This window comes from Ictalurus punctatus, chromosome 14, assembly GCF_001660625.3.
Source record: "Ictalurus punctatus breed USDA103 chromosome 14, Coco_2.0, whole genome shotgun sequence".
NCBI lineage: Eukaryota > Metazoa > Chordata > Actinopteri > Siluriformes > Ictaluridae > Ictalurus > Ictalurus punctatus.
In genome coordinates, this window is record NC_030429.2 from 3,119,580 (window position 1) to 3,191,668 (window position 72,089).

General features: G+C 40.0%; 1 protein-coding gene across 1 annotated transcript; it reads right to left on the minus strand.

The window, feature by feature from the left end:
* Nucleotides 1-514: 514 nt before the first annotated feature.
* Nucleotides 515-49,370, minus strand: cspg4 (chondroitin sulfate proteoglycan 4). Its single transcript, XM_017486149.3, has 10 exons — nt 49,058-49,370; nt 22,745-22,908; nt 18,663-22,202; nt 17,286-17,756; nt 14,707-14,883; nt 11,588-11,786; nt 8,264-8,395; nt 6,196-6,356; nt 4,897-5,080; nt 515-4,803 (listed from the first exon to the last, which is right to left on the minus strand). The coding sequence occupies exons 1-10, from the start codon at nt 49,125-49,127 to the stop codon at nt 2,966-2,968; spliced, it is 6,936 nt and encodes a 2,311-aa protein (XP_017341638.1). The 5' UTR covers nt 49,128-49,370; the 3' UTR covers nt 515-2,965.
* Between the last annotated feature and the right edge of the window lie 22,719 nt (nt 49,371-72,089).

Sequence of the window (72,089 nt, forward strand, 5' to 3'; positions counted from 1 at the left end):
CAAGCTGCCACTGCTGGGCCCTTGAGCAAGGCCCTTAACTGTCAACTGCTCAGGTGTATAAAGATGAGATAAATGTAAGTCGCTCTTTGTAATAGTATCTGCCAAGTGCCATAAATGTAATGTAATGTAAGTGTTTAAAATTGTTCAACATTAATATATGCAGGGAGAAAGTAAGTTGGATGTAGGCTTTAGTCTCTGCTAGAAAGTACATTTTTTGGTCTAAGTGTGATTTTTTTTTTTTTTTTTTTTTAAATGGAGACTAGACTGTGGCACTTTGAGTTGCCAGTTGGCTTATATGGTTTCGCTTCAGCAGAAAAACTTGTCAAAATGCTGAAATGTGCAGCAAGAGAAAATGCCGTCTGTAGGAAAGAATGACTGCAGCTCAGAGGCTTGTTAAAAGCTGACGGATGACTACTTGTTTCATGACTAAAAAATTTCACATGTATCCCTGCGCCACCTGCTGTTCACTACGTGTTACTAATGGAAATGGTAATAATTAGCATACAATCTGAAATACATTCCTTTTTTAAAATTTATTTATTTTTATTTTATTTTATTTCATTTGTTGAGCAATATTGACAAGGTATAGAAAGCCTAGATGAGAAAAATAAATAAGAAGAACTACTTGAGTTAAAAAAAAAAAAAAAAAAACTAGGTACATGAGCACAACACAGAATTTTGCATGTTTATCCAGGCTGGAAAAGAAAGAAAAACTCCTAAATATTTACAAAGAAGACAAACATAAAAAAAAAAAAAAAAGAACTGTAAAAATAGAAATTCATCACTGCTTGCAATATATTCTTGATAGATCATGATGAAAATAATATAAACCTAAAACCTGAGTAATATTTCATTCTCTAATTAAATGATCTCTAATATTTCTTAACCGATAACTATAACTATTTCTTAATAGCTATACCAGGGCTCCAGGATCATTTGCTTAATGTTAGCTACATGAACACACGCTGGCAATAATTTGAACAATCTTTTAAAGATAACGTAGTGTACTTGGACAATCACTACTTATTTCTACTCTCAGAGAAAAGAAATATTGCAGGATACAGACTAGAAATCTTAAATACTGCTAAATATGACCTAAATATTGATTTAAAAGTCAGCTTAACTCAATGGCATTGCTTTCCACACCCAAGTGTCTACATGGAATTTAAAATGTACAGTTCAATGTAGGAAAACACTGATGAACCAAATACACAACAGAAAATAACAAGGAATAAATTGAACTTCGTTCCCCAACCCTAACAAGGAAGACCTAAAATGTGGTAAATCTGATTCTTCATGTATGTGTTTATCTCATTATTTTCAACATGTATCTCATTAACGTATGAAGCTGAAAAACCTACATCAGCTAGGGAATGTGTAGTCCATGGACAATTTCACTACCAAGTTACGGAGTAGGCTAGAGTAACGCATGTCCACTGGGCGAAACAAAGATCTCTACTCTTACTTTTATAGCAGATCACTCTATAAACTATATATGGAAGTGGTATATACTACAACATATAGAAAGTGAGTGGAACTCTCCAAGCAAAGAATAAACATAGGCAAAACTTTGTTAGGACCTTGGAATAATATGACTGGAAATGTTAAAATGACAAAAACACCTTTTCCACACAATTGAAATACAATACAAGAGAATTGCTCATCAGCCCATATTTTCCTGTGAGTAAATATATAATTACAGCTTCTCTGAAAATTCGTTTTCGAATGAACTTATATCAATGGAAAATAGAGCCATCAGTTCAGAATAATGACCGCAACCACAAGTTGTATCAGCCAATAGATAAATAGATAGATAAGCCAATAGTAGATGTCAACACAGCCACTGCTGAGTCACTTCCTTTTGGCTTCAGCAACATACACTTATATACTTATAGAGAAATTTTTCTTCAGTGCCTTAAATCAGTCCAGTGGATGTATGTATAAAATCTCAGTTGTTTCAGCTACATCACCAAAGCACTGAGGGATTTACGGCACAATGTGCTACAGATAGCTGAATTAAAAAATGATATTTTAGGCAAAAAAAAACAACAACAACAACCAAAAAACAAAAAACAAAAACAAAAACCTCCGCCTTAATTCAATTTTAAGCAATTCATATATCCTCTTTTATACGTTATCAAAAACAAATATATACCCACTTAAACATATTTTGATGAGTCGTTTTTACAGTAAAAAAAATGTCAATTCATTTGAGTAAAAACAAATGGATTTTTAAAGAAATTATATATTGGGGGGAAATTTTCATGCATCATTATTAATATGAACAAACTTGCAAATTATTTACTTTCAAAATACAACAAAGAATTCAAACATGTTAAGTAATGTTCATGTCCAAAAGGCCTATTTAAATATTAAACATTAATTTCAGCCTAAATTTTATGAATTTTTTGAATCTTAAAAAAACAAACAAAAAAAACTTAATCAAAATATCTTCATTGCTGTAATGTACACTGTACAATGTTTTGGCAAAGAACCTGATGTTTACCTGACTAATTAATATACAACCATGTAAACATGTCTGGGCCCAATCTGAAGCTACTGGGTGTTTCTATGAGAACTGTAGACTTTTATTAGAATCTATTTCTAACAGTGAAAAGGTGCATAAACCAGTCCTCATAAGATTTGGTCCTTCATCAGTGTAAAACAGAAGCAGACTCATGTGAGAAGTGTTTACATGCACTGATTGCATGACAACTGGGCATCGGATGAGGTGCAACAGGCAGTAATGCCTAGCAGGTTAACATCTACCTGTGTAGCAAAAGTTTAATTATTTGCCAAAATGATTTTTGTCAATCACTAGTATAAGAGAAGATCGTCATAATACTGTTAGGAATGACTTGAGAAAGCGTCCACAAAAAAAAGAGTCTAATTCCTATGTGCGAATCTGTCATTATGCACTAAACATCAATACAGCATGATGGAACAGAGTCGTAATCTTCCCCTCTCATACCCAGTACTGGTTCTTTTTCAGGGCTGGGTTTGTTGTCCGACAGTGCTGCAGTAATTCAGGATCTGCATCTTTAGACTCCATATTGGACATAGGGATGTTATTTGCTGGATCAGTTTTTCTGAAAGTTTCCTGAGCCACCTCTCCATTTTTTGGCTTGGTGGCAGCATTCTGCACATTGTGCTTTCCTGTTTTGTTGCGACGCACCAGGTAATATGCTAGCAGACCAGCTACGAGTAGTAGAAGGAGGATAACTAATATGGGGATAAGGATGGCCCACAGTGAGTTCCGTCTAGAAACAGGAGATTTATGAGAGGTGGTAGAGGGTGTGGTGGCACCTGCTTCATATGGCCAGTTCCCATCCTCACGCCATCTGACATGAGGCTGGTCTGCTTTACTTGTGTCAGAGTTGGGCACAGATGGGGGGAGCTTAAGTACTGTAGCACCATAGATTCTTGTCGGGTCATAAGGCACTGTCTGGAAGGAAAGAATGCACTCTGCTGGAGGTACTCCATGTGCCTTGAGGAGGAAGCGAGCTTCATCCTGATCGTGACCTTTGCCCTTTGGATCCCCAGTGGAGTTCAGGACTTCAAGAGCCACTCGTCCCTCATCTAGATCTCTCTGGGTGAAGGATTCCACAGGCTGGCCATCTGCAGATCCTCCTCTTCTTATGAACCTTGCTCCCTTTGGCTGCTGGGTCAAGCTGAAGGTTGGTGTAGTTTTGGTCTTGTTGGCAAGTAAGGTGGCATCTAACAGCTTTCTGTCCACCAGAACTATAGTGCCTCGTGGGAGTAAGGGGTCCTTGGCCACGTTTACTAAGGGTTTTACTGTTATGTTGAGGCTGGAGGAAATGTTAGCTGCTCTGCTGCGGGCTACAAAGGAGAAAATGTCATTTGAAGAAGTGGACTTAATGAAACGAACACTCACTCTCCCTTCCCTAATCTGTTTTTGGGTAAAGGCAGAGGTAGGTTGCCTGTCCACCATCACTACGGCGTACTTGGGAACATTTGTAATTTTATATAGCACTTCTTCCTCTACTGGCCCTCCTGTGGATGCTTTCAACATGGCCTCTGTGATAGGAGTCTCATCATCTCCCTGCTTTACTTGGATCTCCTGTACCTTATTAAGCACAAGTTTCTTAGCCAGGATGCCGATGTGCATCATGTGTGGTTCTGACTGGTGTTTCCCATCAGAAACAGTGAACTCCATAAAACCATCAGACAAGCTACCATCGCTCACAAATGCCACCTGGTCCATGTTTACCTCCTCTTGGCTGAACTGCATGATCCTGTCCCCGGTATCCTTGTAGATGATGTGCCCATTAGTGGGGCTCTTTATGATGGTGAATCTGACCTCATCTGGTGTACTGTCTTGGTCTATAGTATTGAGGTGCTGCTTGGACAGTACAGTAGTAGATCCTTGCACAGCCTCCAGCAGTAGGTCCAGACTGACTAGCTCTGGGGGGCTGGAGTCCCTACGTCTGATTGAGATAAGAAAGTTCTCCTCCAGCACCACGGCTGGAGGAGATACAGCCTTAGGCCGGTGACCCTTAGGGTTCAGCCACACACGGAAAGAGAATATGTCTGAAGATGCTCCTGAGTCATCATGGTAGTACTCCAACTTCCCTTTATTGATGTCATCTTGCAGGAAATAGGGTGCATCTTGGGGAAGATCATCACCTCCAAGAGTAAGTTGGCCATGTATAGGGAACTGCTGTACCTCAAAAACTATGTCCTGGCCTACCCGCTTTTCTTGTGATACACTGCCTAACAGGTTGGAAGCATCCAGAATGGAGACATCAAAAACCTTAGATTGCCCCTGCACCACTGACATACCTGAAGTTTAAGTACAAAGCAAAACATCATTAATATACAGAACACCAGGAGGTAAGGTGTTTAGAAATGAATTTAACAGATGTAGCGTGGTACCTTTGTTCTTCCACAGCTGTGAAGACACATTGCGATGTGTGGCGTAGTATGACACTGTAACAGGGAGAATGTGTTGGAGCTTTGCTGCTGGCGGTGATGAGAGCTCAAGTTCTACAGCATCTTCTACTACCCAGAAGGATTCTGATGGCATCTGGTGTTCATAATACACGGCGCCAGCATCCAGCTAATGAATTAATGAAGAAAGAAATGAATAACTCTGACAAACGGATAACAACTGGATAACCAATCAGAAGTTTACTTCCTATTGTCCTGGAATTCATCCTCATTGCATGTTTTGTTATGACATGATAAAATGTAAATCACAGTAGTAGATAAATCAGGATTATCGGTGAAGAATCCTCACTGAGAGCACAATGTACTTCAAGATTAGGTTTAATGTCAAACTGATTTTTAAAACAGCTCATGTAGGATCCAAATGTAGAAATGTTAAATAGTCTATGAAAGAATAGGAAACGAAAAGTTGAAAGCTTCTGATCTAATCATTGATTGATCTTTAGTAACTCAGAACACTGGGCATGAAGTAAGAAAAACACCCTGAATGGGACACCACTCTGTTGGAGGGAGCCATGTACATGGACACATTCATACCTAGGAGAAATAGGGGAGTCACCAGTCCACCTACCGAGATGTATTTGGTATTTGGGAAGTGGGAGGAACCCCATGAGAACATTGGTAGAACACTGGCGCCGTGAGGTGGCAATACTACCCGGTGCACCACCATACTACCGCCACCTCGTTTCATTAATTTACTAATCAATTTAGTTGAGCACATATACTGTCATTATATCTGACTTCTTACTTCAAATCACATCACACAGTCACCACTGTACTGCCTTTATCATTTCAATGTAATATATAATATTAGTTCAGAAACCTGTGTTAGATACTTTGCAGATCTACTATATACTATAAACTGTTTTGAGGTCTTTTAATCAGTATTCAGTTCATGTTGCCATTGCTAATGACTTATACTTAACATTTAACATATATACTCAACACTTAACATATGTTGTTTATTGTGAAGAAGTAAAAATAAAAACCAGCATGTCAGTAAACATTTTGCTCAGTCTGTCAACTACATGGTTAAAGTGGTATTTTTATGAACAGAATTATAGCAGGAGTATTTTGAGCCGGATTGAAGGGCTGTTCTTTGAAACTCTGAGATCATTATGTCCTCAGCTGAACTCCGGCCACTAAACATTTTAGCAAGCCATAGATTTGCAGACATAACTAATTTAAACACACTAAAACAGCCTTGCAAATGTGAGACACAGTCACCTCGGTTTGTGTAAAGTGGCTGATTTCCTCAAATTGTCCACTTTGGTTGGGCTTAATGAGTCGTCCTAGACGTGGAGGCCTCACGAGAGAATAGTTGATCTCATCTCCATCCTCACTGGTCACTGCTCGCAGGATATCACTATTGATCACTTGCCTGGAGCCTGAGACAACAGCAAGACAGATACATGAATTCATTCATTAATGTACAAATACTAATCCATGTACATTACAGTGAAAAAGTATTTGCCCCATCCTGATTTCTTCTGTTTTCGTGTGTATCTCATACTAAATAGTTTTAGATCTTCAAATAAAATACAACTTGAAACAAAGGCAACCTCAGTAAACACACAATACAGTTTTTGTGTAATTTTTTATTGAAGCAAAAAAATTATCCAACACCTATCACGCATGTGAAAAACTAATTGCCCCCTTAAAATTAAAATCAGTCCATCAGTCCACAGAATATTCTCCCAAAAGGTTTGAGGATCATCAAGGTGTGTTTTAGCAAAATTCAGATGAGCCTTAATGTTCTTCTGGGTTAGCAGTGGTTTTCTCCTCACCACTCTCACCACAGTGACCTTTATTGATGCAAGAGCTCTTGGGTCTTTTGTAACTTCCTGGATGAGTAGTCGCTGTGCTCTTGGAGGAATTTTGGAAGGTCAGCCACCTCTGGGAAGGTTCACTACTGTGCCGAGTTTTTCCATTTAGAGATAATGGCCCTCACTGTGGTCCTTTGGAGTCCCAGAGCCTTTGAAATAGCTTTGTAACCCTTCACAGACTGATGTATTTCAATCACCTTCTTCCTCATCATTTCTGCAATTTCTTTCAATTTTGCCATAGTGTGTTACTCCGTAAGACCTTTTAACCAACTTCATGCTGTTGAAAAAGTTCTATGTAAGTGTAGATTTGATTGAACAGGGTCTGCAGTAATCAGGCCTGGTTACGTCTAGTCCAGCTGAACCCCATTATCAATGCAGTTTCATAGATTTGAGGAATTAGTAACTACGGGGGCAAATACATTTTCACACAGGCCCATTTGGTATTGGATAACTTTTTTTTCCATCGATAAATAACATTATCATTTAAAAACTGTATTTTGTATTTACTAAGGTGTTTTTATCTTAGATTTTGTTTAAATTTCTGAAACACAAAACCAGAAGAAATTAAATAATTTTTCACAGCACTGTACATTTGAAGGAAAAGAAATGTAATTAATAAAAACAAGACATTTTGTGCTGATGTTAAGACATTAATTCTGCATCAGACACTTTATTATTTATGAGACTCGTTTGGTTGCCATTGTTGCTGCTACATTTTTGCTGCGACACTACAAAGTAGTTTTACAGTTCATCGCTACAATAGCCTGCACATTTGTGTATCTATTTTGTATCTATTATCCCGTGTGTTCATTGTTCTGTGTATTTATTGTCCTGCACTCACCTCACACTGTTGTGTATTTGCATGTTATATAGTCTTGTGTGCACTATTATTATATTGTGTACTACCGTATTGTCATGTGTTGCACCGTGGTCCTGGAGAAATTACATTTTGTTCCAATGTATACAAGCTACTGTATATAGAGGAATGACAGTAAAAACCCACAGGACGACTAATAGTGAAATAAATGAAAATGAATGGGAAGTAAAGATTCTCTAATAATTTGTATACCTGCCTTTTGCCTTCATAACTAGCTACTAGCTCCCACTCACTATCAGCGGTATATATTTCATTTACTTTGGTAAAATGCACAGCCATAATCTTCTAGAGTTAGTGACACATATATTTACTAAAGTAAACCAGATTATAGGGCTGTTGCTGTTATACACCAAGATCAAACTTACTTTTTTCTAACACTGCAGGTCCATATTTGCCTGGAGGCATGTGTGTATGAAACATATACAGGCCATTGAAAGGGAATGAGATGCTCACACAGTGTTCTCACATCTTCTGCCTCAGTATAGCCTACAGGCCCAAAGCTTAGACAGGGTTTATGTTCCTCTCTGGGGAAGTCTCTGTCATGCCTTTTTGGGGTTGGGTTTAGAGATAGAATTACCCAGAGGCAACGTACCAGGAAAGACCAGTAGCTTGCCCTGTACTTCCATGGAGATTGTCAGCTGCCGGACAGTAACGATGAAGCGGTGGAGCGGAGATGTGTGGTCTCCATCTGTCACTGTGAAACTGAAACCACCAGATTCAGATCCTAATGGAAGAAACAGCTTCTGTTAGACAAACTTGAATGCTTGGCATAACTACTTGATAAGTATTTTTCATGTACATATGATTATATCTGTAGTATCCTAACTGAACAACTATCTGAGTCTGTATAAGAAGTCTATTATAAGAAGCTCTATATAAGAACAGAATGAAACACAGTAAGGCCACATCACACCACCCCGTCGTGGATTATTTTCCTTTAACTGCAAAGTGTTTTATACTTTATATTCCACAGCGATTTGTCAATATATAATTGATTAAAGAACGACACATTGTGTTCTTTATCTGTTTATTCACTATATGATCAAAGGTATATGGACACCTGACCATCACACCCATATATGGTTCTTCCGCACACTGCTGAAACACACAGTTGTATAGAATGTCTGTACGCTGTAGCATTACAATTTCCCTTCACTGGAACTAAGAGGTCCAATGCCCCGTGCACAAAATGAGCTTCATGAAGACATGGTTTGTCAAAGTTGGAGTGGAAGAAATCAAGTGGAGCCCTAACCTCAACCCCACTGAACACGTTTGGGATGGATTGGAACACCAACATTAACGCCTGATCTCATTAATGCTCTTGTGGCTGAATGAGCACAAATCCACACAGGCACGCTCCAAAATCTAGTGGAAAGCCTTCCCAGAAGAGTGGAGGTTATTATAGCAGCAAAGAATGGGATATTCAACAAGCACATACCAGTGTGACGGTCAGGCGTCCATAAAATTTTGGCTACGGTTACAGTTACTGTCATGGAACATCCATGAGTTGATTGCTGTTAACATTTATGTTATAGCAGCTATAAACAATTCCTTCCTTGACCAGCTTCTCTTTTTTCTCTCTTACATTTAATAAGACAACAAACACAACCAAAAAGTGCAAAGTCCTCTTTCCTGAAGACTTTCCTATGGTGGAAATTTTACTGCAGTTACAAAGCGCCGACACCCAAGACTCCTTCCGTAAATGGTATGAATTGTTACTTTAGAAATTAGAATGTATTAGAATAAACACAATAATACAAAAATATCCTTGGACTTCCATCACGTACTACTAAAATTAATTTAAATTAATGATTAATCAACACCGTCTGGCCTTCTCACCTTCTGATTCAAGAATTTAACAGTGCTGTGGTATGTTTTTCCATAGTGAATAGGTTCCAGGAAGATAATGTCAATGGAAACACAGCCCTAATTCTGCTTCTCATATATGAAGTAGCTGAATGGCCAGATTAAATAAGCTAAAGTACATATTAGCGCTCATAGGATGGAGTAGCCCATTCCTGCTACCTTATAATACTATAACGTCATTATAATGCAAATGTTAATTAATAAATGAAAATATCACGTAGTGGACATAGGTAATTGTTATGGTTGTTGTTTTACCTAGCTATAAAATAACAGTCAGATAACTTGTAATAGCCAATATGTAGCTGCCAGATATGAATCCATATAAGCAGCTGTGTTTTGTTCACTACTCTGTTTTTTTTAGCTCGATAGACAGCTTACTGTTGTTTGGTTTGTGTAGCAGAGCAGAAAGCAAGTACAAACACACCATGGCACTGGGAGATGAGGTGGCCAGATGTGAACAGACTGCTGTGGGACCAGAGCTAATCTGCTTGCAGCAGACTCCATGTGGACTTGCGGCTGCAGCAGAGGTGTGCGTGGAACTGTTTTTTTTTTTTTTTATCCCACTCCCTCCCCCTCTCACAGACACTCCTCACCAATCCCATCTGCTCATGCAGTTCTTTTTGTTTGCACCTTAGCTGTCTCTGTTTCTTAAAATATAAACAAAGTGAGTCATTTACACCACATTGACCCTGACCAGGATCAAGAAATTACTGAACGCTATAAGCATGTTCCACAGTGCCGCATACGCACCCATTATGCTCTCATGCTAAAGAACATGGCCTTACATTGTCCCATGACCTTCATACCTGACTGCACATAAACAGCGTTCTAGAGTTTATTGCACAGAATTTTTGTGTGTGATGTAAACTGACCTGGAATGTATAAAAGGTAATACCTAATATAAAAATTTATTATTGTTTTCAAACTAACTAGCAATGTTTCCTAAACAGCTAGCTGCTATTCTTGGACACCTTCTAGGACAAACTTCTTTCTCCTAACTCACTGATGAACTTTTATCTACAAGATAGCATTTAGCTAATAGGATGAGGACTTTCTGAATGGGAAACCTCTTGATTCACCATAACCCAATCCAAGGACTGTGAGCAGAGAGAGGCTGTGCGGCAGTAATGTTTGGCTACATTATTATATACAGTTATATAAATAGTTTTACGTGCTTATTGTGATCTAAATCCTTGAAAATGGCAGGAACAAAATGTGAAGTCATTTATGTCCAGGCTAGAATTTCATGTGGTGCCGTTTGAAGGTTTTATATTCCACTGGACAACATTGTGTTGGTCTAATAGGATGTTCGATTCACTTTAATGGACAGTTCATAAGAACTGGGCTTGCTTAATTGAATCAAAGTTCTCATTAATATTGAACAGTCCTTGAATGAAACAGTTTTATTTTGACTACCACAAATCAAAGTAAAAGGGTTGTTCCTGGAGGAATTAAAAAAAGCGTTAAACTAACAGAAATGCTTCAGAGCATCTAAGTGGAAGGGAAAAAAACAGTTTGGTTTCAAAAACATAGCACGTTGTGTTTAGTAAATGATACTAAATACCTGACGTACAAAAAAGAAAAACATATATGCAAATTATTTTTTCAACTCCACCCCCCTCATAATTTGTCAAAAAACAATGCAATTTAAAAAAAAAAAAAAAAATCAGATTTTTCTGTCGATTATTCCATGTGTCAGGCTTTACAGGGTTAACTTGTCACTTAGTGTCTGTATAATCTCATCATTTTGATATTACAAAATGTTCTTCTGCCAGTTATGGACTATTACTTTTTTTTTTTTTATTACAACACCATGGTGTTCATTTTATCTCCAGCATTAAGCAGACCATAATCCTTGCTGAAAATAACCATTGCCCACGATAACGATCATAACAAACATTAAATTCAAATTCAACGACTTTGATTAAAAAAAAAACTTAACCTCCTATAGGTTATCATAAAAAACGCTTGTTCAGCTGTACAGTCCTCAAGACTTTATTAACTGTGTCTGTTTGTCCAAGCAAGCACGAGGACATTTATAATGGACTACCTTTATGGATGAAAATGACCTCGCCGTTGTTGATCTGAGCTTGGGTGAATATTTCAATACTGAAATCAGGTGACTCTTTCAGAGCAATGATTCCACTCGTGGTTGCCTCAATGTTGTATACCAGCTTGTCTGGAGGGGTGTCCATATCGTCTGTGCTCAGTGCTTTGCTTGTGATTTCTGTTTCTTCACCAACAAGGAGCTACACAGAAAGGGAATAGGGGGTGAGGGAGAATACAAAATGTAATTAGGAAAAAACAACAACAACAACAACAACAACTGTTGATTCCCTAAAAATGGATTTCACTGTTTGTTGTTGAACAGAGCCGCCTGGCATGTTATCTTAAGATAAAGTGCGTTGCAGAAGCGGTTAGGTCTCTCAGGCCTCGATGAGCTCTAATGGACCTGTAATGGCTGGAGAGCTGAATGGAACATTAATTGAAAGAGCCCGAGCAGAGAGCAGAGATCCTGAAAGACATTCTTAAATAGCAGGAGTCAGTAGGGAGAACAGAGAGGCATGTACTGAAAGGCTCATATCGATTTATTCAGCCTCTCTCCCCTCTACTGCTTTCATCTACCGCTTTCCAGACACAACCAGAGAGGGTGAAAAAAAGAAAAGTGGCTGGTAGAGAGAAATTCATGAAGCAGTGGCCTGTACAAGCAAGCACTACAATTCCATTACTTTTCAGGGAGTTATTTCCATATAACACATGCTTACATAGATTACAGCACCTACTTACTTAAACACCATGGTCAAAGTGCATTGTTAGAGGATTCTGTTACAAAATACTCATCTTGACTGCCCGCGGAAGACAATGTGAGTTCTACACCATCACTACATTATTATCTGTCACAGGCGTGGCCGGATGGGACACCAGTCCATTGTAGGACACTATGCTCACAAACATTCACACACATTCACACCTAGGGGCAATTAATCTTGGCCAGTCCACCGACTGGCATGTTTTTAGGAGGTTGGAGGAAACTGAAGAACCCAGAGCAAACCCACACATATATGAGGAGAACAGGAACAAAAACTCAGACAGTAACCCGAGTTCAATATCAGTGATGCTGGAGCCATGGACCTTCATGCTGCCTACACAGATTTCTGGATTTACCAAATAAAAAAGCACAAATTATTATATTTACAAAGAACTGATGGAGTTTTCCAAAAGCAGGGGTTGTTTGATAACCAACATTAAGTCAAATATTTCAAAATATTTCATGTTGGTTGTCCAGGTATAAAATTAGAATAAAAACTATCTGTCTGAAACTGAAAGCTCCATCAAAGTGACAGTGGGTGAATTGTAAAACAGTTGAAATTCCAGCCAAAATACTTGTTTGGTTCAGAACTGAGCTGCTTAGGAGAAAAACTTGCATGTACACTATATGGACAAAAGTATATGGACACCTGAATCACACACACATGTGCTTGTTGAACATCCCATCCACATGTAATCCCTGCTTTGCTGTTATAATAACCTCCACTCTTTTGGAAAGGCTTTCCTCTAGATTTTTCAAGTGTGTCTGTAGGGATTGGTCCATTGAGCAATGTAGAAGATCAGGTGTCCACGGTGTCCACAGTTTGTCCACTGCTTTTATACCATACAAAATCCAAATGCTGTCACTCCAACTTAACCTGCAATTGTACTCTATGACCCTGGATGCCCCTTTAAATGATACACAGATATTCATTTTAATCGATAAATCTTTGTGCTTGCGTTAGTGCGTCTCCTAATCCTGATGAAACATTACCCAACAATAACATGCACTGGGGGAAACCCAGATTATGAAAAAAAAAAAAAAACATAGAAAAGTTCATATTAGAACATTCCAAAAAAAAATTCACCAAGATACAACATCAATTGTTTTGGAAAATAACAAAATATAATATTTTCTCTTTGTTAAACAAACCAAGCTGCTAAATACTTCTCAGGATTAGTCATATTATCCTTGCTCTTCCCGCTTTCCGATTTTAGAACTGGCCTGGACGTGTCACTAGTATCGCTACATATTAAACACCCCGGATTTATGTCGTCTAGTGCCTGTGAATGTCACCATGTCCTTCCTGGAGTGCATATCCTCCACCACTTGGTGGCAGCATTACTATATATTTGCGTCAAAACTTATTTCCCAATCATGCTGGAAATTTGTATTCGTACACAATGTATAACGCATATAACATGGCTCAAAAGCTGTGCGGCAAATTTAATTTAAGCTCACAGTGGGAGAAGGGCCGTGCTTGAAAGAGACTCAACAAGCCATCATTACAGCAATTAGTAATCAGTGTCTGATTGAACTACTGGGTTTCCTAGATTTTAGATAATGCAGAGACTCCACAGGCTGCTGGAATGAGAACATGCAGTGTGTTCATACAGTATGTGTGTATGTAAGAGAGAGAGAGAGAGAGAGAGAGAGAGAGAGAGAGAGAGAGAGAGAGAGAGAGAGAGCGATCCGGTTGTATCTGTGCATGTGAAGAAGATGAGATGGGCGTATGATTGAGGCTTAGCGTTCGCTGAGAGAAGCACACAAGGCAGACTGAGAGGTTGCTGAGTGTGTGTTTGGAGGGAGGCTCTCTAATGAATACCAGCTGGAGTCTGACTGGGCAGGATCTGGGGCCCTGATCCTGTGTCACCACTATGTTATTCATCATGTCTGATCATCTGCTGTAGGTCAGACAACACTGCCGTTTCCTGCTTTAAATCAATGCAGCAGAGCTAGCGAGGACGAGAAGAAGTGAACACATGAGAGAAGAAGAGAGCAGCAAGCAGGGGAAAAACACTGAGTATACACTGTGTATGGATGGAAAAATGACATATCATTATTTCACATTCTGTGGGAAAGTAATGGAGAATGATGATTGGCTGGCTTGATCTATCTCCTAAAAGCCAAATTCCTGTCACAGACATGGTTTTCCAAAAATATGAGCTACTAAGTTGATGTGAGACCACAGACGACGTTTAAAAAAAAAAAAAAAAGACGCTCTCCTTTCCCATCGGTATTTTCCGACCATGCATCTGCTCCAGAGCCTTTGAGGTTTCTGAGTCACCCTTTAATTCTAGAAAGGCTTTGGAGATATGAGGGGCCTTGAACAAGAGGAGCTGAGATATTTAATGTTGTACCTCCAGGCCTGTGTTGTGCCTCAGGTGCGGCGCCTCGTCGTTGACGGGGATCACCGTGATGCTGATGGTGATGGAGAAGCTGCTGCGATTTAACTCAAAAGCAGTGGCTGAGAAAGTGAAACTGTCCTCTGTGGTCTCTGTGCCGTCATGAAGGTAGTAGACAGTTCCCTGCTGCACCTGAACATAATAGAGACAAGCAGTAAATAAATATCATTGAACCAACTCAAACATCCTCATAATAATAATAATAATAATAATAATAATAACAATAATAATAATAATAATAATAATAACAACAACAACAACAATAATATTAGTATTATTAATAATAGTAATATTATTATTATTATTATTATTATTATTATTATTATTAATAATAATAATAATAATGTTGCTGATAATAATAATAATAATAATAATAATAATAATAATAATAATAATAATAATAATAATAATAATAATAATGTTCAGACTGTAAGGAGCCACAGATCAATAAAGTAAGACGTACAACAAAGATGAATAGTACTTAACAATCACATCATATACATTGCATTCAAGAACGTATTAGAGTAGCAATAAACTGATATTACTAGCTAGTATGCACCATACAACATGGCATCATGGGAATATCTCTAATGACTGGTGCTGGACTATAATCGTAATATATGATCATAGCACACTCATGCAGATATAAAGCCAAAGCCTGGCATTTATAAACATTTATTGCGGGCATTTAATGCTGATGTGTTGGTGTACTTTTGTCCCGGGGCTGCTACAAAGAAGCGATAGCCGCAATAGCAGATTGAACACAGTGCTGTGTTCAAGTTAAATGGCCTCCAGATGATTGCCTCCTCAAGAAGGGAACAGCTTAGTATTTTCTCTGATTGTGAGTGTTTATCTGGCACCCTGGTCTTTTAGAAAAAAAACCCCGACTCTACTTATTTTGACACATTCAGTTGACTCTTTCTGTTTTGTACTCATGAATTCCAAGTCCTAGTGGCTGTTAAGTCTCATGCCAAGCCTAATAGTAGGAGTCTGCTGAGTAACACACAAACTGTTGCGACTGCCCTGATTTGCTAGTTCCCTGAGCCAAATGTACAGAACAGTAGCATGAAAAGAGCCACTGGTCCCACATGAGTGAATGGAGAAATTCTCAGTGATGCCTGATAATTAGAACGATACAGGCTTCTCTCATTTAGGGACCATTATTCTCAGGTTTCAGCTGTTTGCAGAGCCAGTCTGCAATTTCTTCCCCCCTCTCAATGTGGAACTCATTTAGAGTGTTGCTGAAATTCTGTCATCTACAACTCCTGGCATTATGGACCAAAGCACTCTCTAAAGACAGAACAAAAAGCATGCTATAGAGCATGAAAAACGTACACTTTATCAGTAGACTCCTTTGTCTATAAGTGTTGGAGAGTGTTTAGTTGAGCTTTCCAGGTGTCTGGTGGTGTGAAATTCTTTAGGTACTTCGAAACCCTGACATTTAGCCCTAATGTAACCAAGAGGTTCTCACACTTGCAAATATGTAACAAATGTCTATTTATCTGAAAAATTACAGAGGTTAGGGATGAGTTAGAGTTTGTAGTTTTTCTCATGAAAACCTTCTAATTGATAAAAAAAAAAAAAGTACATAAAAATAATCCTAGAAATAAAATCCACTTTGGTTTCAAATATGACCAGAACAATGTTTATTCAGGACAGAAATCACTCCAGAGCAGTTCACATTTCTCTGTTCTGCTCCATTTATTCAAACATTGAATCCAATCTAAGCGCAGGTTTATACTTCTCCTGATCAGGCGTATACAGTCCCTCCTCACAGTGGAGTCTTTGACAGGCTGGTACTGCACAGTGAGAACTGTGTGTGGATGCTTTATTATAGGATTATATGGGCCAGTTTATTTTGGCTTGGGGCAACAGGACATCTCCGTCAGAGTTTCCACTGGTTCTTAAACCAAAAGAAGGAGCTGAGGCCAAGCCCCGCGCTTTACCGTTAGGAACAGTGTCTAACCACCTCCCTGAGGCCCAGCACTGCTCAGCACTTAGTGCTTTTCCACCAGAGACCAGTCATTTTACTCTCACTCTTTCCACTAGCAGACCTTTGGACCACTGCGGTGAGCATCACACAGCTAGCAGCCTCAGCAAAGCCTATTCTGAGAGGATTCAAAAAGCGCTAAGATCACTGTGAACAGAGAGATGTAAGAAACAGAAAGGAAGAAAGAGAGGAGACATTGATTCCTTTTGTCGCTGGAGCACAAAGAATGCCAATGCTCTGCAGTACAAACAACTGGCATGATCAAAGTCTGGCTCACTGACTATTATTCGGTGAATGGCCTATAATTAAGATTTAAAAAATGCTTTTTTATTTTATGCCTCGCTGTCCGAAACGATACTGCTAATCTGGAGAGAGAATTCATTTGTCTCAAGTAATATACGTTTCACTGCTCATCTTTTTAATCAATCCAAAAACATCCTCAGTTTTTCTTGCTTTTATGTGGTCTGATCAGAGGTATGAAACCAGAACAAAATGGTGAAATCCACACAGCACTGCACAGTACTAACAAATTTAATGTACTCACATCATCCCAGCTGAAAGTCACAAGCCCATCGTCACCCCTGTGCAGATATCTGATCTCTCCATGTTGAGGTGCCTCCTCTATAAGGAATTCTATATGAAAGGACCGGTAGAAAGGATGTGTGATGTTGAGAATGTCTTCGGTGAAAGTCACAGCATCTCCTTCCCGCACTGTGAGGTTGGCCACTTGGACAGGTATGAGCCGGGGCATGATGTCCACCTGCACCTCTAGGTCCTCGATTGTGGTGAAACCATTACTGACATCTAGAGTGAACATGTCTTGACCCTGTAGTGAGGCTGACACATACAAGATTGTGCCCATATTTATGTCCTCTTGTGTAAAAGACTGGACATAGTCCAGCACTGGAGACACTGTGCTCTCAGTATCATTGGTCAGTTTGACCACATGGCCAATACGTGGAGGTTCTTTAATGCTAAACACTATCTCAGTAGGCGAGATGTCAGCCTGCTCCACCTGAAAGAAGGTAGGATGGTGTGTGTTAGTAAACATAGCGGGGGTTATATTCGAGACCTTTAGATGAAAAAAAAACATCAATATTAAATTGCTAGTTACTCTCACACATAATTACGTTAATATATAAAAATCACCAAATGTAATCTGTGTTTCGCTTCCAAATATATGTTTTCTTTTCAGATCAATAAAAACTATTCAGATAATTCAATCTCTTCCATTTGGAATGAGGCATAGCTTATAATGATAGATTTTAGGGAAAGAAATTAGAAATAGAAATTATAACCAAGATCTATTTTATTCCTGCTACAATGCATGTCAAGAATCTGATTAATATTAAGGAGAAGGTAATGTGATTCAAAAAGAAAGTTCAATCAGTTATTACTCCAATTATCGTGCTTGAAATCATATTTTTAACATTAGTCAAAGATTTGACCTCATAGAAATGAATCAGGTTTCACATATATGACAAACTCAAGCTTACTTCTGCACCCGATTAACCACCATTTATCACCTAATGAGATTAAAATCTTGCACTTGCTTTGATGTGTGAATCAAGAAAAATGAATAATAGCTAATATACTACACTCAGGTCAGAATAAGCACTGAGGTAATATATTCAGCCTTTCAACAGATTTAATCTAAGGATTCCCATACAGTATGTGTTTCACAGTTTATACAGAAATATCAAAAGTGTACTTTAATGAAACTACAATCAAATTGATTTTCTAGGCTTTAACACTAGTGAGTTTATAGTGCATAATGGTGTAACATGAAAGATTAAGAAAAACAAGTTCCAATTTTCTACTAATGAGCATTTTATACCCCATTAACTGTAGTATTATTAAAAAAGTCATCATAACATTTTAAATTAAGTTACAAACAAGCTGGAGTCAAATAGATCCTTACCGTGAGATGATCCTGATCGATGACAGAATGCTCACCCTCATATGCAATGATCACTTTATTGAAGGTAACTTGAGGTTCAGACAAATATCCTTGCTTGAAGATCTTAATTCTGAAAGTGCCTTTCTCAGACATGTCTTTTGCATGCACAGTGAAGGTGAACGAGTCTGTGGACCGGAGGCTCTGATCACTGTGCTCATAGGATACCACACCTTTCTTGAGGTCTTCCTGGGTGAACCGAGTAGCCTCAATACCACTGACTATAATCCTGCCATCATGAGGAGGAGTGTTTATATCATATATGATTTCTGAAGCACTCCTAATGTCCATGTTGGACTCTGTGCCCAGAAGACTGGTGTCCAGAGTCTTGGTATTGCCGTAGTCCATGACAACCATGGTATTATTGACTACATGCAAGTATGGTTCACCTGCCTGCACCTCTAGCAATGCTGTGGTCTTGTGCAATCCATCAGACACTTGAAGCTGAAACAGATCCCGGTCAGCACCATGATGGATAAACAGAACTTTCCCATCTCTCAGGTCCGCCTGTGTGAAACGGTAGAGGGGTTGTGAAGTGTCTGCAGAAGACACAATGCTACCGGAGAGAATTCCGACTCGAACATAAACCAGTTGGGTGTCGTTAAAGCCGGAGTCGTCATCCCTGAATAGAATGTCATCAGTGGTCAGTAAACGCTGACCATTTCTTACCACATGGAAGGGTTTATTAATGACCCTCTGAGGTACATAATCATTTCTGGATTGAATTGCTATGTTAAATGTTCCTTTGATCACCTCCTCTCCTTCAGTCTGCACATTACTGCTACCTGTATTTACTTCAAAGACAAGAAAGACGAATTGGTCATGGCTGATCTCTGAGCCATCATGTTTATAGAGAAGCCTGTTTAAGAGTATATCTTCATTACTGAAGACTCGAACTGCACCCTCGAACCTTGGCACACCAGGAGGGGAGTCACGTATGAGATGTCCATGCATAGGGTCTTGTACAATCCTGTACACAAAGTCTGTGGACTGTGGACTCTGCACCCAGAGGTGTTCCTTACTAAGGACACTTTCATTTCCTTCTAGTACTAGCAGTCGCTCATTGGTTAGTACAGGGATATTAGAATCAGCTCTGACACTGATTGGGTAAGTGTATAATGGAGAGTACTGATCCTCTGCAAAAACCTTAAACTGAAAACTGTCCTCATCATCAAAAGGCCTGTGGATTGTGGGTCTGTAACGGATATGTCCAGCCTCAATATCCTGTTGGGTGAAACTGTCTCTATCTGACAGATCTCTATCCCGCAACATCAAGGCACCCAGTGTCGGACGCTTCCAAATGATGTATCTGATAAAACCTGAGTCAATATTCTTCCCTTTTACTATAGCTTCTAACTCAGATGGTTTGATAACTTTTGGCTCCCTTGATATAATTTCAATAGGGACAATATTTGCCATTACTACCTGAGCAGGCATGATCTTAATTATGAATGTGTTGTTTGGAAGAATGAACTGTCCAAGCCTAGCATTAAAATGAATATACTCTGTTTCTGTGTCCTCCAGATCAGCTAACGTTGTAGAAGTGTACAATAGTCTATTCTGCTCCAGATCAGACTGATAAAATTGTGACACTCTTTTTGGCACACCATCATGTGCAATAATATGCAGTTCTCCAAATCTCAAAGGCTGTGTAACATTGAATATGATATCTACATTTTTAGGTGTGCCAGACACAGCCAGGTTCTGTATCCCTATGGTGGAGTTTCCACCCTGAATGAGACGTAGTCCAGTGTTCGTCACCAGGCTCATCTGTGGCTGAGTTACTGCTAATCTAAAGGTGGACTCGCTGATCTGATTACCATCTGAAACTTCTAGAGTGAGTCCATCCACTGAGCCTCCTCTGTGGACATAGTAAATGAGTCCAGCCTTGAGCTGTCTGCAGGTGAACTCTCTCAGGTCCCTACCAGGGTGCTCTGAATTCTCTAAGTAACCATGAGGGTTTGGATCTGAAGTAACGGTAACAATCAACTTGTCACAGCGCTTATCAGAATCAGCTATTTTGATAAGGTTGGGGCTTAAGCGAGTGCGTCCATTTGCTGTAATTGCAATGTCTTCACCACTAAGCTGGGGTACGTCATTGACAGGGAGAATTTCCACTGGGAGCATGTATTGGTGGGGAGTTTTCAAACACTCTGGGAGGTTGGAACCATGTGCAACCACTTCTAGTTGGATTTGATCACCGTACTTTTCATTGCCATCATGAAGATACTTAATCTTCTTATTCACCACATCTAAGAGAGTAAACTTTTTAGTGCGCCTAGTATTGATGTTCATGTCTATAAGCCCAAACCAAGGATCATTCTGAAGGGTGAAGATAATTTGAGACTGTCGTATTCCTGCAGCATTCAGATTGAGTGTTGGGTTAAGGTTACTTATATCAATAAAAGCTTCTCCACTTTCTGGAACCAGCAGAGGGGTAACATCCAAGAGCTTAGAGACATTTCGAAAGATTTCTGGCATGTCCTCAGTTGGTAAACAGTGTCTTTCATCTGATGTTCCACCTGGTGGGGCTGTAGTTGTGGTCGTTTCAAATTCGTCATAACTGGAATAGTCATAATCTTCTCCTTCACATTTAACATGAACATCTTTGGTAATCAGTGCATCCTGTAGGCTTCTGCCTTTCTGATTCACCTTGAAATCTCCTAAGCAGCCAATGAAAGACTCAGATGTTATCTCCTCCTCCATATGAGTCAGGAAGTCATCACGGAATACATCTTTCATTTTTCCCTGGATACCTCCTAAGTACAGATTTCCCACAAGGTCCAGTTTTTCTGATCCATTTAGGGGAACAGAGACAGACTGACTATCCACTATTATCTCAAAAGTGTTTGGCTCAACCTGCATTCTTATCCTGTGCCACTGATCATCATCCAGCTTTACTTTCACATTGTGTAGAATTACTATGCCACTGCCCAGATTTGCCACACCTTTTAGGTACCCTCCTGTCATACCCAAAGCAATGAAATCAGATCCGTGACCTGGATGAAAGAGAAGCAAAGCATCTTCGATAGTAGTTTTCATCAGTAATTCCATATTGCGAGAACCAGTGTTGGCTCTGGTCCAGGTTGGGAAGGATACAAAGGAGTCTGGACTGATAAAGCTGGTGGCCTCCCCATCTCCTGCTTCGAACTCAGTGCTGCAGTCTTCTTTAGTGTCATGGCAGACAGTTGCAGCAGATAACAAAATATTAAACTGATGAGACTCGAACTTTATGTCGCTCATACAGCCACGGAGGAAGGGGACAGCAGTGCTGAGGTACTCAACATCCAAATCTCTTACGCCTCCAAGGAACAAACCCATATCAATGCTAAGGTCCTCCTCTTCTCCTTGCAAGTCAACAAATGTCGGAAAAAGGCCGTCCACTATCATGACAAGTTTGTTTGCTTGTAGCATAAGAGAAACACGGTGATCTATAAGATTGCTAAGTTGCACACCAGAGGAGGAACTCAGCACCACTTCTCCTGATCCCATATCCATTCTTGCCTGTGGAAGCAAGCACAAATACAAACATTGTTATTATTATTATTATTATTATTATTATTATTATTATTATTATTAATTGATTTCTTTTTTTTCTAAGGCATTGGGAGTAATGTGATGCTTAAAAAAAGAGAATCACTTCAGACATATGTCTGGTGTTATTTGGCCTTGAGTCTAAATATTTTCTTTAAGTGCTGACAGATATAAACTCGGATGTTCAGCTCACACCAACTCCAGGAGAGATGTTATCCATATGTGATGGGGAAAACATACGAGTCTAATTAAATAGAATGCAACCCTAACCAAATTTCTAGGCATATAAAAGACAAAATGAGTAAATGGTACTTAAGAAGACCAATAAAAAAAATTCTATAAGAGAAATGTAATTGATTTATGTTTGTAATTCAAATTAAATACTTGATAATCAGATACCAGTAAACAGTAAGAATTTAAGGACTGATAAGATTATATATATATATATATATATATAATCCACAATATTGTTTGTTCTTTAACTTCTTTAACAATGCATTTGTGCTTCTCACCTGTAGCCTTCCATTCACAAGCTCCAGAGACAGGTAGTCTTTGTTTCCAGCAGCGAGGAGGAGCAGCCCACTGCGTCTGCTTGTCTTAAACTGGAGTGACAGATGAAAACTTGACAGATCCTGCACCACATCTATCCGACAGTAGCTATCCCCAAAGTATGAAACTGAAAACAGAAAAAGGGTAGCATGATGTATGATGCATGTGGCTGCTAAGGCTTTCAAGTAATTCAGTTGAAAAAAAAAAAAGGTAACTAATATAGAGGATATAAAAAGTCTACACACCCTGGTTAAAATATTTCTGATGTACAAAATTGAAACCAAGAATAGTCAAGTCAGATCTGTTTCCAACTTTAATTTGTTTCCAACAAAATTCTAATGAAAAAAAAAAACACAAAATACTTACAATAACCTGGTTACACACCCCTTAACTAATACTTTGTTAAAGCACCTCTTTGGCTTGTAGTACAGCACTCAATGTTTTTAGGTAAGAGTCTACCAACTTAACATATCTTGATTTGGCAATTTTATTCCATTCCATTCCCATTCCTTGCAAAAATTCTCCAGATCTATTACATCATGAGGGATTCCCTGTGCACGGCCCTCTTCGAGTGATTCCACAGGTTTTTGATACACTGTAAAACATGTCAGGTGGTTAAACTTAGAAACGAAAGTTCACCTGCTGCCTTAAAAAGGTGAGAAAACTCAGCTTGAAGATAACCTTTGTTTAAAGTTTAAATATCCAAAACTTGTCATGACAATTGGAGTTAAACAGAAGAAATAAGTTCACATAACATAATGGGGGGCGCACGGTGGCTTAGTGGTTCGCCTCACACCTCCAGGGTCCGGGGTTTGAATCCTGCTGGGGCTCTGTGTGTGCGGAGTTTGCATGCTCTCCCCGTGCTGCGGGGGTTTCCTCTGGGTACTCCGGTTTCCTCCCCCAGTCCAAACACATGCATGGTAGGCTGATTGGTGTGTCTAAAGTGTCCGTAGTGTATGAATGGGTGTGTGAGTGTGTGTGTGATTGTGCCCTGCAATGGACTGGTACCCTGTCCAGGGTGTACCCTGCCTTGTGCCCCATGCTAGCTAGGATATGCTCCCTGTGACCCTGAAAAGGAGTAAGCGGTAGAAGATGGATGGATAACATAATGGGCCTACCATGTTTTACAGTGTAGGATTTAGATCTGGGTTCTGACTGGGCCAGTTCAAGTCATTGACCTTCTTCTGAAACTGGTCCTTTTCCTTCATCTTCAGATGTCCAACAGAGACCTGCAGGTTTTTTGCCAAAATAGATTGGTATTTTGAGCTATCAATGATTCCCTAGATTATGATTGACTAGAGCTCCAGTACCAGCTGAAGAAAAGCAGTTCCACAGCATGATGCTGCTCCCACCATGCTTCAGTGTGGGTATGGTGTTCTTTGGGTGAAGTCTGGTCTTCATGCCAAACATATCTTTTAGAATTATGCTGAAAAGTTCTACCATGGTCTCATTTTGCCACATGATTTGGGGTGATTTAGGTAGCTTTGATGTTTTTATTTTTATTTTTGGAGAGGCTTCTGTCTAGACACCTTACCCCATAGCCCAGATGTGAAGAATACATGCAGGGAGTGATCAGTATTTGCCAGATATTCCTGCAGCTCTTTTAATGTTGCTGTAGGGCTCTTGGCAGCCTCATTTTGGCATTTTGGAGGGGACGTCCTGTTCTTTGTAATGTGACGGTGGTGCCCCATTTTCACTTGTTGATGATGGCTTTCACAGTGTTCCAGGATTCATCTAATGTTTTGGAAATTCATTTGTACCCCTCTCCTGATCAATGCATTTCCACAATGAGATCATTACATGCTTTGTAAGCTCTTTGTGGACCATGGCTTCAGCAGAAACAAACAAACAAACAAAAAATCCTGTCGAACCAGGTAATCTTTATTTGGGGTTAATCAGAATCTCTTCATTGATGACAGGTGTATGATAATTACTTTTGAACATCAGTTTGAATGTAATTGGTTAATTCTGATGCTTCATTAAAAATGGTGTGCACACTTACTGTATGTAACCAGGTTATTGTTTATGGGTATGATTATGGTCATGTTTTTCACTTTCTCACTTTTGTTGGCTTCTATATCACATTAGAAGTGGAAAAAGATCTCACATGATTTATCAGAACTTCTACGATTTGAACAGGGGTGTGTCGACTTTTTATATCCACTGTAAGCTGCTAATGTATAACACAACTGCTAAGATATACCATGGATGCATGACTGGTATGCTGATTGAATCACAGATGCCACAAAAAAAAAGAAAAGAAAATTGGAGAGGTGTGGAAAATGCTTAGATGATTCATAACCCCATGAGGATGCTTGGCTGCCAGTAGTGCTACAGATTTTCCCAGGCTTTGGCTGTACGATGTCTGACTCTGTGCAAATTCAGCCACCTGCTCAGCACAAATCTCTTCAGAAAAAAAAGCACCCTCTTCGCCCTCCACCAATATTGTACACACAGGAAATGAATTGTTTCCCATTGCTTTCATTCGTGAACTAAACTGAGCAACAGCACTAGGTCTCATAGGCAAGTGTTTCCAAGTCCTGAGCCAAGGGATAAAGATTAATGCACATTTCACAAACTCCTACGCAATCTACAGGCTAGCAGTCACAGTGACCCCTGGAAATCCCCGTCATGTACTCTCAACATAGGCATAGAGTTCAATGGCCTGCATACGCATAAGAACATGTTCCAAAAAAGCTGATTTCATCAGGGTTTAAAATCAGACAGAATGAAAAGCCTTCCACATTATACAAATGTCTCACAATATCTTTCAATAATTGGTGAAAATGGCCATAGTAAGGATACAGACAATAGAAGAAACATGGTATTTCATGCACTGAAGTTAACCCCTAGCCTTTCAGCATCTCTTATGAAGGTTCACACTGTAATTTTGTGATTGAATTGTGATTGGTCATTTCATAAGAAATGTGAACTGCTGCTAATCTGCAGCTCTGTTTTCACATCAAGTCATCTGGGATTTGTTTTTCCTTCAGAAGGACATAAAATAAAGCAAAATGAAATAGTTATTCTGTACTCTGGAGCTCCCCAGTCTGCGAGCAACACACATAGAGAAACATAAAACGACTCAACAGGACAGTCATTTTCATCCACAGTAAATTTTACACATAAAGTTGAGGGAAGTGTAATACTGTATGAGGTGAAGCCATTTTTTTTTTTAGCAGTGAGTTCTCAAGCCTTGGCTGGAAATGCCACTAAAAGCAACTGTACTGGCAGATATGTGTTGAATTTCTTGGTTCCACGTGAGGAAATTTACTGTATGTGCTTCTGATATGTGTGCTTTGACCCGTGTTACTAGATTGGGGTGGTAAAAGTTGACAAGCAGTGTTAAAACATGCAGTTCTTTCAACAATAGGATAGTTTTGAATTGTTACACATTTTCCATAGATGAGAATGAATAAAAAAAAAACAAAAAATCAAATAAACAGAAAATGTGCTGGCAGTACAACAGCAACCCGACTCAGCAGGAGCCACACACTTGGCAACACTATCTATATAACTCTGAGCAACATGTATGGAGTTAATTTGCACCTGGTTTAGGGGGAGGACAAAATGAACACACAAACCTGGCCACCGCTAATTGGGCAAAGTTTACTACATTGAATGGAATATATACTGAACTTCTCATTACTCCACCTTTCTTTTTGCGCTGACTTTACATTTTTTGCTCTCTGAAATGTTTATATATAAGGGAGAGATGCACACTTTGCATGTTGCTGCAGGGTTTAAATTGTGCACGTAGGCTTTTATCCTAGTTTTGTACATAAGCGCCAAGGTTTTTGTACAGAAAGTGGTGTATTTACACTGTGTGTGTGTGTGTGTGTGTATTTTGGCTCTGGCCAGGTCTGATAGCTACGAAGGATGATGAATGGCCCAGTTCATATTTATAGATCTTATGAGGAACTTTGCATGCCTTTCTGTATGCGCGTTCAATGAATCGTCTACTCAATCCCAACTCCAGCTCTTCCTGCTGCTTTCAGTCTCCTAACACATGTCTGGAAGGAGAAACAACCCCAGTTAAGCTACAGGAAGCAGTCAGCCATTTTGAGCTGTTTCAGGTATTAAAAAAATAAATAAATCTGTATATATTACATGATGCTGAAATTATAATATTGTCAACGAAGAAAACATTTCTATGAGGCCCACCATGGCAACCGTCCCTAACTATTTACTTTCCAAGCAAACCACTGGCTTGTGTAAATGCGACACAGTTATGGACCCGAGTCTATAAATAGTGGTTACATTGGTTTGCTGATTTGTTGTTCTGGTAGTGATGCTATGCTTGTAATTATGTGACACATAAGACACTACCACTTAGACGGAGCCACTGTGCATGACAACCTTCAGTGTATTCAGCAAACTGACTGTTGTTGCTAAGATTTTCATGTTTGTCTATGAGCTATGAGGAGAATGGGTATTTTAAAGCCCTTTCACATAAATACAGAGGCAATCACTAGGGAGAAAAAAAACCCTCCCAAACATGTGGCGTGTCTATGAAAGTTGTTGTGAGATGGTAAAGAGTGCTCTGCTTAATTAGTGAATTAGCTTCAGGCAAAGACAAAATAGTTACATCACACCATAATGAACTCAGACATGAAACAGATAATCAGTTAATTAAGGAAGGGGTGGTAGTGCTGCTTGATTCATGGCTATTCTCACGCATAAAACAATCATAATGAAGTGCACCATCGACTAGGCCCCTTTATTAGAAATAATTAACGTTTAGAGACTGAGCCAGGCGGTGTTTGTTTGTTGAAAACAGCTGTAGTGTGTAGTTTTCTGTGTGTGAAGAGGATATAGAAGAACGCTACGCTGGTGTTTTATAGCGAGATCGAGTGTTTTCTGTTTTGTTCTCTCTATCCGGCTCTGGTTTACAACCGGCCTGAAGTCTGCGCCAAGTATCATCAAATCAAAACTGCAAACCAGATCAGCATCCCTTAGAGCTCCAATTCCCAAAGATCCTCAGAGGAGTCCAGGCATGAGTAGAATAAAAAAAATATGTGTCTCACTATAATCCATATGGCAACCTTCATTCTCTTGGAAAGAATTGTGTGAGGATATTACATGTAAGGTTGCCAGATTTAGAAAAAAGCTTACTTGAAAAACAAACAAAACAAAACAAACAAAAAAACTCTGAAAACCTTTCACGACTCGCTGTGCGGTGCTGCCATTCTCTGAGAGCGGTCATTCTCTGGGCTGCTTCATGGATTATTATTACTTCTAACTGACATGCTTTAATTAAAATCACAAACTTAAAAAAATGCTTCTTCTAAGTGTGACACAAACACACAGGTGAGTTGTTTATTTTTTTTGTTTATTTTTATTTTTGTTTGCTTTTCATCACTGGATTAAACCGCACGGCTGATTGTGGAACAGTGTGAGATTGAAGGCCGAGAGGTGATGGGTGCAGGAGAAGTCCTCCATCTGGAGAGAAAATTACTTCAAACCGTTCCACAACCTCTTTCCCTTCCCCCTGCTTTCTGTGTAAAGCAATCCAAACCTCACATGCCTTAATCGAATTCACATTGAACTCATGGCAAGGACCGGGTTTCATGTTTACATTGCAGTAGCTCATATATGAAGAATAGGGGAACATGGGGGCCCTGTCGTGCATTACACTACTGAGATACTGTATTCCCTCTTTCCTCATTCTGCTTCCTCTGTATTCATGCTGAACTCCATGCTGTGTGAGCATACGCAGTACAACCTCCACCACACCTCTCTGAGAGACTCGTGACATTCATCATAAAAGTGCCGGCTGTATGATCTCACTCACCTATCAGCATTATAAGAAAAACAGCAGGCGGAAGGGGCGTACTGTGTGAAAGAGAGCAGGTCTGCTTTCTGACTCTTCGGCACAAAGAGCTTCTCTGTGGGCTGCTGAGAGGTGCGCTAGTGTTTCGCCTCATGTGTCTGCAGGGTGGTACCACTGAATTCACTGTAATTATTAACAAACACGGTTGAGAAACAAATGTTTATTTATCCTGGGTTGATGTGGGTCGAAAAGGGTGTTTGTAGAGCTCCAGCTCCAGTGTGGGGATTTTGTCCGGAAGTGAAAGCGTCCAATGGCAGATGCTTGAGCTGTGTTTATTTGAGCTGTATGTGTATATATCTCTGTATATATCTCTGTGTATGTGTGTGTGTGTGTGTGTGTGTGTGTGTGTGTGTGTGTGTGTGTGTGTGTGTGTGTCTTGTAACAGCGAACTCATCCATGTTTATTCCAGCATACTTCCCTGCTTGGATTCTGACCCCTGTGACCCTTAATATCTGGGACCACATGACACCATCCTGGATAGGAGAGGTCAGCAGTGGCAGGAAATGCTGAAATCTGGATCTCCTTACCCAAGTTAAACAATTTTAGAAACTTGAATCGCATGTGTCCTATTACATTTTGTGCTAGGTTTCTTCTGTAGCTGACAATAATGGTGACTTTTTTCACTAATTGCACTAAACACAGCGTGTCTGTGTGCAGCTGCATTGCATAATCAAACTGTGCACAATCACCGAAGAGCTTAACACTGGACAATGGTAGCTTTGTGCTGAGCTTTTCCTCTAGAGTATTGTTGACAGTGTGTAAAACCCTACAGCGGATAACCGAGCGCTCGCAAATGAATGAAAACTACAATAGATTCTGCCACTGCACTGCTGCTGTTTGCTAAACTCGTTTGATTATTCCTTATTTATTTTGGCAGGAACCTCTTTCAGAAACTGTTATATTGTGCAGACATGTGTCTGTTTGCCCTATGCATGTATTTGTGTGCATATAACTCTAGCATTAGGAGGAGTTACAGCAATCTATAAGCAGAAACGCTGGTGCATTTGATCAAAATGGGAATTTAATTCATTGCAGCTGAAAGCACAGGATGCTCGATTGACCCTGCTTAGGCCCCTTGCTTATGTTCTGTCTTCAGGGAGGCTCATAAATGCTTTTCCTCCAGCTCCCAAACCTTCCCTGACGCGTTCAGGGAACTCCCGCTTTAGCAGTAGCTGCTTACGCCACTGTTTCCACCGAGCCACTGTTTCTCCACCACACCCAGTTCTCTCCTACTCTCGCAACCAGTCATTAGTAAAACATTAGGACCCCACTGCCACCTGGCTCTCTCACACTGCTGAAAATAAACACTCAGCTCGGGAAAAAATGACAGCCTGATGGAACCATTCATCTTAAGTCACAGTATGACAGTACTCTTTATTTTGTCAGCTACAGACCCCTGAGTGGGTCACGTCACTCTGACGTCAGCCACGCCTCCTGGATGAAGAAACAAAGCCGGAGACTATAGTGATTTTTAAGAGCAAGCCAGAATTTGTTTTCTAAATGGTCACATTGTGCTGTTGGAAAAGTATTCAAAACACATTCGTTTTTGGCGGCATACTATCAAATCAGACACCCTTTCAAGCCAACACAAGACGGTTGTGGTTGCAGGCAGGCAGTTAGATGGGATGATTGTCTGAGGAGCTACGTCTTTGCAGTCATCTCAGGTAAGTAGCTAACTATGAATTTAACAGGGTTTGCTTGCTAGTTAGCTAACACGCCCAATTTGTATTGCTTTCATAAACACGTGTAGCTTCCCAAAAATATACATCAAGAAACTAGCTAGTTAACGCTAGGTAGCTAGGTCACGTTCCTACTGAGGAGTTCTTCAGGATACTTTAATTTTATAAGATATATATATATATATATATATATCCCTTTTTAATATATATATATATATATATATATATATATATATATATATATAAATGTAAAGTATCCTGAATGAACAATATATAAATGTTTTTTGGTATATGTTTAAAAAGGGACCTGGAAATGGTGCGGAATCATTTCTAGGTTCCTATTTAAATGTCAGCAAATGTGTGATATTGAGCATGTTAACTGCTTTGTACAAAAGGTCAGATTTTCCTCATGTCCTCATGTCTAATCTCTTCTATTGAAGCACGTGTTCAGACGACACTCTGATGGATTTTATCTAAAATGGATCATAAGGTTTTGCACAAACTTTTGCCAGCTGGAGTGCACACTGTCATTAAAGCCGAAAGGGGACGTAACAAATACTACAAACTCTGACATTCATGTAAATTATTGAAAGATTCTACTTTTCCACTCACGTTGTTGTCATTAATATATAGAGGCCCACAGGCCTTGGAGTATCTGATATTTTTTGTAGACTTTTCTTGACGTATGCTGCGTTCGACTAAATGCCACCCGATCTCCAACTAGAGCATATCAAAGAAACCCCCATCGACATGGAATTCCGAGTCAGGAACTTGAGATGGTCTCCTCAACCCTGAGTTCAGCAAGTGACGTCAAATCAACATGGCTGCTCACAGCATGAACAGTAAACACGAGCACTTTTTCCTTTTAAATTACTTATACTGTTTATGCTAGTATTTGCTTAAGATCCATCAACATGCAGACATATTTGCTTGTTAAATCTATAACACTGTACAGTTTTGAGAAGGTAAATGCACATCACTCATCACAGATGAAAATGATGTAAATGATGTACTTCCAAGGTAAGTCAAACTCAGCAATAAGCTTCAGATTTTACAGGCTGCAACTATTAAGTGTGGACTTAATTAATTAATAATACGTGCTAAATAAACACAACACCATAGCAGGACTTCTGAGCAGGATTTAACTAGAAATGCTATTCAACTGATTCTCATAAGGTAAGCTTTACAGGAAAGATTACAGTTGAGATTTTATTTAATTTAAGTTAACTCCCTAGAAATTCACACCGAGTGTACATGGCTCATTCCCCTTTAAAGTGTGCGCAGTTACACACCTTATCAGGCTGTGATATGAGGTGACAGAGCACCCTGCTACATTTCAACCTCTGTTAGCTTTGCACAGCTGTGGCTCACGCTCACACTCCGCTGGGACATTTCGATTCATGGTTTAAACATGCGCTCAAGCTAGGAATCCGAGATCCCCAGCATTCTTGTAACAGCCACTCATTTTCAAATCCCCATTTCCATTTTCCTATTCTGAATGTCTCCATCCCTCTTATTATTATTCCCATGGCTAGGCAACTGCAAACATATACAGCATGTACAATATAAAAAAAAGTACAAAATATGTGTCTATCAACTCCCAGGCATCCATCATGGCACTCAGACAGCTGTTCTGTTCTCTACTAACAGGAAGATGTTCATTAGAAGACAGAAGTATGCACAACCTGCAGATGGCTGCCAGACGTCCGCATATAAAGCAGCAATAAACACAGTTTTAAATATTATGTAGACGAGATCACAGAGTTATTCAGATTCATGTTCTTGCTCGTGGGGGATTGCTCTGCAGGTTGACTGGCTTTATACCCTCTTATACGTACCTCATGGCATTGACATTTCTTAATATGTGATTTATTTGAATTTACAACACTGGGATAAGCATCGCTTGTGGGGGACAGATAGATAGAAATATCACCTTGAACAGTTTGCACAAGACAACAAAGGTGGATATAATCTGCTGGAAATGTCATGTTCAGTGCTTATGAATCGTGAATAATATGAAAGATTAGAAGGGATTGAAGTATGTCTATAAACAACCCAATCAATCCTGTGCATCTGTATGTCATCTGCTGTCACTAGATAGTTATATGACAGCAAGACCCCCCCCCTTTCCACCCCACCCACATATCTGCACTTATCTTTAAAAAAAAAAGAAGAACACTATAACACCATTGCTCTGATACTATAATTACCAGCTTCTTGTGAATGGCCTCATGGTCGAATGGTTTCACTTCTTACTTCTTTTATTTCCATGTTATTGTTGCTGGGAGGAACAACATCTCACAACACCCAGAAATAGCTGAGAGAACACGACAAAAGTGTTTCCGAGTAATTCTTGTACAACGGTTTCGTTAAATATCTCATCAAACATTGTTATCTGTTTTTTCAGTGGTGGTAAGGCTGAAGGAAGAGCGGTAATCCCATGAGCTCCCGAGGAGGTGCGACAGGCAGTAATGCCATAGCAGGTCAACATCTACATGTGTAATTAATGTTAAATATGTCTCTTCAATGGTCAAACACTGGCCTGTAGTCTTCCAAACCCCCAGCAGGGTGGAGCACTAGCAAAAATACTGCACGTCGTCCTACATGACATGGAGTCGAAAAAGCTTTTAAGTGACTCGAAATCAGGATTGTGTCTTCAATTATGAATCTATACATGTTCTTTTAAATGAAATAAAAATATCAGAGATCTGTAAAGTGCCTGCACATGCACACTTATCGAGCAATAATTGTGAATAGACGCAAATGAGTGACATTTCGTTTGTGCGTAGTGAATATACAGTAAACGCAATGTTCTTATCATTCCTTACAATTTTTTTTTTTTTTTTTAGCAGATTTTGCATTCAACTTTGACTGACAGTGCAGAACTCGCGCGCTATAATCACGCTGCACAGATTCTATTGTACCTGCTGCAAAAATAACCTGCTGTCTTCCTGTAACCTTTCTGTGAATTTCAAGCTGGTCTCTAAAGTGGGAAAAAGTGGAGTCACTCTAATCAGATGCAAACTACAGGCATACTCAATATTCCATCAGAGCGAACATGACTTTTAACAGCATTCAGGGAATATTTATAGAGCATGTTTTTTCTCAAGGAGGTAGAAAACATCTTATTTATTAAACGTAATTTACCAACAAACGACACGAGGTATCAATTTGCGAAGCTCTTTAACATTATTAAAATTTGTGCTGCAGATTCTGATGTATTCTGTCACATTCAGGGGCTTGCTGGAGAAACAGCAATACTTCCTGCGTCTAATTTGTGATTTCTAATTTCACGGTCGCTTAATAGGAAGCTCTGAGGTGTGCCTGCTGCAGTTGGGGGGGGGGGGGGGGGGGGTGAGATGGAGAAGGACATACATTCAAGCAGATCTATTAGCATTCATTAGAAGAAACCGGATCAGCAGCCTCTAGCACACATGGCCTGCTTATTAAGCACGTTGCTTTGCCTTTTACTTCATCTCGGCTTGACCCGTCTCTCAGAGAGAACTGACAGATAATCGTGAGATTTTCATAGATCATCAATTTTCTGCTCACTGAACATGAGGTCATGATTTCATCAATTCATACTCCTCAGTTTGAGACATTTCTTTGTAACAGAAAACACTCTACTATTGAAATTCTTCAAGCTTGTGGTGGCATTTGAAAGCAATATTAAAAACATGGCTATGGCATTAGGGGGCACGGTGACTTAGTGGTCAGCACGTTTGCCTCGCACTGCTGGGGATGGGGATGGGGATTCAAATCTCGCCTCCGCCCTGTATGCACAGAGTTAGCATGTTCTCTCCATACTTCGGGGGGTTCCTCTGGGTTCTCTGGTTTCCTCTCCCAGTTTGTGTGCGATTGTGCCCTAAGGTGGATTGGCACACCCTCCAGGGTGTCCCCCGCCTTGTACCCCGAGTCCCCTGGGATAGGCTTCAGGCTCCCCGAGACCCTGTGTAGGATAAGTGGGAAATGGATGGATGGATGGATGGATATGGCATTACGAATCTGAAAATTTGAAATGTGCAGTAATCAAGTGATTACTGTGATTAACATGAATAGGATCCTTTCCATGCCTTGATCATGTGAATATATTTGCAATTAGGTGTGATTTTTTTTTGTCTCTTGCTTTCATGCTACATTTTATTGCAATCAACAGAAAAGGAAGCAAAAAATATACAATCTGCCTGGAGGTTATACATTTTCTATCCACAGATTTTCATCTGAGGACTAAACTTTCTTTTTAAAAAAACAATAATGTTAACCAACCAAGTGAGCTACTCTGAAGTGATCACCAATATCAACTGTTTATAAAGAAAGTTAATGGTAGCTGTTGGGGTTTCAGTAGCTTGCTAGGTTCTGTAGTTAACTAGCTAGCTAACTCATGTTAATTCATACATGTTTCACACTTATGCATTATCCTGAGCATTTCCTATAGGCTGAAGCAGCAATTATGTACATTTAACACAACAAACAATTGTTACCAAACATCCATCTTAATATTTAATACAGAGCTTTAATACTGCAAAGGATCAAAACTTCTGGCTAGCTCGTATATAGGAAATCGCTTTATTTTAATTGTGTCCTGAAATTGTCCCGAATTGCTTAAACTGAATTATACTCAAAAACAGTACTGTTACTGTTAATGTAACTCAATTACTGAAGCAAGTGTACATGTAGTTTTTTACTTTCCACTGCTGATGTCAAGCATCCTTCAATGTGAAGCACCTCTGGGTAAAGATAGTGTATTAATAATTTATTATTATGTTATATTTCCAAAATGAATCAAATCAATGCACAAAAAAAGCTTTATTCTGTTAAATAATAGTGCATTCATCTGCTGTGTGAATGTGTCAATAAAGCATGCGTGTTATCAAACTGTTTCCATGTTTCATGGTCATTTTGCACCATTTCTTCTCAGCTTGTCTGGATTTTGTTAGCCTTTCGTCAGCAGTTCTACAAACCGCTAAACATCTGGCAGCTGCAGTAACTTCTCACATGCTGATTTGTTATAATGGAAGAGAATCATTTAGTCTGGGTCAACGAATAGAAAAGATTGTGCCATTGATCAAAGATGATGACAAGCAGAAATTAGTTAGGTGTGTGTGTGTATGTGTGTGTGTGTGTGTGTGTGTGTGAAACCACAGACACAGATTTCACAGTGTGGTGTGCCCAAGTGATCATGCATGTACAAAATGAATGCCCCTGAGACTAATAATACTTAGTTTGTTCCTTCATGATCTGTGAGGAAAAGGTGAATACAGCATTGTGGAGAAGCTACCCGAGGCAGTTGTGTTTGTGCATCTGTGTGTATGCATTGGACTTCCTGCCTGAATCCTGTACAGATGTGTGAAGAGCTACTGTATTATAGAAAGCTTGAAGGCTTACACATACTCAGCAATGCCAGAGGGCAGCCTTTCACTCAGAGCTGCTCTTAAATCAAGATGGTGGTCTGTCTGTCCATCTATTACTTTGTCCCTGGTCGTTGCGGGCCTAAACATCACTCCAAGCACACTAATTTCCCCGTAATACATGAACATTAGAGTAAATTAAGCCTTTAAATCCTGGGATTAGAGAAAACATACCCTCTAAACTGTGTCATCAGACTGATGAGGCTATGATAGGGGAAAGTAGAAATGTGGACACACCTCTCTCTTCTCCTCTCCTCTCAATCAAACAGGTCTAGGAATGGGTACTGGATTTAAACTATGACTTCGGTCCACCTTCGTTTCTCCAGACTTTGAGGTGGTTTGTACGGAAGAACATTTCTTTTTCTGGATTCTTTACAAGGTAGTGGGCGATCCCACCTCAGACAGAATGGGTGGTTCAGCAGGGTGGAAGAGGAAAACTGTGCAAAAGAAAGCAAGGTTATTTGTCACTGGACTACTACAAGAAGGAAGCTTTGTCCTGGCTGACTGCTGCAGCTAGAAAAAGTACACATGTGGAAATTACCCAAGTGAAAGGGCATAAAGAAATTTTAGTTCCAAAACTACCAAAAAAGGAGAGAACTGTGCCAAAGTCAGTAGCAGACGTAATTGAGTAACAGTCGTTTCCAGAAGCGGGATCCCCTCGCAATGCCAGATGGTCTGGCTCCCAGTTAAGGGCGTTGGCTGTCTGCAACACAGTGACTCTCACTGTCCATGACAGCAGCACAACCCCATAACACTTTTTATAACAGGTTTATTTATTTCTATTTCAAACCACATCTCACATGACAAAAAAGCCATTTGCAGTATCTAGCTTAAAAAAGAAAAAGAAACAACCGGGAGCTGTACCGATGCTGTTTCACATGCCATGCACATCACTAATGTCCAAACATAATATTTACAATTCATTATATAACTCAGAATTGCTCAAATGGACTTGCTTAATAGCCTCATTTTCCTCTCCACTGAACAAACACATTCTTAACAATTCACCTTCTTTTTCTCTGTCTTGTATGCAAAGGTATTCATTTGAATATGCCTCCTACTTATGATGCTTGGGCTGAGGGTAAAATATTGTTTGAATACCAATGAAAAGCCGTCTTATTCATAGCTGTAACCCTGAGCCAACCTCAGTCTCATGTGTGAAATGACAAGTGCTTGTCTGTTAACACAACACTGCAACCACTGTGTGCCACCAGTTTTGTCTACCTTATAAGAAAATCCCAAAGAAAAATGTTGGGAGTAAAACCTAATCTTTAGACGTCTCAAAATGTTTATGTCCTGAACTGTGGACTAATAATACTACAATATATTGTAACTACAATGCTGCTTTACTCTTAGAAGAAAAAAAAAGTTCAAATCTACAGTAGAATCCTGAAGAGTTCTTCGGTTGTTCTTGTAAGGGGGAACTCAAGAACTTAAAAGTTCTGTGTAGAACCCAACAACTGTTCCACTATCAGAAAGGGTTCCTTTGGAAGAAGCGAAGAACCCATAATTGTACAAAAAATTAATTGAAGTAGCATTAAAGAGCACTTTTCTAAGAGTGTACATACAGTGTGCCACAGTTATGACATAAAATGACATTTAGAAGGAGTAATATTGTCACGATTGGAGGCGGAGACGGACGCAAGTGCAGATTAGCTTCAATATAAATACAAACGAAACACAAAACAGTAGCTATAGAACTTGTGGCAAAACACCAAGGCCAGGACGAACTGTGAAACAAAGGCCATAAACACAGCAACAGAGACGACGGCAAAGAAAGGAGTGCAGCGCAAACTGTGGCTAATGTACACATAAGTGCTCGTTAACATGAACGTGATTCAGGTGCAGGTGGTCATGTGACCGTTCCTTCTCTGATATTACATGACAAATATTAAAAAAGAACAACGTGACCAATAGAAAAAATATGAATCCAATCAGTTCTGTATCAAATGTGCTGCATCTCTCAAATATTAATAACAGAATACGACTATGTAAAAGTTTAAACAGCTTATAATGTGTTTTATGACACGCAGGACTAAACGACACACCGCGCATACATCAGGTCAAACGCGGGATGATGACTTTCTATATGGTACAGTATATAGAAATGGCAATTATGTAATTCTATAGGCAATAATCCGTCCAAAATATTGCAGGCCTGTATCAGGAGTGTCCATGAAGTATGTGGTTTTCATCTTTTGAGCTGATGATGTTTGCTCATGTAGCTTTGATGAATTGTTTTCTCCAGGCTCACATTTGTTCAGACATGTACAACAAAAAATCTCAGCAAAAGATTCGCCTTAAAGTGACTTAGACTGAAAATATACATTTTTGCATTTTTATGAAAACTCAAAAGTCTTATAACCGACAGAATTTTGACGGATCTAAGCTGACGCACAGGGAGAACACTCAAACTCCGCACACACAGAGCAATCAAACATGGAGATGTGAGTCGAACATGCTAACCACTAAGCCTCCGCGCCCTCTTCTTGTTTTTCGTCTTCTTCCTCTTATTATTATTATTGTGATCATGATGATGAAGAAACATGTACGAGCCTAAACGGTCAGTTTGTGCACGGTGCATGCAGAACCCTGCAAACGTTGCATCTTTCCTTCATGCATGCATCGTTTGAGGGAAAACTGCACAAAAAGCTGTGAGAAGTGAAAAAACGGTTAAGTTTGGCTCATTACATATTCTGTTCAATGTACTGAATTAGCAGCAGCCCAAACCTGCTTAGACAACATACAGTACTGTGCAAAAAGCTTTAGGCATCCTAATAATAATAATAAAAAAAATACAAGTGTCGTCTTTGTTTAATTGAATGATGTCTGCGTTATTAAGGCAGTAAAAACATTATAGATTTCAAAACATTGATTTTCCAACAACAACAACAACAACAACAACAACAACAACAACAACAACAACAAAATGGAAACGGTACAGAAAAATGTTTGTATGTCTGTAAAGAAATCAGTCCGTACAGGGTTTCTGAGTTTTTGGTGATTCTTGCAGCCCAAAACGCTTGGTTTTGTTGCAGAGTTTTTCTAAATTTGTGATGCAGTTTGCGGCGTTATTTTGTGCTTTTTTGAGGAAAACTACTTGAATCGGTGAAATTGCAATTCCATTAAATAGTCTAGCACAGTCTTTCACAGTGATGTTTGTTGGTAAATGAGACCTTTTAGCTGTACTCATGTTCAACACACGTGAATCGAAGAGGGCTTTGACTGAATGCGTGTTGTGATGACACATGATGCCTCTTGGCCCGAATCTGCGAAAAATTGGCGGTGATTTTGAAAAATTGCAAACTCCTCTGAATATCACTGAGTTTGTTTGATTTTGCGTTTATTTCTGTGATCACAAAATCGCAAAATCCTGGAGGGACTGAGAAAGCTCCATATTAGGCAATAGACCACGGTTCAGACAGATAAACATAGCGAGGGCTGTCAGGTTTTACCTGCAGAAACAGAAGCAAGTCTCCAGAACAACTGTGGCAGATTCTCCAAGATGCTCAGTAAAACTTAGCAGACAGTTTCTTTATTTAACTGCACAAAATGTACCTGAGACTGTTGAAGAGTTGTCACAACAAACGCTGATGACTTTGTTGATTGACGGTTTACTCTTCTTTATGATAGATTTTTTAAATGTAGAGATCTTTCATTTGATTATTCTTCATTTCTTTACACGTGCACATAACTATAGTGTATGTCTCAAACCATTTACTCTGAGAACTTTAACATAAGAATTCATTTATCAACACATTATCTTAGTCTTGAGATTTTTGACAGGTCTGTAGTTGACTATTTCCGCCACGTAATAGCAACTTTTAAATCGCAAATTCATTTCACTACAAATCTGTCTCCTCATGTATGTACATCTGGTCCTGAATCCATTACAGGTGAATTGAAGAGGCGCGCACATAAATACATGCAGGTCCTTGGACTTGTTTGCAGCTGACTTGTCTGCTAATTAACCCACCTGCACCTGGTACAGAATCAATTCAGGGGATATTAACCCCTGACGGTGGTGTACCATATTTCTGCATGGCATATTGTATTGTCTTATTCGATACGAGGCTCTCAATTTGATGTCTACATATCAAACAACACTTTCGACAGATTGTATAATAAAATAGGCTATTCATCATAAAATACTGCGGCTATTACGCGAGGAGATATAAACATTTAAGCTCAATCAAGCTCACACTCGCTCCTCTGAAAAAACTCCTCATGAATCTCCTTATCTTGAAGTTCCTTCTAAGAAAGTTTTTTTTATTTTTTCCTGAGCTAATATGCTACCATACTAGGGTATTAGCCTCAGATTCGTATTCTTGGTTAACAGGAGTAGAACCTGATAAGGTCTTCGGTTTTTGTAACACATCCACCTCAGGGTTTGGCATATCGTGATGCTTTTCTGCTCACCACAGTTGTAAGGAGTGGTTAATGGAGTTACCCTAGACTCCCTGTAAGTTTGAACCAGTTTGTTCTGGTTCCTCTGACCTCTCTTATCAGCCTGCAGAACTGCTGCTGATAACTGCTGCTTACTGGGTGTTTTTTTTTGTTTTTCACACCATTCTGTGTGAACATGGTTGTGTGTGAAAAGCCTAGGAGATCAGCACTTTCTGAAATACTCCCACCAGCCCAACGGTCAAAGTCAGTGAGATCACTTTTTTTACCAGTTCTGATATTAACTGACGCTCTTGGCCTGTATCTGCATGATGTTATGCATGGTGCTTCTGCCACATGCAGCCATATTTAAAACCAGCCCAAATCAGGCCTTATCAGTCCTTGGCACATATATAAAAAGCAGCACGAGTAGCTGTCTGTCTCTAGGAGAGCTTGCTTTGTCACTAACGCCTGAAGCAGACACGCAGAGGCATTTCAGCAACTCGTCCTCCTCAACGCTACATGCAGCCTGCCATTTCCTTTGGTTTATTTTAAGCCCTCATACATTCTCGATGACGACACGACTCTGGCCATGAATACAGGAGTCATTGTGTACACTGGCTCCCATTGCACACTATCTAGGGACCCTTTACACCACTGTTTCCTTTCAACGGCCTGTGAGCCAGTGTTTTTTTTTCTTCTTTTCTACTTCAACTATATTTATCCAGAGCGTACTCTATGCAATAATATATAAGGTGTCAGAAGCCCATCACTTTCCATAGCTCCGTTCTGTCTCTGGAGAGCAACCATGTGAAAAGATATTTGCAAACCTCTCTAAACATCTTATCCTCCAGTGCAGATTTGTGCTGGAACAAGCGCCGCTAGTTAAATATGCTAACAGCTGTGCATTGCTCCCAGTGGAAATCAACTCGATTGCCCTTCAAACCAGTTCATATGACAGTGGTTTTAGATTGCCATTTAGACTAGTCTAAGAAGCATATCTAAATGGAATTCTATGCTGCAATTTTGTGTGTGAGAGATATGAGAACATTTTCATAACCTGAGGTAACCTCTTACAGTACAGATACTGTGTGCGTTAGTATCCAGAACAGCAGCGTAGCCATTACTGTTTGATCAGAGCTGGCCCACTTATTTACATTTCTGAAGGCTGCCCGAGATTCAATATGGTGTCAAAGAAAACAGATCCATAACCACCGTCTAAATCATTTTCAAGCAACTAGCATAACTATGCCTCAGGCTGTTCCATGTGATGATGCTGTTGCTCTGCAACAAATCCTCGAGAGAATAAGAATGCCAGGAGATGACCCAGTTTCCTTATTAGTAGCGGGGGAAATAATTCAGCTTTGTATGAAGTGCTGTTATCCTCACAGCCATCTCCTGTTGGTGAGTGAATGTTGGTTCACTTGGTGGGATTTTACCAGCAACAGCAGCTGTGTTACTTACCTTCACTAACAAAGTACCTTCCTAATCTCGTTACAGTTGCAGTTAGATGGAAACAACGCCATAACACAGCCTGACATTTAATTATCCAGCAAAGCACAGACAGCCATCAGTGGTGCATTCTGGTCTTACACCATTAACATTTATCTTCACAATTAGAGGATTGCACCATCGTAATTACGATTCAAAGGAATGTGCTATCAACAAGCATGGCATTTATCAGCCCATCTTTCTATACGTAGCTTTCCTTCCTGATAGAGAAACACTCTCTTGTATACTTTTACATAAAAGCATTAAGGATTCTCCCAGAGGAACAACCAAAGCACCCTTAATGGTGACTTTCTGGATAGAGATGCGGTGTGGCATAAACAGCCTTTCCCAAAATGTATGCTGAGCTCAGATCAGATTATACTTAAGTCAAAGTTCTCAAACAGGTCAATGGATCAAACGTATATAGGTTTAAGATGAATGCAGCTGTTCCTCTGCCAGTGATACACATACACATAAAACAATTGAAGTGTGATAAAGTTCTTTGGTTTTAGAGTGTAGAATCCTCCATCAGATCAAAATACTTAACTATATTCTGAAATTTATGATTTATGCTTTATTTGATTTTTATGATTTATTGTTTGATATTAATTCTAAAATGCATGCACACAATTACTCTGACCTAGGACTCATTCCTACTCTGTACCTGAAAAAAACATTATCTACAATTATCTACATTACATAACAGTTAGTTCTGGTTCAATTTGATTGGTCGAGTGGCATTTGAGAGTTTATATTGTATTTAGTATAACCGCAATCGGACGTTTCACTGTTTGTATCACTCCACTTGTCTGTGTTCATCACGTAAAAATCCAATTCTAGCAACAGTCCAATTGAACAGCAACAGTCCAATCCGGTTACTACAGTAGAGTTATTGCAGTAGAGTTACCGCAGTAGAGTTACTACAGTAGAGTTACTACAGTAGAGTTACCACAATAGAGTTACTACAGTAGAATTACTATAGTAGAGTTACTACAGTAGAGTTACTGCAGTAGAGTTACTACAGTAGAGTTACTGCAGTAGAGTTACTACAGTAGAATTACTACAGCAGAGTTACTGCAGTAGAGTTACTACAGTAATTACTGCAGTAGAGTTACTGCAGTAGAGTTACTACAGTAGAGTTACTGCAGTAGAGTTACCGCAGTAGAGTTACCGCAGTAGAGTTACCGCAGTAGAATTACTGCAGTAGAGTTACTACAGTAGAGTTACTACAGTAGAGTTACTGCAGTAGAGTTACTACAGTAGAGTTACTACAATAGAGTTACTGCAGTAGAGTTACTACAGCAGAGTTACTGCAGTAGAATTACCACAGTAGAGTTACTGCAGTAAAGGTATTGCTGTAGAATTACTGCAGCAGAGTTACTACAGTAGAGTTACTAAAGTAGAGTTACTGCAGTAGAGTTACTACAGTAGAGTTACTGCAGTAGAGTTACTACAGTAGAGTTACCACAGTAGAATTACTACAGTAGAGTTACCGCAGTAGAGTTACTACAGTAGAGTTACTGCAGTAGAGTTACTACAGTAGAGTTACCACAGTAGAGTTACTACAGTAGAATTACTGCAGTATAGTTACTACAGTAGAGTTACTACAGCAGAGTTACTGCAGTAGAGTTACTACAGTAGAATTACTGCAGTAGATTTACTACAGTAGAGTTACTGCAGTAGATTTACTACAGTAGATTTACTACAGTAGAGTTACTGCAGTAGATTTAGTGACACCACCAGCAGACATGGCAACATGGCATATTTCATGAATATAATTCTGACTTAGGCTACGTCTACATTATTCCGGGTAGATCTAAAAACTGCATTTTTCATTTTAAAACGCTCTCCGTCTACATTGGCATTTTCAAACGTTTCCCAAAAATTGCTTGCTTACATCCCTGTACTGCACATGCATAAAACGTAAGACGCTTTGACGCCTGAGTCATTTCCTTCAGGCGTTTATTTAAAAATGCAATCTGAAGGTTGTACAAAGTGACATTAATAATAATAATAATAATAATAATAATAATAATAATAATAATAATAATAGTAATAATAATAATAATAATAATAATAAACTTTTTTTTATATAGCGCCTTTAAAGCAGCTTCTCAAGGCACTTTACACAATAAGAATATATCAAGAAAAAAAACAGATAAAAACACAAAACATACAAAATTGAAAAACAGACTTGAATACAAAATGGTTAAAACCATTAAGAAAAAGCTAACCTGAAAAAAAAAGAGTTTTTAGGTTAGATTTAAAAATGCTCAAATTCTGTGCATCCCTAGTATGAGCAGGAAGTGCATTCCAGAGTCTAGGAGCACAAGATGAGAAAGCCCTGTCCCCTCCAGATCACAACCGTGTCTGTGGGACAGCCAGTAAACCAGCTCGGGAGGAGCGCAAATGATGCTTGGGAGTATATAAAGTTAAAAGCGCAGACAGACACTGAGTGGCCAGACCACGTAGTGAGCATAAGGATTTTAAGATCAAGGCGAAACCTGACAGGAGCCGGTGCAAGGACTTCAGTACTGGAGTAATGTGTTCATTTTTCCTGACACCAGTCAGGATCCTAGCAGCACAATTTTGCACACATTACAGTTTATTTAGTGTGGATTTAGGAACCCCAGCAAGAAGTGTAATGAAGTAATCAATGCGAGAAAAAAAACAAAAGTGTTGATAAGCCTTTCAGTCACAGGAGAAGATAGCATAGATTTGTTCATCTTTAACAAAGCTATCAAACTGGATAGTAAGCACAACTGCAGTACAACATCGTCCACCCTCTTGTTTGTATTGATTTGAATTGGTCAAAGACCGTGTCACGTGACTAAAAATACGCCATTGTTTTTCCACATCTCTGTTTTCACAATCCACACTACAACTACACCACACTACAAATTTAATCCACTTTCGAAGACTCAGTTTTCACTGGACAAAAATGCCATCTCAGGCTGGACAGAACGCCAAAACGTAGAGAAAAAGATGCCTTTTCAAATTCATCCAGATTACTGTCAACGTAGCCTTAATATATGAAACTTGTCAAATAAAGATGAAAAGGAAGCTGGGAAGTCAATTCCACTGGAAGCACCTTTAACGGGAATGTACAAATCAATGTGAGATAGCTAGCCAGCTAGCTGGTGGTCTATCAGTGAGGGGCTTCTACTGGATCTATTTCCACTAGTGGAGCAAAAATAAACAAATCATCAGAGAATCACAGCTGATATAACCACCCTCTTGCTCATGTGATATTGCTTAAGTAACGAAGGCTAGCTTGTAAGATTTCTCACAAGTTACGGTTAGGAAAAGGATTAGCAAAAAAGTTCCCACGCTTGAAATCCAGTGACGTGATACCTATCAAGATTCTCTGAATTTTTCCATGAGATGGAAAAATTGGTGTATATGAAGAACAGCAGCAGCAGAGAATACAGCTGTTATTACCTTGTTCGCAGTCATGCTGTATGAAAACTGGGTCTGTGTTAAGCTCCACAATGTAAGCTGACAGATGTATTTAGCTGTAGTACAAACACAGCCTCTGAGTGCCACACCCAGCATCTGTCTCTGTCTCTGTCTCTCTCTCTGTGGCTGATGCTGCATGCTTCCTCACAGCATTCTTTCAGTAACAGAGCTCTAGACATGCAAGGTTTCAAACACCTGTTTCTATGTGATTTCCAATTCAGTAAGGAATCCTCTCCTTTCCACTCGCTAGCTGTTCTACATTTGACATTATCTCAGAAGGAAAATTCGACACAAGTCTGTTTTGAATGTGAGCCATTAAAATAGACCCTGTGGGAGAAACGCTTAACAGTTTAATAGTCACGCTCTTTGAGGTTGATTGTTTGATAGGAGAAATTGCTGCTATTTGCTTTGATGCAGAAAATAACTATAATAGCCTTTAATACCTAAATTTCTGGCTTGGGTCACAGTTTCAGCTCATCGATGAAAACACCAGCAATTCTATGGCCCTGTTTACACTAGTACGTTTTCGTTTTAACTGGATAACTTTTGCTATGGTCACGCTTGTCTCACTGTTACGCCTGTTACACTACTCGATATGCGTGGAAATGTGTGATTCACATCATGGAATTCAACATTGTATTAATTACGCATCTTGCACTTGCAGTTGCACTGTTTGAACACCAGAAGTCTTGGTCAGTGTAACCTATAGAGTTAAAATATACAGTATAGAGAGCACACTGGTCACATGATCTGAGTCTCATCTGCACTTCTGAAGTGACCAATAGCTCTGGATCACGATGGACAATACGCATTATAGGTTACATACATAATGACACCACTACAATCTACAGTGTGAGAAAGAGGCTGCAGAAGTCGGGCATTTTAGCCGACTTTGGCACTCTATTTCCAGTACAAATGATGCCTCGGGCACTACTACAGAGCTCATTATGTTCCAGTCAACGCTAAATTTTCCCCAGGTCAGAGACTTTGTTTATTCAATCAACTTTTTGTGAGAATTTCTATGTGTATTTATTTGTTTTGTAACTTTTATTTTGTTCACAATATTAAATAGCTGTTCACAGTAATTTTTGCATGATTCAGTTTTATATAGACAAAAAGGCACATTGTTTAGCATTATTTATGATTCAGAAATAAAAACAAGTCATTGAAATTTCGATCGAATCATGACCGGAGTGTATCGTTGCACCTTTTTTTCCATCAGCGTCCCTTGAGAGTATCTGAGTAAACATAGTTATCAATGATATGAATTCTTCACTATCCCAAAATATTTCTTTCTTTCTCATTTTCCGTTTTATACATGTATTTAACTTAATATTCTCAATACAATTAGTTTTTAGTTACTAATTAACTGAAGTAAATTTATCAGTCAGACTGTATCTCAAACGAACACATATACTTGGACTGAATCTAAAAAAAAACCCCCCAGCAAATCAATAATTGGAAAAATGTGAGAGTTCCGACATACGCACAGAACGTCCTTTTGTTCCTTTGACTGCTCTGTCAGTTTTATGAGGAGACCATTTACTCACAAACCAAACCTACATGCAAAACCCTACATGATGGTGAATCAGAAAATCCAACAAATAGCACCACTGCTGTTCTCCACAGCAACAGACTGAAGCGTGTCTTACTCAGAGGGGTGAGTAATATGCACCGTCATGGAGCTCAACACATTAAGGTTCATTTGTAACCAATATTCACTGACACCACATTGATGTGCCAATCCACTTCACCATACTGCTATAGTGCACTGATGGGATGTGTATCACTGGCAAAATATCAGCTATATTTATGTTAAACCTGTATATGCAGGGTCCAGTGGCTTATTTGAGAACTTTGACTTAAATGTAATCTGATCTGTTGTGACATTGAGCTCGGCATCCACTTTGGGAAAGGCTGTTTATGCCACACTGCATCTATATCCAGAAAGTCGCCACAAGCATCGGGTACTATCTGCAATCTGAAACGTTTATAAATTAGACAGAAGGCTACATCCTCCATATATGCATGAGCAATACGAGGGAGCCTGCGGCATGGTTTATGATCGGTAAAGATAAATGTACATATTTATGTAAATATTTACTCTTAATGTCTAGGGTGTGTGTGTGTGCGTGCACATTAACATGCTAGATCAAGAGGCTAATCTAGTTAATTCACAATTATTCAATTAGCAATGATTATGTAGTGAAATCCTAATGTTTGCAGATATTTAGTTTACTGGCTTTATAGAGTTATGCTAACACTTTTACCCTGCCAAGTACCCAATGTCTCTTTCTCCTTCCCCACCGCTGTCTCTTTCTCCCCTCAGACACTCCTTGTATAGCCTCAAAAACTTGCCTGCAGAAATCTTGTTTGTGCCGAGTGTTTCTGCAGTGACATAGCAAAGGAATAACTGAGAGGAGACAGAAGAGCTGGGCTTTGCTCAGAGTTACATAACATTTCACTGTGAAATACAATTATAAAATACTCTTTATTCAAACAGAACTTCACTTCAGGTTGTGTGTGAACGTGTGCCAGGTTATTTACAGTCTATGGTCATTAATATAAGCTGAAATATAAATGCATATACAATTTGACATCAATAAGACTCATTTTTCTAGGAGCAAATGTGAACACTTACTCATGACATACAAACATTCAACAGCAAATCAGACAGCAATTTAGTACACACACACACACACACACACACACACAAACACACACACACACACACACACACACACACACACACACACACACATATCTGGGCTCCAAGTGCTGTATTTGATGGCCACACCCGTTCTGTCTCGGTTTGATCTAGATCCACGCATCGTGGCTGAGCTGAGACTACAGCCCTCACAGGAGCTCTGCGTCTCATTCCAATGCTTTTTAGATGATGTTCATGTGGCATCGCAGTAAGGATATAAACAATTTCGAGGAAGTGAGGTCATTTTGAAGCATTCCAGGTGTTTTATGAAGTGTTCATTTGTTCCGGAGACAGCTCAGGGTTCATGAACAGAGCCACACACATACAGCACGCAGACCCTGAATAGATCTCTTAACCCCAAAAAGATTTTAGTTGCACTTGGAACAAGTACTAAGCAATGAAAATGACGTTCACTCTGCTGCTCTACAGGAAATCTCTTAGAGCTTCGGTCCACTGCCAACTTAATGAGCCGAAGCCCGACTTGATAAAGTTCACTTTGATACCCAGTTAGATTTCCTTAGAATTGAAATGTAGCTTTCAGAGTCACTCTGAAGATGCGAAGACATCCGAGAGCCATTCATGCCGGAGCGGACTGAGTAGAGATCTGTGCTCCTCAGGCAGCTCTCAAAGGATCTCTTCATTCAGCCTGCGAGCCACAACTGTTGGCTATGATGGAGTTCCCACCCTTAAGAACTTGCCGGATGTCTGCAGCCCCCCCCCCCCCCCCACATACCCCCACTAACCTCACGCACCACCCTCAACCCCCATACCCAAGCTGATGATTAAACCCATGCTTGAAAAAAAAACATAATGGGAGAGATGAATTACACATAGTACTATGGTAGCATTGTATTTCTTCTTCTTTTTTCTGTTTCCCCTGTGTGGATGAATAAGCCTTTCATAGGCACCTCCTGCCAACTCCGACACCTTGACTTCAACTTTAACTGCGATATTTGCACACCTCCAAGACATAAGTGCACAGCATTCGCACTTACCTTACACCCCTCTCATTATTACCTTATTCTTTTCATCCAAGTCTCTAAGCATCAACACTTCATAATGTGCTAACACACATACTGTATATGGACACAGACACATAGTGCTGCCTGTAGTCCATTCATACTTCACATAATTCATCTGATAGTAAGCAGAAGAAAAAAAAAAGAAAAACAGTACATGCAGCTGCAGTCTTATGTAAATCATAGCCAAGACTGTGAGGAAAGGAAAGTTTGCAGACAGAAAAGTGAAAAAGAATGATTTCAGACAGAGCCTCAGTGTGGCTTTGATTAAAGGTTATTTCTGAGAGACTGTCTTACCTCCATGGCTTGTCTGAGGCAGACATAACAGGGCCAGTACAGCGCACAGGACTAAAAGCAGCACTCTCATGTTGCCGGTATGTTCTGCAGTCTCCTCGTCTAGTTCTCCATTCACAGCACTGCCTGCATTTAGGGACCCGGAGGTCTGTGCAGGGTATTCTCATGCAGGGGGCGGACCAACCAGACCTGAAAGGGACACCCTGTACTCCCCGAAATACTCAGAGAATCCACCTCCTACCCCTTACTTAAAAACACACCCAGTACATCCAAAGATCAGCCCTGCAACAGCCAGGAGAAGAAACTACTTAACTTTTTCCTCTTTGTTCAATCCTATTTATCTTTTCCTCTCTTTCTGCCTCTCTGTCTGTCAGGTCAGATTTGTGCAGAAGGAAGAGAGCAGTTAACTTTATTCCAATAGTCTTTTTTTTTATTATATTATAACTGGAAGATGTCAGAGAGGATTTCGTTTTATTGTCACTGATGTTATATAGCAAAAGTTGAAAGCAGTGAGAGTGAACTTAAAAAGCAACAACAAACTGATCAACTCCTATGCAACTGGTGCATCTCTACAGTTCTAACTCAATCATAAACAATTTCAATATCACATTATTACTATGCAAACGCACAGCTACCCCCTCTCTGTGCTGCCCTTCACATGCTGGTTTCCTGCTTCTTCTCTCAAATTACACAACCTGGTCACTCTTAAAATTGAATGACTTTGAGACTCTTCTCATTACTAATGCTACATTTGTGCAAATGTGCTATAAATAACTTAAAGCTGAATGTAGACAGCTCTCCATTCAGACATCCATTCCACTGCAGTTACTGTATTTGTAATCGCTTACTCATAATGTCCGCTACTCACTGAGCTGCCTTTTATATACTAGTTTTCCATGGGCAGCAGAATTCTTTGTGATGTTCAGGAATAAATACTTGGTTTTCAGTTCCAAACGAAGCCAATGTGGCTTGAGACATAAAGTTCTGGACTGTAATAAGTTCTTGACTGTCTTTACTCTTTTGCTGATCCCATTTTTCTGGTGTGTCATCACACCTTCAGCTCTGATTAACCAGAGCGCACTTTCTCTCCCTCCCTCCCTCTCTCTCTCTCTCTCTCTCTCTCTCTCTCTCTCTCTCTCTCTGTGTCTTAGGGTTTCTCCTAATCTTTTTTCAGTCCTCAAGGGGAAAAAAGAATCTATAACTGCTTCCAGATGCTTACAAAGACTCATTGTCATCAATTCATTTCGACAGTGGCAGTAAGCTAAGGACGGCCAGTCCTGCAGACTGAAATCACTGTATATTCCATATGGCCAGTTTTTTCATGGAAAAGGGTAATGTTACGCACATGTCCAATGAGAAAGCAAGTAAAGAGAATGTGACTGAATTTAATTTCCTTACAAGGTGTTTCACAGACTTTGCAGACCAAAATCTCAGTAATAATGGATGACAAAATTAATTTGTCCAAGAACTATCATTAAAAAAAAAACCCAGAAAGAACACACATGCATCTAGAAACGTACCTTTAAAAGCCATGTAAGCAGTACTGAAATGTAAGGATTTACAGCTGTCAATAAATTTGTCACACATGTCTTTGAAAACACTATTATTTAAACAACTACTAATTTGTATGCCTCGCATATACAGTATATTATGGCCAAACGTTGGTTTGTGGTCACCTGACCATCACACCCATATGTGCTTGTTGAACATCTCATTCCAGATTTCTCCCCCTTTCCTGTTATAATAGCCTGCACTCTTCTGGGAAGGCTTTCCACTAGATTTTGGAGTGTGGCTGTGGCTGTGCTCAATCAGCCACAAGAGCTTTAGTGAGGTCAGGTACTGATGTCAAGTAGGAGTTTTGGGGTGCAGCTGGTGTTCCAGTTCATCTCAAAGGTGTTCAGTTGGGCTGAGGTCAGGGCTCTGTGCGGGACACTTGAGTTCTTCCACTCCAAACTTGGCAAACCATGTGTTCATGGAGCTCGCTTTGTGCAGAGGGGCACTGTCATGCTGGAACAGGTTTGGGGCCTCTTAGTTCTAGTGAAGGGAAATTATAATGCTACAGATACAAAGGCATCCTATACAACTGTGTGCCTCACACTTTGTGCCACCTTTTTGGGAAATGCCCACATATGTGCACAAACCATTGGCCATATTGTGTATCTTGACCATGTTTGGATCAATGCCAACATGTAATCAGTTTATCTGGTGGTAGAAAGTACGTACAAATCCTACATTTAACTAGTTATTTTTGAGATGTTGCACTAACAAGAATTTCCGACTGACAGATGGGAAAAATCTTAGCTAGCCAGAGCATGGGCCCTGAGCTCCTGAACATGAAAGTGTAAGCAACAGTGAAGACAAACTATGTCGGACATTTGACCTTACTGTGACCTTGATGTTCTTGAGGGTAATGATGGTAATTATAATGATAAGCTTGTTTTGAATGTATGCTGTCACCCACACATTATTAACCCCTTTATTTTCCCCAAAATTGAATAATTTCTTCAAAATGTTTTGCTTCACAGGTGCATTGAAAAGCAAACTGTATGGATTACTTTAAGCTTTACTTGAGTCATTTCACAGTCTGTTATTTTACTTTTGAATATTGTGATGATTGGCTACGCTATTCAACACTGAGAAAATAATTTGACAAAAGAATGATTGTTTAGTCTATAATCAATAGAACGCTATTTATAAATGCAACCGTGGTTCTGTGCATGTGCGGATGCATTCAACAAAGTCAAGAACTAACTGATCATGTGACCGTATTTGATATAGATACTGTTGGAATATGTATCCAGCATTCAGTTGAACCCCTCTTAACTGTCGAATATCACCTGAACAGATGCCTCAATGTATAAGGCACCAGCCTACTTAAACTCAAGGAGGAGACATTCCTCCATATATCCAGATATAGATTTATATTTAGATCCCTAATGAGCAAGCAAAGGGGACCCGTGGCAAGGAAAAACTCCCTGTGACATTACGAAGAAGAAACCCTGTGACAAAAGGAAATCCATCCTTTACTGACTGACACTGGATAGTAGGATTATAAATCATGCCTGAATACAGGTGGGGAAGAGTAAAGCTAAACAGTACTAAGTGTGTTGAAAGGATGTTCAGTGTGAGCATATTGTAAATGAGTGTTCTTCGATGAGCACAGGACAGTCTTTATGACCGTGATCTTATGTACAAATCTAAAGTATCTAGATGGTGCAGAAGATGGTGCAGAATCTTTATGTGTAAATCCACGTGGGACCATTCACAGCAACAGAAGGTGAGTCACAAGTGTAGAAAGTTTCAAGCGGAGGCAGAGTATCAGGATGAATCAGGCAAGTCTGGAAGATATCCCAGGAGCCACAGTGTCAGGTTCAGGCACCAACATCTTTTCAAGCTTGTAGAGTGCATGTACAGCTTGACAGAAAGAGAGAACAAATTGTTAGATATTACATATGAATTTGGGCAGAAACCCTGGGTTCAACTGAGGTCACTCCAGAGTCATCCAGTCATGAGTACAAGCAAGGTGAGATTGTTGTCAAAGTATACAGTTCTGTCACTCATTTTGCTAGAAAAAACGAGTCTTTAGAAACCCATTTCAGTTCACCGTGCTGCATGGGATTGTAAGCATGGTGGACATAATGGTCTTGCTCCCTTCAGAAAGATTACAAATTTGTGATCCCATAGCAACACACCATCTTTAATGTTGGTGCTGCCATGGACTGCACCTTCAATGTAACATGGGCAGAATCAGTGCTAGAGGTGGAAAGTTCTGGAACAGTGCATCTTGATCCAGGAAGAACCACATTTGATTTGGCAGTGGAATACCACTTCTGGCTGCAGACACTATCCTAGCAAGTGAGTTTCTCTTAGTGACATTAACTTAGAGCTATTTGTGCAAGGCAGAGAGGTCTATTGGACTGTTACATTGTTGTTGATTGGACCAGCATGTGGCGGTGTCTCAAGAAGAATCTGAGGACTAGATCGTCTACTCCCATACTGTGAATCCAAACACCTCCTGTGCCTTTGTGGCACACACTGCCCCTCAGCCATCTCTCTATAAAGGAGCACTGCTCCCAAGCAGACCTCTTTTGTAAAAAAAAACGCCTCACATCAATGAGATAGAGCCTGTGCCTGTCACTGAGACAATCATGCATCTCAGTCTGAGAGATGTGGGGTTGAGCCGGCTGACTTCACGTCCTTAACTCAACAGACCTAAGCGAACTGCTCTTGCAGAGTTTGAGCAGCACGATAATAATATCTGCCACACTTTTTGGGGTGTGTTGTGTCTCATTGCGTCTGTTGTGTAACGTATTTAGACTTTTTGGGTGTGTGTGTGTGTCTCTCTGTCTGTCTGTCTGATATGTGTTTAGGATATCTCAGAAAAAAACAGCAGATCCAACACAGGGATTGGCTATCAGGAATGACTTATGTAAGTAGCCCTGGATAAAGGTGTCTATAAACTCTATAAATGTAAATGTCAATGATGTCATCGCATTTGAACTTTGAGATGGTTTGAACCCAGTGCGTCAGTCCCAATTAAGAACAGACACTCCTTTTGTGTATTCCAGCTTTATGCTAGTTTTTTTTTTTTTGGTTTATTTGTTTTGCTAAGTCTTTGCTCTATGCTATTCTTATATATACTATATGGCCAAAAGTTTATGGACACCTGACCATCATGCCCATGTGCTTTCTGAACACCCCATTCCAAAATTAGCCTGCCCTTTGTTAGCAAACCATGTATTCATGGAGCTCGCTTTGTGCACAGTGGCATTGTCATGCTGGAACAGGTTTGGGCTTCTGAGTTCCAGTGAAGGGAAATTGTAATGCTACAGCATATAACATCATTCTGTACAATTGTGTGCTTCCAACTTTGTGGCACAGTTTTGGGAAGAAGCACAGATGGGTCTGATGCTCAGGTGTCCACAAACATTTGGCCATGTAGTGTATCTATACTATCTATACATAGATATAGCTATAGATTTCACACATCAGAAAGTTGCACTCATTACATATAAGATAATTATGCCCTTTATACCTGCCAGGACACTTTAAGTGCCTTTTATTTAGGTAGGGGGAAAGGCATGTTTTTTTCCCCATTCATTTATTCTTTGGAATAGGGAAGATACTTAAAAAGCAACCTCAGTTATATTGTTTTGTTAATTATTTTATCATTACTCCATTACTCACACCAGCGCTCATTCTCTGGCAACAATCTCCGTTCAATACGCATGCATCAAAGCAATAAATCTGGTGTGTGGTTTCTTTGATATATGTTACCAGCTACATTCATGCTGAATGTACAGTAGTTCACTGGGAGAGCAAGCACTGTAATGTGTGTGACGAAGGAAGATGTATAGTGTATAGCGTTCTCTTTGGTAGTGGCACATTAAAGCCAACCATCCAAATAATGCAGTATCCTTATGCCTTTGGCCATCATAGGAAACAAGGCTCCCTGCGTACATCTCAAGAAGACTTGTGGGTGCTAGAGAGAAGCTGAGGGATCCACTGACGTGAACCAGTCAGTCTTATGGGTACACAACATGAATACCATCACATAGCCTAATTGTTATAAACAGGAGGGCTTTTAGGAACCAGTTCAGTGCTCACACGTCTAGAATCAGATGCAACCTTGGTAATGTCTGATATTCAAGAGAAGATTCTGATGGCTATTTGATGGCTACTTTCATGACACACTGGTCTGAGCTAGATGCTATCCAATGAGCAATGTTTTTGTCTATATAGCTTGTTATGATTTATGACAAAATCAGTTGCTTTCCATACAACTGCCAGAAAAGATGTGATGTGTAGTTTGTACTCACTGTAGTTACAGATTCAGTTGGTTTGAAACAACATATAGACACGTTACATTGCTTGTCTATCTATACAGCGAGTCACAACAATTACAACAACAATTCATATGAAAAGTTAAGGCTATATCGTGAGTGAGCGTTTCATATTCCTGTATGAAATTCGCCCAAAAAGATTTTATGCCAATTAGATCAGGTTGGTTTTTGCTATGAATTTGCTAAGGCTCTACTTTTCTTTGGTTGTTAAAACGCTGTGTTCCTGTGAACAGTGTCACTGTTATCTGACAGAGCTGACTCAGTGAGAATATCAGAGATACAGCACCAGAGTTTGAGGCAGCGTTTGTGGTTACGAGGGTCAGCCAGCTGGTTTAGCCATTCGAGCAGAGACGCCACTGTCACTTCATCTGGAATTCCTATTTAAACATCCAGACATGCACAGATGCAACATTTCAACTAGCGCATTCAGCTGACATAACATGGGTTAAGTGCATCACTGTTATGTCCCAGGATTTATCCATGCATTTTACAATGATGATGTGTTTGGTTTAAATACTCAGGAATTTGATATACCAGGACCTCATGTTATAATATTCATATCTATGCTCTGTTCTTGTATTCCAAATTGTCCCTTGTTGTTAATACCTATAAAACAGTGAAGGCTGAACCTGAACATTTTCACCGAAGGACTCCTGACTCAGTATTACAATAGAAAGTGAAAACGAAAGGTCTATATTTGCTTTGTGCATCAAATTTTGAAGTGGTTAATCTCTGCTTCCCCTTCAGAGTCTGAGACACCTTGAGTAAATCCTAATCCTCTTTATACTGAGCGGGAATGATCCCTCTTCTCTTTCTCCTATTCTCTCTCCATCTTGTTTGTGGAAAATACTGCAATTCTCAGACGAAGGCCTGCTGCCTGTAAAGTGCAGGCAGAGTGATCAGAATCCCTCTGCAGGTATTACAGCCTTATCCAGAGAGCAAAGGACAGATGTAGGAAGGGGAAAATCGACATATTGGATTAGTGTGTGTGTGTGTGTGTGTGTGTGTGTGTGTGTGTGTGTGTGTGTGTGTGTGTGTGTGTGTGTGTGTGTCTGTTACTCCCACACAAGTAAACAGAAAATGGTACTAATGCAGCCCAGAGAATGTGAACATCCTACCTACAATGTGTTTCTACGTGGCTGCAGACTGTTATTAAAAACAAGCAGAATAAATATATGATTTCCAGCCTTCTGCAGTTCTTTCATGGAAATGCTTTATGCCACTGGCACAGCGCTGACAATACACATTCTACTTTGGCTGTTTTTAATTATTATTATTTTTTTACATAAAAAAAAAATCTGTCATCGCAAAGAGATGTTGTAGAGACCTGAATTTCTGAAGGCGGATCAGGGAATCTGTCAGGGGAACACGACAATCACCATCAACTAATCAGTGTTTTAAAAAAGCCATATTAGTCACACTTTAAGATGAGTCATTCAAACACACAAAAACACAGCTCTGATGCATAAGGACTGAAGCATAAGCCAAGCATGCTGGTAGAGTGAACATAAGTACACACATGTTAGGAAAGTTTGTGAACCCTTTAGAGTTTTCTACATTTCTGCGTAGATGTGACCTAACACATCATCAGATTTTCACACGAGTCCTAAATGTAGACAAAGAGAACCCCAAACATGTGTTGTGAAGATCTTCATTAAAAACAGACAAACAAAAAAAACCCCAGTATGCTCACTCACACATGATTGTCATCCGATTGGTTGAAAACACCTGACTCTAGTTTCACCTTCAAATTAAGTGCTAATCTCAGAGGTTCACATACTTTTGCCACTCACAGTTATGTAATAACTATGACCAAGTATAAGATTTTTGTCTCCTTTGTTTAATTGGGTTCTCTTTGTCTACATTTAGGACTTGTGTGAAAATATGATGTTGTTTTAGGTCGTATTTATGCAGATATAGAGAAAATTCGAAAATGTTCATCAACTGTAGTGCATCTAACACAAACAGCCACAGAACACATGTTTCTGACCTTGTACGTCTTGCTGAGGTCCATTCATTTACTCAAACAGCTGAAACATTTTTTTTCCCCTTCTCAATAATGCTGGCATTGCATGTTGAATGTAATCTAAGTGCAAAAACGTCAGGCAATATTCATTTACACATTGCGCATGACATGTTTTATGGGTGTGGTCATGTTTGTGGTCATGTTTATCTCCTATAAAAACTGTTATCATGCTTTGTAGTGTTAGTGTTTGTGGAACGCAATAAGCTTCGGATAGCTTAAATGAGAGGACGCAATATTGTCACAGGTCGTAGAGGGTAGTTTTGAGAATTACTGCACTCTTGTGGATGAAACTGTTAGAGGCATTTTGTGAACTGTCGTGTGACAATTCTAGGGGTCACAGGCAAAAATTCCAGTAGGATATCTAAATATATTTCATATTTACAGAACACAATATGAAAATAAAACAGGGTTGGGGGCTAGAATAATATTCATTTTAGGTGGCTTAGAATTCCTTGGCTATAGGATTATACACAGACTTGCATTTTCCCACTACGTGTTCTCTATGTGAAATGTCTATATACAGTCATGAAGATTGCCCATGTACGTCAATAAAAACAAGTGAAATGTAATTAAATTAATCAAATTATTTGTACTTTTTATGGTGCCTTATTGTGTGACGCTGGTTCCTCTTATTCCCAGCTGGAGCATGGGAAAAGTGTGGGTAGGATGTGGTAAGCGAAGAGGATAGGAATGCTGAGAGAGTACAGTCGGATCAGAGGTCAAGGACATGAAAGAGACACTCTCTGTAACCATGTGAGCTTAAAAACACATTCTACTTTAATGTAGCTTCATAAATGACTTTTAATATCTCAGACTGCTGCATTACATATGCTATGTTGATGCCAGTGCAGTTTGGACCAAAATGGTATGTGGAAGAAACCATGACTCTTTAACGATAGGGTTCTGAAGGGCCCAAAGTCCTCATCATTCTTAGAGCATGACTCAACTTTACGGGCCACAGTAAAACTGCCATCATCACGGACACTCTTTACCCTGACACTATTTCACCGGTGACATCTCTGATGGCTGGCTCTGCTCTGTCTCTCTTGCTCTCTCTCTCACACACTCTCACACACACACACATACATGTATGAGAAATGGTGTTTACACTAAACCTGCGGGAGTGGGTCTGTATAATATATTGCCCCAACGCTCCAGCACTTCCTATGCAGCCTCAGTTGCTCCACACTGACTGATCCCCTTTAACATGAAGCAGCCCAGGAAAGAGGTTTTAGCTTCCATTCCATCCATCCATTTTCTCTACCGCTTATCCTACACAGGGTCACGGGGAACCTGGAGTCTGTCCTAGGGAACTCGGGCCCCAAGGCAGAGGATACCCTGGACGGGGTGCCAACCCATCACAGGACACAATAACACACACATTCACACACTACTGATAAATTAGAGATGCCAATCAACCTACAACGTCTTGGACTGGGGGAGGAGACCCCCTCGGAGGAACCCCCCCCCGAAACACGGGGAGAACATGCAAACTCCCCACTACTCGCAAACCCGGAGATGCGAGTCAAACGTGCTAGTGCATAGTGAAACAATCATTTTATAAACATTTGCTGTCTTAGACACTCAATCAGCTCGAATCCCTTAAGTGGCATTTGAACGTGCTTCTCTTCTTTATCTTCCCTTCTCAGTATCTATTCCTCCCAGCTGTTTTGGTCTATTGAATGTGCACTTACAACATTCCAGCACCACACTGTTGTTATGACCTTCTCCGTGCCCTAGTGACTTCCCAACTGTCTATGTGCCACCAGAACTGCCTCAAGAGGATTGAAAGCCATGATAGCACATGTCCTACCAACCACTGCCTGCATTCTGCCAGCTGCTGCAGCCTGCTAAACGGTCCTTAAACGGCATGCACAAGTCTTCAAGGGGACTGTTAGGTGAGTGAAGGTGAATCAGGTAGTGTGTGTATGCATATGTGTGTGTCTGTGTGTGTTTATGCGTGTGCATGTGTGCCCATGTGTATGCATGATGCTCCAGATGGCCCACAGCAGTGGTGGCTCACTGCCACTGTGATCAAAGACCCAATGATCTCTCATTACTGGAGTCAGATAGCTTTAAGGGCCTGATGAAATTAGCTAGAAAAAGAAAGAGTGCGAGTGGGGAAAAAGGGGGAGAGAGGGAGAGAAAGAGTGAGAGAACAGTAGAAGGACAGATGTGCTCCATGCTGTCCACTCATCTACACATGTCTGAAGGTTGATGACTCTAAAAGCACTCTTCCTGATCATGTGTTCTGTCCATACATAAAGGGCAGCAGTGGTTGGATGCTTAAAGTGCTGGGTTACTGATCAGAAGGTCAGGGGTACCAGCCGCAGCACCGCCAAGCTGCCATTGTTGGGGTGTTGAGACAGGCCCTTAACTCTGTCTCTCCGCTCCAGGAGCGCTGTGTCATGTCTGATCCTGACTTCCTAACAAGCTGGGATGTGTATGAAAAGAGTTTCATGTTTATGCGACAAATAAAGGCTTGTTCTTCTGCTTAGACTTCAGCAACAACTTGCACTCCAAAAATGAGTGATATTCAAAATAGCTACGTAGTCAAATGTTTCTGAACACTATATTTGGAATAGGGATAAGGAAATCAAGACGTGTTATTAAATATTTAGGCACTCACTCCAAATATGCATTTGTAGCACATCAACTACAGGGTGTCCCAAAAGTCTCCTACATAAGGGAAATTAACACTTTTAAATGTCTTCAAAAATGTTATCTTAGTGTGTGTGTGTGTGTGTGTGTGTGTGTGTGTGTGTGTGTGTATATATATATATATATATATATATATATATATATATATATATATATATATATATATATATATATATATATATATATAACCACTTACTTATAACTTCTTCATTCTTTCTCTTGGTGTTAAAAAGACAGCAATCGCAGCTTGTCATGAAGACTTGTCTGTGGTAGAAAACATATTGCTTTACCCCAGATTGTCACAAAGCGCACACATTTCAGAGTGTTCCATAAAAAGGCTCTCAACCTCACAGAAAACTTCACTATATCATGATACATCTTTTACCCAGGTTCAGTTTATGTAGAACCTCCCTCATACAAGTCCCTGCGCAAGTTATTACTGCAGAAACAATAACTTATTAGAACAAGTGCATTAATATAAACTAATTTGCAGAGAAGAACACTAGACTTGGAAGTATCTCCAGCCGCATTCTTTATTGCAGATGAGAGCATCAGTTTACAACTTGAGAATATGTTGTTTCGTTCTGTAGTCATCAAGTCTAATTAAGGAAGACATGCATTGTAATTTTATTGGCATTCAGTGGGCCGTCCTTAGAGGTGTTACAAAGGAAGTGAGAAGCTACAGGAGCCTGAAGAGAACTTCACCAGGCCTAATCTAATTAACATATCTATATCCACACCTAGGGTACCACATTCACATTTGACTCAGACAGTGATCAAAGAAACGGGCGGACCCATCCAACTGTAAAGTCTCAGTTTGACCTAATCAATAGTGACGTCAGCTGAAGTGAGCAATGCAAGGCATTGTGGGATTTTAGGAGGAAGGTACGGTAATAGTGGAGGTAGATGTTTAAATTTATAGATGTTTATATAATCTAACCATTGGAATGGTGAATGCATGCTGTATTACTGCTTGATGTGGTCCTAGAAATGACTGGAAATGGAAGAAATCTTTCAATGGACAAGGTTGTAATGACTACAAATTAAAATCTTGTCGAGCTTTACAGTAGAATACATTTAGTTATCTTTAGAAAATATATTTTTTTATAAAGTTACTTCAAGCTTGTACACCCAGTTCAACAAGACACACTGCAACAAATATAAACCCATAGAAACCTGTGGGGAGAACTGAAGAGGAGAGTCCACCAGCGTGGACCTTGAAATGTGAAGGATCTGGAGAGATTCTGTATGGAGGAACGCTCTCAGATCCCTCACCATGTATTCTCCAACCTCATCAGGTATTATAGGAGAAGACTCAGAGCTGTTATCTTGGCAAAGGGAGGTAGCACAAAGTATTGACTAAAAGGGTGCCAATAATTGTTTAAAAAACAAAAACAAAAAAAAACAACAACCTGTATTGTGTTTGAAATTGTTTGATATCCATGAGAGCAGAGTATTTTTGTGATTTTTTTAAACAAAAGATCAAAAGGTTAAACAATAAAGACCATTTTTCACAGCCTTCTTTGCTCTTATTTACCAAGGGTGCCAATATTAGTGGAGGGTGCTGAATGTAAAAATTTTTTTTGTGTGTATAAGGGTTCTTTAATGTTTGGTCTGCTACTTCTTAGTAGATGTATTAACATCTGAAGGGAATGGATCACTTGTGGAATACCCAAATATTCTTCAATTTACTTCATTTAATTGGACAACCAAAACCCTGACCAAAACTTAGTAGCTTACAAAAACAGGACTGTAGAGTTCTAAACTGATAACAGTTCAAAGAACTTTAGTTGTAATGTGAAATATTGTCCAATCTGTCTTTTTCACTCTTGGATCTGATTGCTAAACCAATCAGGCAGGAAGAAAGAAGGGGAAAGAAGCAAGAACTTGTTTAAAGCATCTTTTGGGAAGATGTACTGTATAAAACATTCACTTATTGATGGACTCTACAAATAAATATTTTTATGTTTTATAATTCGCTATTTAACAATCAATTTTATGTGGGTTGCAAACAGCTTGTACCAAAATTCTTGAGAGCAAACTTTGGACTGTGCAGAAGGAGGATTAGATTTTGAATTAGATTAAAATGGAAGCACCTCAAAGATGAATATGCCCACAACAACACTCAGAGAAGAGCAGTGCGCAGTAAAATGACACACTGTTGAGTCAGATGGGGTCGATATCACGTCTATTTGTAAAAGGTGGTGACCTTAGTGAAACTGGAAAAAAATACGACCATCAACAAGCAGGAAAAATAAAGAAGCTGGAAATGCAAGTCAATAATTACTCCACAATCCTTTTGTGCTTGGCAAACTCATGAGAGACCAACTTGAAAGATATTGAGGAGTGGGTGGGGAGATGGAGACAGATCTTAAAGTTTTCATCCTGAACACAAGTGAGGATGCATTCCCAGGCTGCATCCCACTCTCCATCACTCTCTCTCTATCCCCATTTGAATTCTTCAGATTTCTACTCTTGTCTTTCTTCAGAGAAGACACTCGCTCCCTGCTTCCCTGATGTTTGGCTGGAGAAACAGAAAAAGTAGAGAGAAAGAGAGAGAAGAAATATTTTAGGTAGCGATTTCTTAGTAAGCTTATGAAATATCCGTAGCTGCAGGACGGCTGTTCGTTGACATTTTGGGATGCTTTAGTGAACCTCACTCACTCTACTTCCCAAAAATACAAAACACAAGCTACTGGAGAGAGGTTTCACTCTTGTTCATTCAAAACCTGTTAGTGGGAATGTATGTATAGTATGCCATGTACTCTCCGTTATGTAACAGCTGTGCTTGTGTTCATAAAGGGGAAAAGTGTAATAAATAATAAGGACTGAACGGAAAATGCATTCTGGTTTGGTGCACAATTCTACAATACGACAAATAAAGAGCAGTGGGAGAAACATGCTCATGTTTGCATCTGTTTAGAAACTCTAAGCACACCAGAATTATATAAACATCAAACCTTGTAACTGTCATTCAAATCACCCTACGGAGTCACCACAACTGGCAGTCTGAAGCCAGCAGCGTGATGGAAGGGGTTGTGGCTCAGACTCTTTTATAGAGATTGCACACAGTAGTCACGTACAGCTCTGAGAGATAGCACTGGCCTGTTTTGCTAGCCTCTAGCTTTGGGGATAAGTGGCTAATATTCACACTGCCAGGGAGCAAGACCCTTATGAATGGATATTGAAACAGGGGGTCAGAGAGAACACATTTCACTTTTCGATTGAAGGCAAAACAGTTGAATCATGAATGCAAGCTGCTCTGAATACTAAACAGTTTGAGGTTATGAACAGTAGAAATGCAGAGATTGAGCCTCTGTACTGACAGATGCTTTGTTTTGGTATACTGATGCCAGTGGGAAATGGAGAAGCTGCTAAATGAATTTGCTGCATTTATGAAATGCATATTTGCCTCTCAGTGACTTATTCTCACCCATTTATGAACTGATGTATCCAACGAAAACAATTTTGAGGCTCAGTACTGTCACCAATTGAAAAGTTTTGCAGCATGATCTCAAATATAATTCAGTAATACAACTGAACATTCATTCATTTATTAAACTTCAGTAACCGCTTTAGGGTCAGGATTGTTGTGAATCCAAATAGTATCCCGGTACCATTGAGGGGAGAATACAATCTGAATGGGACTCCAGTCCATCACAGGGCATCAGTCACACACTCATTCACACCCAGGGGAAATTTAGGGTCAACAATCCTATTACATGTTTTTAAGAGGTGAGAGGAAACTGGAGAACCCTGAGGAAACCCATGCAGACACTAGGAGAACACAGGGCAAAACCCCACACAGACCATAACCTGTGCTTAGGATGGAACTGTATACCCCGAGAACTATGAGACATACCCCAGTAATGACATAAAAATGGCAAAATACAATATATGGCCAAAAGTATTTGTAAGCCATCACACCAATACAATTGCAATCAAAATTATTCAACCCCATTCCAAATAAGGTTTATTGCAAAAATGTACAGACTTTCAGCTGTCTGCGACGAACAAATCAAACAAAATCAACTGAATTAGTTCAACACAACGAATGCTTCAAGTGGTTTCCACAAATTCAACTGAAAATGCAACATATAATGACTTCTCCAGTTTCAAAATTATTCACCCCCCTGAATAGAATCCCTCACAACAGCACAAATAGGCAAAACAGGTGCTGTCTCAAGCACACCTGATGCTAAACTAATCAAGAGCTTCATTCATTGCACCAGGTGTGCTTTAGCTGGAACACATGAAACACCTGAACTGGCTAGGACAGAAAGTGTATGGAGTACCTGGACGGGGCAGAAAAAGGAAGCTATCAACGGCTGCAGCCAGATTTCTGAGAAGGCAGGCTGTGAAAAACCCTCGAGTGACTGATAAAGACCTGCAGTAAGACTTGGTGTAGCAGGCACTGAGGTTTCAGTGAGCACAGTAAGGCACGTACTAAACACAGAAGGTTTCCATACCAGAACTCCAAGATGTTCACCACTACTGACCCAAAAGCACAATAAATCACTCAAATTCATATAAATAAGCCACAGAAGTTTTGAGATTCTGTTCTGTGGAGCGATGAAACAAAACTGGGACTTTTCAGCACGATGGATCAGCGGTATGTCTGGAGGAAGAAGAATGAAGAAAGAACACTCTGTCCACAGTCGAGCATGGTGGTGGCTCGGTGATGCTCTGGGGCTGTTGTATCCTTTGGCACTGGAAACCTGCAGAGTGTGGAAGACAAGATGGATTCATTGAAATCCATCAGGAAATACTAGGATAAAACTTCATGCCGTCTGTGAGGAAGCTGAAGCTTGGGCGCCACTGGACCTTCCATCAGTTGAATTTGGGGAAACCGCATTTGTTGTGTTGAACTATTTCAATTGCTTCGGTTTAGTTGCAAACAGCTGAAAGTCTGTAAACTTGGACAGTAAACCTGATTTGCAATGGGGGTTAAATAATTTTCACTAAAACTGTTGACACAAAGTTGAAAACACACAACTGTATAGAATGTCTTTGTATTCTGAAGATTCCCCTTCAATGGAGCTTTTCTAGCCCAAACCAGCATGACAATGCCCCTGTACACAAAGTGAGCTCCAAGAAGACATAAATTGACATGGTTGATTTGGAAGCTCTTGTAGCTGAATGAACAAGAATCCCCACAACTATGCTCCAAAATGGTCAGGTGTGATGGTCAGGTGTCCACATATTTTAGGCATACAGTGTAATCCATAAGATTGATCCTTTGAATACTGTGTATACATTTGAACATTTAATTATTCTCTGTTTGCTTGTCCGTACTTGCTGGGTTTCTCATAGGCAATAGAGTTTTAGAATTTGCCAAACACCTTTTAGACTAAGATCGAATTTAGTAATCACAGGTGAAAAAACTCAGATTTGTTGAAAGGCTACAGTCTTGTCGGGTCAGAACAGTGATGTCACACTCAGACAGTTCTATTTCAGGTTCTTTATTGTACAAAGTGGTATAGATAGATGTGTGTGTGTGTGTGTGTGTGTGTGTGTGTGTGTGTGTGGTTCAAACTCTACTAGGAAGAGCGGTGTTTGGAAGAGTTCGTGTAGAAAGAAACAGGGACTTTTTAACAACAGGTTCTAGCCATCACAGCTGGATCTGAGACGTGGTGAGGAAAAAATACTCTTCAGACCCTGTGAGGGGAGCTGTTGCCTCTCTGTATACAGGACATGGGGGGGGGGGTTAAGTTGAAGGAAATGCAAGGAGATGGCATATGAACGAGCTGCTTGGCAACCGCTGTCTGCTTTCCTGGTGTTTGGGCAGACTGAGGCACCTTAGCTCATCTCCAAACAGCCAGTTTGAAGTTAAAGCTTTTAGCTTCTGAAGATGGCAGTGTTGGCACTACTTCCCCCTCCCAGCCTCCTCTGGATAGTTACTGCCAGCCGCTCTCTACTGCCCAAAGCAATAACAGTGATAATAGCATTTACCTCAGACAGATGTCCTGTTTTTGGGGCTTTATTATCATAAGCAAAAGAACATGCAGCAGCGTATTCAATCATCCATACCAACACATTCCCTGCTCCCCTCGGTGTAAAAATCGAGGCATATTAATAGGGAGAATAGTTATTTTTATTCCTTACTGCACATGTTCTACATGTGCACTTCCATCTTCAACATGAAATAATGTTTGTTCATTAAAAAAGACAGTTTTAAAATGACAAATTAAAACTAGATATAACATTAACGTGTAGTAGGAACCTTTAAAATCAATGTGGTTATATTCAGATTTAGTGTTAACATCTGTCTCATGTGATCAGACCACAAGGGCACAGCCAAGGCAGTCTGGCCGTTCACACCTGCTCACATCTGGTATTTTCGTGTCTTGAATGCCTCTCTACTGACCACGTGTGATCGCATTTTGTCAATAGCAGGCATGCTGAAAGCAACCCAATGTCACTTCAAAAGCAGCCCCAGAATCCTTGCCACTACCAAAACTCAAAGAAAACGTTTATAATTAGCCATTAAACAGCATTTTGTTAAAAAGCCACTTAGCATGATTGATAAAAGCTTTACTCATGCTGTCATCTCCCTACTTGACATTTTGCTACTTGGCAGCTTTGGCTCACCTAAACATGTACTTTCAACACCCTAACCACAGAGAGGACAAGTACAAACTGAAATAAACCATGAGGTGAAAGCAGTCATGTGCTGTCCCTGTATGGCCCTCACACACACAGCTCTAATGAACTTGGCCACAGTGCACAGAGCTATAAAATATACTGTATTGACAACGGTGTCCCTGTATTGTAGCTAAATATTTTGTGCTTCTATAACATGTCCAGTAGACAGGAGTTTCAAGCTCATGCAAGGTATAATATAGGTATAAATATAGCAATTCTGTCCAATAATAAAATTTTCATTAAAATTGCATCTGGTGGCTGAATATATGCCATTAAATTTCCAAACGATATTCCCTAAAATCCTACACTATTTTAAAGTAGAACATCAAGAACATCTGTTGTAAAACATAACGTCATACAGTATTTCTTTAATGGAGCAGTATTTAAAAACAAGGTGCTGATTAATTATTACATACAGTATATTACCATAAATACAAAGTAGCTATATTTATATTGTTACGAAATGGGAGGTGAGGCAGAAGCAGCTGTAGATCAACGTTTTTATTTTCAAAACAGCAGTCAAAATACAGGACACACGATCTACACTGGACAAGATTAACGAGGTTAAACATAGAACTGAAGTCAAGGCATGGAATGAGAGCAGGTCACGGAAATAAGACCGTTTAGCATGCGTAACGCATTTACCATTACATTCAGTTGCGCAAAGTACAATGTAACACGAGGGCTTTATATAGCAAATCTAATCAACCTGGAACACAGACAGCTGGTGCAAATTAAGACACACCCTCGAACATCAACCAATGCTTAAACAGAAGGAGGACCAAAACCAAAACAAATACACGTGTCCGTATGCCACAGTTCAGTCTCGTGCACGCGCGCTCTCTACAGCTGCTCGTGCATGTCAACGCCGCAGTGCCATCTGCCGGCAGGAGCAGAACATACATAATAATGAGCTTATGTTAGGAACAGTAACAAAAAGTGTTTGTATGAGAAGAGACCACCTCACGCTGCCAGTCTGCACAATTAAATATCAACTTTTCATTAATATAACTTTTACAAAATGCACAAACCTCTGACCATTTTTATTAACACTGTGGTCTGATGGTTCAAAAGTAGTTCAGTTCCATGTGAAAACCATGAACATGGCAACCCTAGTGAGTAGCCTTTTGATGTTGCTGGGGACACAGCATGGCCACCAGCACTACAAATGTAAGGTGGCCACATGCGAGTTGCCTGATTGGACCACCTGAATGCATGGGAGCGACAACTGGGGCCAAACATTAGAGGGGAGTGAATTCCTTCCTAACACCCCAATTACATATGCTCAGTGCATAGTAGTTCCACTGTTGTTGTTTGTTATATTCGTTTCATTTTGATTCAACTTCAACATATACAGTGCCTCCAGAAAGAATTCACCACCCCAAAGATTATTTCTCTTATTAAGTAAAAGTATATTAGAATGATATTTTTCTGCTCCTTTATAAGTGACTCTCAATAGAAATAAAATGAATGTATTTAGGTGCCGCTGAATTGTTTGAAAAATAAAAAGTATAGAAACTACATAATTGATAAGCATTCAGCCCACTTTTAGCAACCTAAATTAAATATGTTATACAGGGTACACCTGTGTTAATTCAAAATCTACTTGTGTCCAATTGTATGCTTGCATAATAAACATCTCTGACTTTTGGGCAGTCTCACAGCTAAAATGTCAAATCAGATCAATCCTGCTGTCATGAAGCCCAAGGAACTGCTCACAAATCTTCAAGATGAAGCTGTTAGGAGGAAAAAAGATGGGAAATATGATTAAAGCATAGGCAAAGCTTTGAACTTACCTAGGAGCATTGTGAAATCCATTATAACCAAGTGAAAAAACAGCCACTTCTAAGATCAGGCCAAACTGAGTGCTTGGGCAAGAAGGGCAATTGTCCAAGAAGTGTCCAAGACTCCAGCTAAGGAGTTACAAAGCTGAAATTGGAGAACCTGTGCAGACCTCAACAATATCATCAGCTCTTCACAGATCAGGCCGAGGAGAATCTGTTCCAGTCAGCCGAACATCTGTATTTAGAGTGAAAATACTGTTCCAACAGGACAAAGAGCCAAAGCACAGTGCAAAAACTACATACAAATGGCTTGAAAAAAAAGAAGGTTTGTGTTTAGGAATCCAATTGAAAATATGGTGTGACCTGCAAATTGCTGTCTGCCAACATTCTCTGTCTAATTTGAGAGTTAATTTGAGAGTTTTTGAACATTTGCACTGAGGAACGGAAGGAAATGGCAAAATAAAAATGTCCAAAGCTCAGAGAGACACATATGAGATAACTCAAAGTGAATACAATGGAGCATTTAATTTTTTATTTTTGATTTTCAGTGAATTCTGAGGACTTTAATTTTATTTGTGTAGAAAGTCACTTCAAATGAAGCTGAAAAAATACATCTTTTTTTTCCAGAGTGATGTACAGAAGAGCTGAAGTCTCTTTCAATAAATATCATTGAAATAAATAGCATCATCAGTATCATCCTGACACTGGTTCACTAGGTCACAGACAAAGACAACCATCAGTCTTAAAACTCTGTTGGGAGGTAATATAGTAAGAACAGTACACAGACAACACAAAATAATTATATTTATTTATTTATTTATTTTAATTGAAAAGCGCTAATTTAAGTACTTCAGGAAGGGGTAGGTCTTTAGACGTCATTTGATGACTGCCATCAGTGACTCAGCTGTTCAGACATCTAGGGGAAGTTCATTCCACCACCTAGACCCCAGAACAGAGAAGAGTCTTGATGCGTGTCGTCCGTGTATCCTGAGAGATGGTGGGACCAGTTGAGCGGTGCTGGAGGACCAGAGGGAGTGTGGCGCAGTGCGAGGTGTGATAAGTGATTTGAGGTAAGTGGGTGCTGGTCCATTTTTGGCTTTGTAGGCAAGCATCAGTGTTTTAAATCTGATGTGGGCAGCTGCAGGAAGTCAGTGGAGGGAGTGTAGCAATGGGGTGGTGTGGGAGAACTTAGGAAGGTTGAAATCAGTTGCAGAGGTCAAATGGCACTCAGAGGAAGACCTGCCAGCAGTGAGTTGCAGTAGTCCAGTCTTGAAATGACAAGAGACTGAATCAGCATCTGAGTGGTCTCTATGGATAGAAATGGAATCCTTCTGATGTTGTAAAAAAGCAATCGACATGGGCACGTCAGATTAGCAATGTGAAAGGAAAAAGAGAATTAATCACTGGGGAAAGGTGGTGGGAGGTGGGGGATGGGGACTATTTCTGGAGGCACTGATTTTTATTCTCATACACAGAAGATGAGTGGGAAATAAATAGTGGCCAACTATACTATGGCAGAACATGCAGATTTATTTTTCTAGCGACAGGGCTAAAGCTGAAGTAAGCTGAGCTCATGTGAGAATGTCAAGAGCTACTGCAAAATGTGGACATAGTTTGGATTAAAAAGGAAAACCTAATGTTGTAGCCTATTAGTTTGTTAGATATATATCGCATAGCTAGCAACATTCATGAATGTTCATACAATCACTGTTTAGGAATGATAGCCTTACTTTATTAACATGCGTGACGGAAACCGTTGTGATGTTAGTTAACGGATGCTGTGTAGCAAACAGCCATTTTTTAAATTCATGCTCGCGAGACATTTTCACTTTGCCTTTATCACCAAAAAGTGCAGCTCTGGAGGAGGACCGCAGGGTTTAGGGCACTATTTGGGACAATGCCAAAGTCAGTTCTCATCTCAGGCTAGTTCATAATGGCTGTAACCATAGTGACAACCTCAGAGAAATATTTTTTGCCGTTTGTGAAACACTCAAAATAGAATAAATGCTTCATAACCTATCTGGGTTCCATATGGACCAGTTATTCTCTTCACACTGACCCCTGCATTTCTCACTTTTTCACACATTGAAAAAGCTTGTTGGCTAATACTGCATTAAATGACTGCAGCTTGTGCTACATCACAGCGCAGCTGAACACACTTGGAGAAATGCGTGAAGTGCACTCTTCTACAAACATGAGCTCACAGACTGTCCTTCAGATTGACAGGTGAGAGAGTTATGCCATCACATTTTTACTCTCTTGGACTCCTGGCCCCAGATGGCTGTAGTACAAACTTTGCTGGTCATTCGTTCCCAGGGAATGCCTAATGTTAATATTCTTGCACCATTCTATATTTTACTCCCTCCAGATGCACAGAACAAGTAGTTTGTTTAAAATATTGTTGGATGGCTTACCCAGACCTCTCTATGGTCCTACTAATATATGTATAATTGTTTCCATCTCATGAACTATATAGAGAGAATAAGCCTTTCTGAGCGCCTGATAGAGCTCTATTGTAAAACTAGATCGTGAGCACTCAGCTTTCTGTTCCAAGCCATCATTCCAAAGATTCATGCAGGACCAAGAGGAAAAAAAAACCTAGACAATTCCTGCATTATGGAAGTGAAATTTAAACTCATATTGATTTTCAAGTTGTGTGCACTTAACTCTTAACATTCATAAACCAGTGTATATTTCATACACATTTCATACACATTTCACTATGTCAAATGCAAACAAATATTATAACCCCAATTCCAAAAAAGTTGGGATGCTGGGTAAAATGTGAATAAAAACAGAATGCAGTGATTTATAAATAACATAAATGCACATGTTATTCACAACAGTACATAAAAACATATCACATGTTTAAACTGAGGAAATGTACCATTTTTAGAAAAAAATAAAATAATTTTGAATTTGATGGTGGGAAATAAGTTTGGACGCAGGCAACAAAAGGCTGGAAAAGTAAGTGGTACTAAAAAGAAACAGCTGGAGGAAAATTTTGTAACTATTTAGTTTCATTGATCAGTAACATGATTGGGTATTGTAGGGAATTTAGTCAGCGGTGGGCAGAACACAGAATGGATGCTGCTTCGGGTGAACACGTGGGGGAATTTTATTTACAAAAGTCCATGAGAGTGTGTGTGTATGTGTGTGTGCACAAGGGTGACCATGAGATTAAGTGTTCAGTCGTCGCGGGGCTGCCGGCGTAGTGCTGGAGTTTTCCCGAGTGGTGGGGATCCTTTTTTTTCCGTCAGGCAGCGCCGCGGGTGCAGTCAGGGGGCGGAGTGTCTGATCGCATCGGTCTCGTCTGAAAAAACACAACATGGATTAGTGCACGTGCCTGGAGAGCCTTCTCTCTCTTTCGAGCGGAGTATCGGCTGTTTTATTCTCTCCCGTCGCCTGCTGGATGGTGGAATTTTCCTGTGCCGCCTGCCATTCAGCAGCCGTGTGTGTGGCGGCGGCCCCTCCCCACCGCCACGCATTCTCCAGCTGTCCTAAAACATTGGTGGTGCCGAAGCGAATTTGTCGCTTCAGCACCACAGCAGCAGTCTCAGGAGGAGCGATCTCTGTTTCTTGTGCATTGGCTGAGGGACTGTCGCCACAGTACCCCCCCCTCAGCTCCGAGCCTACTGCCGTCATATGTCGGGCCCACAGGGCGTCCCGTCGTGAGAGGCCATCTGCATTCCAATGTTTGGTCCCTGCCCGGTGTTGGACCTGGAACGAGAAATCCTATAGGGAGAGGAACCATCGAGTTACCTGGGTGTTCGTGTCCTTGGCCTTGGGCATAGACTGGACTGGGGCGTGGTCTGTCACCAGGACGAAGTGCCGCCCGGCCAGGTAATACCGTAGCTCTTCGATGGCCCACTTTATTGCTAGGGCCTCTCTCTCCACGGCCTCCTCTCATCTGGGGACAATTTTCGGCTAATGTAGAGGACCGGGTGCTTCTCCCCGTCGAAGGTCTGTGAGAGGACCGCGCCCAGCCCGGTCTCGGATGCATGTGTGTGCATGGTGAACGAGGGGGCAAAGTCCGTTACGTAGCACGGGGGCGCTGGTGAGGGCTTCCTTCAGGG

Excerpts from the sequence above, each read along its gene's own strand:
- cspg4 (XM_017486149.3), bottom strand. The coding sequence starts at position 49,127 with ATGAGAGTGCTGCTTTTAGTCCTGTGCGCTGTACTGGCCCTGTTATGT. Across the intron at positions 11,787-14,706 it reads GGCACAACACAGGCCTGGAG|CTCCTTGTTGGTGAAGAAAC; the intron begins GTACAACATTAA and ends CTTTCTGTGTAG. Across the intron at positions 6,357-8,263 it reads CAAGCTACTGGTCTTTCCTG|GCTCCAGGCAAGTGATCAAT; the intron begins GTACGTTGCCTC and ends CTGTTGTCTCAG.